Raw genomic sequence first — 72,089 nt, forward strand, 5'->3', positions numbered from 1 at the left:
TTGCAGCCCCAACCGATAATAGCTGCCTATCAAATTTACTGAAGTCTGCATGCCTAAAATCGTAAGAGTTCTCAGATGGTCTCGCAGCAATACCATCTTCTAAGTATTCACTAACTGTCTATAGAAAAAATCCTACTAAATAAATTTTCTTTATGATTTATTTCTATTGTTTCTCTTTGGCAAAGGAAACGTAGGAAATTAGAAGAGAAATATTCATTGGATGTAGTCAGCATTCAATTTTAGTGGCTAAAATGTGACTAGTCACCCTCCAAATGTTGATGTACTCTAACTCCCATCAGCCCCAGCCAGCCTGGCCAATAATCAGAAATGATAGTTGTAGTTCAGCAACATCTGAAGAATAATAGGCTGGCCACTCCTGAACTAGAGAATTAACCCTTTCCCTGTTATTGAGAATTAGAAGACAAGTAAAATGATGTGAAGACCCCTGAGAGACACTTGGGATTTGCAAACTGAATGTCCCTAGATGTGCACTTAGGGTATTTACATGCCTATCTAAAGCCTAAGCATCTGAAACTTACTGGCTGCGCCTAAAATTGTCACCGCAAATGAGCTGGGGCAGGGAGATAACACCAGTTAATTTTTGGTTTAATAAGGTGTGATTTGGCAAACACACTCAAGAATTTTTATTTTAGGCAGCCTCTACTGTATGTTCAATAAGGCTCAAGGAGTAGGGAACTGTTCAGCAACTTTCCCTGGAACTGTGTCTCTCTCCCCAACAAAGACAAGTCTCTACATGAGCTAAAACAGTGTTTACTGCAGACACTGCTGAAGCAATCTATGTGCTGGGAAATAGAGGCAGATAAATCTCAGGACATCACAGAGTATTTTATACTGTGCTGCAAGTTTTCTTTTTTCTTTTGTTTATTTATTTATTTATTTTTATTAAAGATTTTCTTGATTTACAAAAGTGTGTGCAATGTCTCTCTCTCATATTCCCCCCGCCCCCGGTAACATTTTTACAAATCAGTTTCATTTGTTTGTGGTTGGCTGTGGTGGTTTTTGTTTTCATGTGTGAGTGGGGTGGGTTTTGGGTCAGGTTAGCCATATTGATTTGTATGCTGTTGGTGGATTTTTGTCATTGTTTTGTTGGGCTGTGTATGTGATAAAGGGGAGCCATACCAGGGTGAAGGTGTCTTCTTCTATTTGTCCCCATGTCAGTTTCAGTTTATTGGTTAATTTTTCTAGTAGGGCTGTTTCCCATACTATTTGGTATCATTGGTCCATGCTTACTCCTGACAGGTCTCTCCAGTGTCTGGCTACGATGCATCTAGGACTAGGTCCTGGCAGTTTTCTAAAGTTCTTCCATAGCAAGAGGATGCCTTCTGTAGACAGAACTTCTGTTATTTTGAGGCATGTTTCAACCAGCATTTGCAGCAAAACCAAAAGCTCGTCTGCTTTCCGAAAACCAGTGTAGCCAATCTGCCATGAAGAATGAATGTGGCATAATGTGATCTTAAGACCAAAAGACTTTCCTGAAGCCAAAGGAAAGTCTGCTAAACACCATTTCATTGGGCAACACACTCCCCTTTAACACAAGTGATTTATGACAGTAGCTAGATAAAACACAGCTAGTGTGTGCTCACAAGCCAAAGATGAATAAGCAACAGAGCACATAGCTTCTAAATAATCATTACTGGAAATGGTGGTGGGTTCATTCCTGAAGGACTAGCTCCTTCAATACAAACAATATATCCTCGTTAATTTTTTTCATTTGGATCATTTTTTCCTTTTGAACTTCATTTTTTTAAAAAAATGGTACTGCTGGCACGGTCCTTCTTAAATTTGGCTGCAACCAAGTTGTTGACAGCCCTGAGGCACCACCAGTTGAAGTGAAATAAAATACAGGCTGGCCATTCACCCAAAGAACTTGATTTAGATTTGTCTTCTGCCATGAACACTTACTGGAAATCCTGGGCCAATTTTCTTGCCATCAGCATCAGTGGCCTTTGTCAGGCTGAATGAGATACGGCTCCAAAGTATTTCAAACTCCAAAACACCCATTTAAATTCACACCATGATTAGTTAAGTCTCAAGCCATTGCTTCTGCTGCACACCTTCCTATGCTTGATCTAGAACCATTTTTTCCTGACATCTATTTGTTAATTGTGCTTGATCTAGGAAACATCTGTACAGCAAATATGTCTTAGACACACACCTCAGCTGAAAGTCATTTCCTTTCTGGACTTGAAATCCTGAAGCTGATGACCTATGCAAATAGTAAGAATGATTGATAATTGTGGAATTGCTCACAACCATATTATCTGTTTCTACCTCATTGTATTTTTTAAAAATTAGGTTTACTTTTAGCTATGATATAAATGAACCCGACTTTCTCATTAACTCAACTAACAGGAAAAACTGTGGGGCCCATGTGACAGGTGTTGGGAGTGAACAATAAAGGCACTGTTTAAACAGAGCGGGTGAGGAAAAGTCAGGGAGTGGAAAAGGAGGATTTAAAAAAGAGAGAGAAAAGAGGGAAACATTTATGAGGTAAAGCGAGGCATTTTAAAATCAGAAGACAGAAACAGAGGTGCCATTTATGGAAAAGCACTTAAAGAAAAGCACAGCTCTAAGAGCACCCATGGCTAAGACAAATTCTTCCTTATAGCATAAACTGTAGCAGCTAGGGGAAATATGCCTTGTAATTCGCTGTGCCCAAGACGAGATGAGTGAAGTGAAATTTCCAAACTGAAAGGGTTTGTTGACAAGAGCAAGAGTAATTTCATGATTATGTCAACAATCACATTTTCTTTGGAAATTTCATGTCAGGAACCAGAGTCAGGAGTAGGTCAGCAATAAAAACATGCCATTAGTGAAGTTAACTCTTTATTCAAAGAAACCAAAACAGTGCAGGCCTAGTGATCACAGCTACTCTTCCCAGTAGGTTTTGCCCCATTGAGGCAGTTGCGAGGTCTGAAGGCAGTTGCCACTTTATAATGCTCCTCCCCCAGTTCTTTCCCCAGTAGTCCAAGGCTCTGTCACCTTGTATCTTATTGCTCTACCCTCTTCATATCTCTGTGTGTTCTGGAAGACCGGCAAGGAGGGGAGCTGGTCACAGCAGGAGGGGGAGACCCCCTGGATTCTTCAGCAGCCTGCCTCATCTCTGCCTCTTGGTCTGTCTCCTCTCCAGCCTCCTCTTCTACTTCTGAGCCTGGACTGCTCTCTGCCCCAGGCTCTTCCTGCTCACTAAACCCTGTTGCCTCTTCAGCTTTCAACACTTCCTCCTCCCAGTCTGCTTCCTCTTCTTCCTCTGACTACGCATTGTTGTCCTGCCACCAATCCCCTGGCTCTGACCCTTCTTCCCAGGGGGTTCCCTTGGGGGTTTCCCAGCTGGTGCTTCCTACCCATCCAGCCACTTCATTCCGTCTTGTCTTCTGTAAAACCAATTACAAGGCATATTTTAAAAAACTAAAAATATTTTTTGCCCACTAAAATTATAGTTGTTGTTTTTCAAGAGCTGCTGCTATCCTGGGTTATAAGCTTAAAAAAAACACCCCTAAAATTCAAAGGTTGTGCTATGGCTAGTAATGTTTTAGCACAGAAAAAAGGGTCTTCATGTTTTGTAGTGTGGATTTTGTTCCAATGCCAACAGTCTCGGTTAATGCCCATCTTCAGGAAGAGCACACCTATAACAGTTTATTTCTTCCATCCTCAAAACTTCCGGATGGGTAGGAACAACCAATTCCAATGGGGGCTGAGTCATAAAGGTCATGGGAAAGCCAATGTCAAGTGTTAAGGATATGGACGTTTTATGCAATCCACAACCCAGCTATTTCAGAATACTCACAATGAAGTAAGTGGGCGCACCCTAATACCTTTTCCTCAGTGCGTAATGAAAGTTTTATATCTTGTGATGAAATGTGTTAATAATTGTGAAATACTGGAAGTTCAAATACACTAAGATAATCTACACAAAATTAAGCCCCAAGCTCCACAAAAATACAAGAAACGTTGTGGTCTCTCTGTTCAATATTCTGTCAATTTAGTTTGGCTCACATCAATATTTACAATCACACGGGTGGACATATTTAGGCAATGTAGCCATTAAGGCAAAGTCACAAGTCTTTGAAGCCCATTCTCTAAGTTGGTGGGTTTGAATCATGCTATTTAGGAACTATTAAGATTTTAACTGCAGTTAAAAATTCTACCACAAAAAATAATGCTCCTAACACAGAAAGTATTTCCAATACCCTAGCAATTGATTAAATGAAAGGTCATAGCCAATCACTGCACTAATCACAAAAACAGCTTCCTTCCAATATATCTTACCTTATCATAATTCCACCAAGGATAAATAAAATTAACTGTAGTTTTGGATCATTTTGTTGTTGTTGTTGTTTAGTCGTTTAGTCATGTCCGACTCTTCGTGACCCCATGGACCAGAGCACGCCAGGCACTTCTGTCTTCCACTGCCTCCCGCAGTTTGGTCAAACTCATGCTGGTAGCTTTGAGAACACCTTGGATCATATCCACCACTTATTATTTTATTTATTTATAGAAACTTTTCTATGCCTTGATAAAATATCAAGGTAGTGTACACTGCTAAAACATCATTTTTAAAATTTAATTTAAAAAATCAATATAATTTCAAAATAAATATTTTTTATTGATTTTTAATCTCAATTAACAAAACATACCGACAAAGGGAAAACAGAGGTTAACAGTTGTTCAAGAAGGAAAGAAATATATCAGCTGGTGGTTTTGGTCTTCAACATTTCAATAAAGGCAATCAAAAATATTTGCTTTGTTAGGACAACATTCTTACTGACATTCTTTTCTTTTTCTTTTTTACTAGGCAATTGTCCACTACATTGGTTGCTGCATGCAAGTGGAGAGGAATTCTGATCATCAAAATGTACATCACATGTTTTGTTTTGCTACGTCTTGGTGGCAGGAGGAGATATAGGACAGTTGCCTATGGCAGAATGTGTTTGTTTCCAGGAATGTCTCCAGCTCCACCCCTCCACCAATTCAAGTTCTTCTTTTCACTTGACTCAAATCTTTCTTCTTTCCCTTCCCTGCTTATGCCTGGAACACTTCCTAACACCCCTATGTGAAACTGCTTCTCGCTTACCTTAGGTGCGCAACCTGGGAGTCATTTTAGACTCGCAGCTGTCCATGGAGGCACAGGTCAATTCTGTGTCCAGAGCAGCTGTTTACCAGCTCCATCTGGTACTCAGGCTGAGAACCTATCTGCCCACGGACTGTCTCGCCAGAGTGGTGCATGCTTTAGTTATCTCTCGCTTGGACTACTGCAATGTGCTCTTTGTGGGGCTACCTTTGAAGGTGTCCCGGAAACTACAACTAATCCAGAATGCAGCAGCTAGACTGGTGACTGGGGGCGGCTGCCGAGACCACATGACACCAGTCTTGAAAGACCTACATTGGCTCCCAGTACGTTTCCAAGCACAATTCAAAGTGTTGGTGCTCACCTTTAAAGCCCTAAATGGCTTTGGTCCAGTATACCTGAAGGAGCATCTCCACCCCCATCGTTCTACCCAGACACTGAGGTCCAGCTCCAAGGGCCTTCTGGCGGTTCCCTCACTGCGAGAAGCCAAGTTACAGGGAACCAGGCAGAGGGCCTTCTTGGTAGTGACTCCTGCCCTGTGGAACACCCTCCCCCCACAGGTCAAAGAGAACAACAACTACCAGACTTTTAGAAGACATCTGAAGGCAGCCCTGTTTAGGGAAGCTTTTAATGTTTGAGGTATTACTGCATTTTAATATTTTGTTGGAAGCCCAGCCAGATGGGCAGAGTATAAATAATAAATTTATTATTATTATTATTATTATTATTATTATTATTATTATTATTATTATTAAAATCCTTCTGCAGAGCCTTTTCCAAGTCTTCAGCACAATTTTCATTGTGATGCCCTACTGAATCTAATGTGTGAATAACTCATCTGAATACATATTGTTTTCCTGTTTACCTTTGCCACCTTCTTGCTCACCTGTGTGAAACCAGAAACTCCTTGGGAAAAGGACCTGCCTTTTTGTCTGTTACTCCATAAACTGGCACATTGGTTGCACTAAAATAAACCAGCAAACTTCTCATCCAGATAAGGATCCGTGCAGGAAAGCATATTCCAGGCATGTTAGGTCCCTCTTGCTTCTGTAGTGAGTGAACAATCTCACTTACATCCACTTCATTCCTGACTGGCTAACCGCTAATGTAAGCCTAACACTCTAGCTAGAATTGTTTTTCAGTAGTTGTTGCATTACTTTACGATTATCAGTACTGATTTCATCAGTCAATTTATTTCCTGGTGATATCATTTTGCAAGATCCTTCTGCGCTGTCTGCTTTGTACTTTAGTTCTTATGTAAACTGTGGATAAAGGCTGGTTTCTAAATGTGTCACAGAAAACCACCGACAAGAGTTTCTCACTTGCACACTATTAAGTATGCACAATGTTCTACATGCAATGCCAGTATTTATGTGGCGGTCCCTTACAATGAATGCAGACAAACATACAGACAAAAGAATAGTTCAAAGAAAATGAAAATATTTTCCCATGCTACTTGTCAGTTTCTGACTGAGGCTTCTATCCCATGCACATGGGAGTAAGTCCCATTAGAAAAAGAAAAAGAGAACTGTTTTATACCAAGTCAGATCATTAGTCCATCCAGATCAGTATTTTCTACAGCAGTAGTCCCAGTTCCATTGGGTCCATGCAGCCATGAAACTCTTCACTGTTGCCCACAAGCAGGGAAAAGAAAGTTATGAATCAAAATGTGCAGATACCCTTCTAAGCAATGCCTATGAAATGAATCATCCTGGCTGGTCATGCCTGTCAGTGTTTTTCCAGTGAGTGAAGTTAAATGGCTGATTGATAATTGATTTGTTTGGACACTGGGGGATAGGAATCCCTGGGGTACTAAAGAGTTTTCCCCCTCCACTTTAGTGCACTTGCCCTGCTTCTGTCTTATATTCTAGTAGTCCATGGAATCTCTGTAATTCCATCTCCCCCCCCCCCCAGCAACCAGAATGCATCCTTCCTGTGGTGATTTTGTCTGGGATCAGGTACTGTGCTCCAAAGAAGTTGTTTTCAGCAAATACTACTACACAATAAAGTGTGGTGGGTGTTAAACAATCACCTCCTCAAATGGCAAATGCAAAAAGTAAAAACTTTGCAAAACAGCTTAGCCACATACTATAAATGTGTACTTCAGAAGTAAGTCTGTGTTTAATGGGGCATAAGGTAAAGGTAAAGGGACCCCTAACCATTAGGTCCAGTCGTGGCCGACTCTGGGGTTGTGGTGCTCATCTCGTTTTACTGGCCGAGGGAGCCGGCGTACAGCCAGCATGTGGCCAGCATGACTAAGCCGCTTCTGGTGAACCAGAGCAGCACACGGAAACGCTGTTTACCTTTCTGCCAGAGCGGTACCTATTTATCTACTTGCACTTTGACGTGCTTTCGAACTGCTAGGTTCGCAGGAGCAGGGACCGAGCAACGGGAGCTCACCCCGTCGCGGGGATTCGAACCACCGACCTTCTGATCAGCAAGTCCTAGGCTCTGTGGTTTAACCCACAGTGCCACCCGTGTCCCTTAATGGGGCATACTCCCAGGTAAATTGGTATAGGATGGGAGCCTAGGTTTTGCTTTAGGGATGACAATGGGGAAATATTGTTCTTGTGACTTTAACAGCTGTATCTCCACAATGAGGAGCAGCAGGACACAGCTGACTTCCAAAGGTAAACATGAAGCTGTCTGTGATGGTGAGAAGCAGTAATGCCTGCAACTCTTTATAACTTTCTTTTATCCTTAAATGTGTGAGACCTCACATATTGGGATGAGAATGCTAATCTTTTACTTTCCACCCAGGGTGTACCTAGTAAAACATTTACAAAGTAAGTGTGGGGAAATCATTGACAGGACTGAGCCCATGCCTGGGGGAGGGGGGCGGACTACCCACCAAACCTTAACTGTAGTCATTGAGGTTAAAGAGATGCATTTCATGATACATCGGATAAAGTGGTCTCTAGTCCATGGAAGCTTTTGCCATAATAAAACTGGTTAGCCCTTAAAAGTGCCACAAGACTCGGTTAGTTTTGCTGCTACAAACTAATATGATCACCCTCTGAACAACGGAGGTAGAAAAAGCAAGCATGTTTTGTTCTTTGAGAAAATATGCTTACCTCCAAATGTTAAGTGAGAAAATATTACTCTAGATATGCTTGTTATTTTTATTATGACCTGTGGGAGGGGGACAAAAATAACTTGTGTGAGAGATTTTAGACCAAGAAACAAAACTGTGTTGGACTATAGATACTATGATTTGAAGGCTCATTTTCTACCCATTATCTCTTAACACATTCAGGTTACCATCCAGACATGCTAAAGATATACTTACATGCTGTTCTAATTTGTGTTTACGCAGAAGTGCTGAATTTGGAACAAGACCATCTGGGTTCAAATCTGTGCCATCTATGAAGCTCACTGGGTAGCCTTGGAAAATATGCCATCACAGAGTCCTGAGGCTAAAATAAGCCAACCTCAAAGCTCCCCCAAAGGGTACAAATGACTAAATTTATGGGACTTGCTAACATGTTAAGTGTGAATAGGATTGTAGCCTTCTGTTGCTTCAGCACTTACTCAACTGCCAAAGCACGCTTGGGCTGCCAATCTTTCTCGGGACACTTGGGAAGCTGTGTGTGGACCTGAGAGTTTTCTGCCACAACTGTACTGCCACCCAGTCTAGAGGGGGTGGCACTGACTGACAGCTTCCCCCTCCTTCATCCCAGTGTTGAAATTTTAGAAGTCACCAAGGAGGAGGTTGGGGACAAAACTGGGGACCAGTTGTTTCTGCCTGTCATTGGCTCTAGCTCAACCTCCTGCTGGCACCCCTGCCTTCTATCCCACCAGTCATGAGCAGCTGCCCCCCTAAAACAGGTAAATCAATAAAAAATACTTACCTAACTGAGGTTCTGCTCCCCCTAACATGATGCCTGTCCCCCTTAACATAAATCCTGACTACACCCATGCCACCAGTCTCAAGGAGCACCAGCCACCATTGAATTTGTAAGAGATGTTGTGGAAGCAGAATCTTTGGGTATCAGTTGCACTGATGCAACATGCCTGTCACCCACCCCCTAGAGACAGAGGGTGAGAGAGCAGCCATAGGTGATTGGACTCTCTCTTTGGGAAGCTGAACCAGGGCAAAGTCAACCCACTCATGCTTAGAGGAAGGCAACCCCACCCACCATTATTATTTGGCAGCCAGCACGGTGCAGTGGTTAGCAATGGACTCTGATCTGGGCGACCGGCATTAGCTCACTGGGTGACCTTAAACCGGCCACGGCCTCCCAGCCTCACCTACCTCGCAGGGTTGTGGTGAGGATAAAGTGAGGAGGGGAGAACCATGTACACTGCCCTGAGCTCCACGAGCGGAAAAGGGGAAAGAAAGGGAGGGAGATAGATAGCCCTCTGTCATTTGGTGGTGGGGCAAGGACTGGGGTGCAGCATGGAGGCCCCCACCAAAACGCACTGCTGCCAAGGGAACCAGGCCTGGCCACTACTTTTTGTGTTTTTATCTTGTATTCTTGTGCCCTGAGATCTGTGAATAAAGGATTTTATTTTATTTTATTTTATTCATTATCATCATCATTCCTTTTCCAGCACTGCGTAAAGCATACAGATGAGCTTCAGCTCCAGAGTGATCATTTTATCTGAGATAACGAACGTGGCTACCCTTTTGAACTTTTAAATCCACTTTTTTTAAAAAAAACTTTTAAATCCACTTTTTTTTCCTTCAGCCCTCGGAGGGCGGGAATATGAGAGTGAAAGAGACAGACAGACGACAGACACTCACTCACTCACACACACTTGACGTAAGCTCCCACCCAGGTCAACGTAAGAGCAAGCAAGCACCTCGCTTAACTGCCGAGGAGCGCAGCTCACCCCGCCCAGGCGGTGGCAGCAGCTAGCTCTGACCATTCCGCGAGCTGGCACCGCGCAGGGCGGGCGCTCCGCTCCTAAATAGCTTTTCTCAGGGCGGGCCGGGGCCACTCCGCGCTGAGAGAGCGGGCTGGGAGAAGCTGAGAAAGAGACGGCTGTTGCCGCACGCGGCGTGGCGACCACGGCGCCCTCCCTCCGCTGCTGCTGCTGCCACCGCCACTGCCACGGAACGCGCCGGGACACGGAGTCCGCGCGCCACATGGGACACAGGCGGGCTGAATGAGGCTTCCCCGCTGCCTCCGTCTCTGAGGCGGGAGAACGGAGCCGCCGCCGCCACCGGCCAACCGGTAACGGCTCCGCATGCGCCACTGGTTGAGAGGAGTGGGGGAGCAGAAGGGCACCAAATTCAAACAGCGAAAGAGACGCAGGCAGAGAAAGGAGGACCGTCGGAAGAACGGATGGTTCGGTGGGGGGAAGCGACGACGAGGAGGAGGAGGAGACGGTGGGAGGAGAGCAGAATGAAGTGAGAGGCAAATAAAAAGAGGGGCTTCGGGGAGGAGGAAGGGGTGGGGAGCAGAGGCAGGCAGGCGGGCTAAGGCAAGGCAGCGCGCGAGAGTCCCTCGCATTCTCTCCAGAGGGAGCTCAGGTCTGCTCTCCGCTTCCCTCGCCAGGCACATCCCGGCGGCCGCCTCTCCTTCTCGCTGTCGCTGAGCGTCCCCCACTGGGCGCCGCCATGGTCGACAGGGGTCCCCTGCTCACGTCCGCGATCATCTTCTACCTGTCCATCGGAGCAGCGATTTTCGAAGTCTTGGAGCAGCCTTACTGGAAGCAAGCGACGCAGAGCTACAAGGACAAGAAAACGCAACTCCTCAAGGATTTTCCCTGCCTGGGCCAGGAAGGGCTGGACAAGATCCTGCAGGTGAGTTTGGGAGCGGGGGAAAAAAACGCCGCTATTCAGAAAGAAATCCGATGGAGAAGTCGCTGGGCTGGGCTGGAGTGTGGCGGCTTGTCCACCTTCTGTGAACCGACGGTCACGTTGGAGGCTTCCAAAGCGGAGGACTTCAAAGAGTACTGTATTATAAGCCTAAGCAAATGGCACCTGAGGACATGAGCGCACACCTCCCGCACACGAAATAAAAAGGGGAAATACCACCCACCCATACACACAGAGAGAGAGTCCCCCCCCCACTTACACGGGGGACATCATTGTGTTCCTCCTGGGGGAAGGAGCCAACCCTTTGAATGAAAGCATGGGTTATTGTTTAGCTCTGTCGGTGCGTTTCAAACCCTGCACCTCCTCCCTCCCTAAATTGCACAGGCCTAACAATGCATGAACAAAATTCAAAGTACAGTAGATGAGCACCAGGAGCGACCCGAGGTTGGGAGTATGTGTTTGCAGAACAAATCGTTCTTTGAAGGGGGGACACACACACATTAAATGTGGCATTCAACGCGAAGCTCACTTGTAACAGCAGTCGTTTTATTTCATTCTCCCCACCCTTTCGGAGCCCTCTCATTGTACCCTCTCGACATACAAAGGCGTTTATCTTTTAAGCAGCGTTTAAGAACTGGACTTTCCCCAGAGTGCTCAGACTCAATTGGTTTGTCACACTCCTTCCCCTCTGTGAACTCCTCCTCAGTCATAAGTTGCCGGTGGCTGTTATTGTGACTTTTCTAAGGGGCAGGCCCAGCACAGTTTTGTACTGTTTTATGTCAGCAGCAGGTGCTTAGTTTCTCGTTTCCTCTTTTTCAAATGTTGTGCAGATGTTATCAGTACAACTTTTAAGCCTGTGAGCAGGTGAGAAGCGTGGAAGAGATTATAAAAAGAAAGGGAGTGCAAACAGGGAGAGAGGGGGAAACTTTGTGATGTGTCCTTGAAACATTGTGCAGTTTTAAGTTTTCTTTCAATATTTGAATGGCAAGGTTTGTACAGTAATAAGCAAAACACCTGTTTCATGCTTTGCATCTGCATAACTGAGCTGTGTGCGGGTGCATGAATTTTCTCCTCTTGAAAGTTCAAAGGTGAACCTCTGTTTAAATTAATTCACTGGGAAATATTCCTTCCTGCAACTTCTAGCTTCTCTAGAATGTTTTCTCATTATCAGCTCAGTATGGATACTCTGGTAAATCTGAATGTGAATAGAAAGATTCCAGTCCTCAAAGAGCTCAACTTGCAGGAGCCCCATTGATTGAGCCACATGAGATCCGGAAACAAAGGGTGATGCTGAATAGTTCCTGCCCTTGATCCTTTTCTTTGTTTGCCTGTCTCTTCTTATATGCTTCATAAGCTCCATTATGTGGAAAGTTTGCCTGGCACTTTTGTTAAGCTCTGGCTTGCACAGAGTGTGAGGCTAGACAGTAAAATAAAGAACTGCAGGATTCTTGTTGCAGCTGCATAAAATATCATTTGGGTTGAATCCTCACTGAACTTCTAGTAGTATATAGCAGTGGACATGTTACTGATTCTGGAACAGAGTCTTGCAGCACCTTTGAAGGCTACTCTTTATTGCAGCATAAGCTTTTGTAGACCAGCTTTTGTCTGTCCTATGCATGAAACATTGTCAGTTTTGCAAGCTCCTGTAACTGTAAACTCCTCAGGGCAGGGACCTGACCCTTTTTGTACCCTGTAAAGCACCATGTGCATTGATGATGTTATAATAACTGGCATATATGCATGTATTACATATACAGATATAGCTGGAAAATTATAAAAGAGGGAGGCCAAAATGTCATGAAATACAGGAAGGTACAGGCATTCTGTGGTGTGTGTGTGTTTTTAGAAAAGCTTGTTCTTCTGGCATATTCATAGCACTTTCATCTGCTGCTGAAGTTGAAAAGGGCAACGGAAATGCTCAAGGGCCTGGAGACATTTGTCCTATGTGGAAAGGTTGCAACATCTGACGAAATGGTACAGAAGGGGGCACATGATAGAGGTATATAATGGTGTGAAGACAGAGAAGTATTTCTAGCCTTCCTCCTAATACCCAGTGTTATCTGATGATGCTGATTGGTAGGAAATTCACCAGGGCTCTTCTTTATGCTCTTAGTGTTTGTGGGTGGAATTAAACATGCACTATTACAAATGTTCCATCTACACAAGCAGAAGGTTTGCCAGATGGAATGATTCCACCCCCCTGCACTGTTCTGGAGCTTCTTCTGACACACACAAACCCAAGCCAATTGTGGGGAGGTGAAAAGCCTGTGTGCAGGGCTTCCACTGAAAGGGTCGTTGGTATATATCTTATTCTTCCTGTGCTTCATCACTTCGAAGTTAATATAACTGTAGAGGGTTATGCAATAAGGGTCAATCAATTTATACAGCCCGGGCTGCATGACTGGAGTATTCCATGGTCTGTCTATCTGTTTTCACTTGTTTTGGGGGATACATGGAATGGATCCAATTTTCCAATTTGAAAAAGGAAGGATGGGCTTACAATTAATTTACTCATTGTTATCATATAGCATTGCTTTAATTGACGTCAAAATGAAAATATTCTAACCACTGGATGCACTGGGATAACATTCCGTAATGTGAACTGGGGTAGTCATGGCTGATGGTTATTGCAGAAAACCTCTCTTTTAGTGTGAGGGTGAGCTAAGTAACCTTTTGGTTTAAATTCTTTTGTGCTGTCACGACTGATTTTCAGGTTTCTGTAACTTTATATCTCTGTTGGCCCCTTGGTGACTGATGTGACTGTCATCTAAGGCAGTGGATCATAAACTTGGTGTTTGCTTGTTCTTTGTGGACTTGTATTTTCTTGCCCCACACCCACCACATGGGGGGATGCTTGACAGGCTTCAGATTATAAAAACTCAACTACTGCACAGCTCAGTCGCAGTTATTTGTGTGCACATGGAAGAATGATGCATGCAGCTGGTGGTTTCTTCAAAGTTTTCAGAGGGACTTGTTGCTTGGCTTTAAAGGAAAATCAATCAAGTTTATTTAAAAACAACAACAACCTGAAAAGTACCTCTTCAGCAAGGGATGGAAATTCAAGAAAACCTGTTGGCATTTACCGGTACCTCCCTTTTCACTGTTTCAGATTTCAGGTTTGGTTACACTGTTAGTCGTGTGCATTGCACAACATTACAAATGGGTTTTGTGTAGTTGTTGAGCTAAATAATCTCTCAGCATTTTGCGTGAGGGGTCACTGTCACCAAATTTTATAACACTGTAAAGCTATGATCATTAGCCTTCCATGTATATGATGTTGCACACAGAATATGCTTCTTGATCTTGCACAATCATTGCTACATGTTCCTATAAGTAAAAGTTTCGGAGGCTTCCTGTTCAAGGGGCTAGAACTTCCTCTTTCTTTTTCAAAGTTCTTCTTCAGCAGAATTCAGAAATGCTGCTGGTACATCTATCTCCTTCCCCTTTTGCTCATGTTGTGCCCATGCTTGAATCCCTTCATTAATTTCCACTTGCCTTTGGTTTCCCCCAACCGTACTCTGTCCTGTATGAACCGTTATCTGTTTCTCTTCACTCTATGACAGTGAAGTCTCATGTCAGGTTTCTATTTCTTGTATCCCTTTTCTAGTTAGGGCTCTTCATGTTTTAATTTGAAATTGCGCAAAGTTACTAAATGTTCATAGGCTGCAATCTTACATGCATTTAGCTGGGAGTAAGCTGACATCTAAGTAAACATGAATAGGGTCTGGCTATGTATGTGTGTTCTTCATTGCTGAGGATGCAACTGAGATAAAATACCCAGTTTAGGGGGATATTTGTCACTTCTCTTGTGACCTGACTACCTCTTCTGCTGACATAGCAGCACCCATCATGCTGCTATGCTGCACAAAATGCTGCTCCATGGGCTAGGATGGAAGTAGTGAGAAGTGTGGATTACTGCTGACCCGTGAATGTGCAGCACTGGCTCTATCATTGAGCACAGTGAAGCAGCCAACTCGGAGACTGGCAGCATGGTGTTGGAGGGCAGAACCCTGCACACTAAGCTAGTCTGCTGCTCTCAGGTGTAACTCCATCACCAACATTGAAGCAAAATTCAAATGCCAGTCCAGCCAGCTTCTGTACATGGAATAAGGAGTGCCATCTCTTCCTTTGCCTTAGGCAGAAGCTTGAACCAGCTCTGGGATTATGATTTAGAACTTACATAGGCCTAATTCAGTCTTAATGGTCTTCACTTATGAATAAACCACAGTGAACATTGTGCTTGCTTCCTCTTTTGCACCCACGAGGAGATCAGTTTTATACTAAGCACAGGTCTCTGTTATGTCCTGACTAAAGTTTTACATCTGTTAGAACAAAACAGGATCTGCAATCATGATTTAATTCTGGCTTATATTCACTAAACAAACAATCCACAGTTCCATAAATTCAGACATAATGAGGAACTGTGGTTTGTTTAAAAACTGCAAGGAAAGGTTTTTCTCCAACTCAGAGGCACACCCAAGGAAGGGAGAGGAGGGGGTAAAGGTGCAAACTGGATACACATTCACATAGTGGGAAACCATAGCTTCTATTACATCTGCTATTTACCCCTGTATAAGGGACTGGCTGGATGCAGAGGATTGGTGGGAGGTCGCAAGAATGGGTGATGCAAATCATGTATATGGTAGCGCACATAAATTCATTGCATTGTACTGTAGTAAGTGAACCTTCTGTTCCCATTGGGTTCACTGAGGGTTACTCTGAAGTAACTTTGCTGAGAATTTTTTAAAAGCTCATATGTTGTTACAGGGAAGGACAAGTCTATACTAACTGGTGATGTGTGAACTGCTATTTCAAAGCTTAGCTACCCTCCCCCTTAACTGCTTAGAGGTTTTATTACAATCAAGCAATATATGCTCAACACTAAATACATGCAGCAGAAATTTAACAAAATAATTTGTTACATTTCACATCAGTACTTCAATCACAAAATCTACCCCTTTGCATTTCATGTCCTTTTGCTTGCAACTCCCCTCGTTCCTCTACTCGCACATCTTCCAGCTGATTATAGTAGTTCATATGCCTGAGGAGGTAGACACAAAAACGTAGGCCATAATGGATCTGTTAATCCTGAAGATTTGAGAGAAGACCTGTGTATTTTGGCAATATACTCTTTGTAGATATTCCCTCTGAAGCAGTTGAAAACTCTCAGCCTCTGATTCCTCATGTATTGACATGACTTTGACTTGTGAAACTGAAGTGAGAGGCTGCCATAAAAATTATGATTGTAAAAAATCGTTATAAATGCAAAATGGCTTAATTGGGTGTGTTAAATCTTGATGGAGTTCATCAGCTTGGAACTCAGATACAGATCCTGCATTTAATTTTGTTTGCTTGCCATTTTTTTTACTTTGTTGTTCAAGGATGCATTGGAGAGGTCCCTGCTACCCTATTGTCCCTATTGTGTAAAATTGTTTAGCCAAGCATCGTAGCATGTGTCCAATAGGAGTTATACTTCCAAACATAAAAAAATAAGTAGCCAGTAACTGTTTACACACTTTGGTGAGTGAACAGCTGAGACACTTGTGAATTTTTATTTCCTGGATAATTATTAAGAACTTGGGAAAGTTGAGTTGGCTGAGAGCAGATTTTCTTCCTTCCTGGCATAACTGCCAAACTAGTATTAATAACTAAATGGGACAAGACCCTATTTTCAAAAAAATGGAAGCAAAGTTCTTTCTTCCCTGGAGTAAAAACAGTTACAGGAAGTTGAGGATGCACCCCAATGCCTTCCTGTGTAGACGTCTGTCTTTGCTGGAAAATTTTGGGTTCCATATTTCCAGACACAGACCCTTGAGGTACCACTAAAGCACATCACCCTACTCATGTTCTGAACAACCACTGAGTCACAGAAACATGGGTAGCTTGTTGCATCATTTCCTTGGTTCTGTGTCTTGCGCAAATTAGAAATTGTGCACCTCTTGTCTTCCTCTTTCTCCCCCCTCCCCTCCGCCTCTCTTTCTATAGCGTTTGTCACGTACCAATTTATTTTTCAACAAGAACTTGATTACATGTTATATTGCTATGTCAATTAAACAGATGTTAACATCTGCATTGTTGCTGATGGAGGAAGAAGAGAGGAGCAGGCACACCACACTCCCAATAACAGTATTTAACCTGTGGCCTTCAAGATATTGTTAGACTACAGCTCCTATCAGTCCCAGTTTGCATGGCCAATGGTCAAGAATGATGGAAGTTGTAATCCAACAACATTTGGAGGGCCAAAGTGTCCCAGTTCCTGCCATACTTGCTTTGAGGAAGGAATGTTTCCACCTTCATTTATAGCAAGAAGCTGTAGAATGGCTTTCTTTTCTCCACATCTCAATAAGCATTTATATTGCTGTTGAGCAAATGAGATTTTTTTCCTCAGCAAGTGAGCCATTGTAATTTGGAGTGCTGTCAAAATTATTATAATTATTAAAATGCATATACTGCCATTCATTCAAGGATCACAGGGCAGTTTGCAGCAGTGGCATAGCGTGGGTTGTCAGCACCCGGGGCAAGGCAAGTAATTTGCACCCCCTAACCCGTGGATTTGCGCCCCCTAACCCGTGGATTTGCGCCCCCTAACCCTAACCCCCAGATGTTGCGCCCGGTGCGGCCGCCCCCCCCTGCACCCCCCACGCTACGCCACTGGTTTGCAGTATTCTATGTAGCTCAGCAAATGCCATGGGCATCTTATTTCCTAAATGCATATGCCATTTAGGACCGGAACATCCAAGATCCTGCCTACAAGGAGGGATGTAAGGGCTGAAGTAAATTAAGATGGATACAGAATTTGCTGTGAAACTAATTTGCTATTCCTTGGGAGTGCGACTGCTTCCCCCATCATACATGGGAGCACAAGTCATTCAGCTTTTTTAAAAAAGAGTGGAGGTCAGCAAGATGACTCCTGGCATCTTTTGTATTATTGATTATATAATGAAAACTTGTCTTTGAATTAAGAGTTGCAGGACTTATCTCCAAAAGGATGGAGTAGCAGCATGACTTCATTGTCTGGATAAGCTCTGTCTCTCAACCCCATGATTAGTATAAGCCCCCTTTCATGCATGATGTGTAGATATATTCAGTGGAAAGCCTACATATGTAGAGGTCTGTAGGACTAGCCATATTACATTTTACATTCCTACTATTTTGATACCCTCACTCCAACTTCTGTCTGACATACACTAGAGCAGATTGGCCAAGAGCTGAGCCAGTTATATTTCAGACAGTGAATTAAGGACAATGGCTATCATGACCTTTCAAGATACATACCATTGATTGTCCCAGTTGGATAAGAGGTGGGGGTGGGAAGAAGCAGCTGCAGGAAGCCTAGATAAACCTAAATGTGAACAACAAGTTTGTGGCTTCTTACAAAGAACAGGATGCTATCTTCGCCAGAGCGGTCTCTTACCCCACCCTTGATTTGCTTCTGGGTACTTTAAAAAAGACATAAGAAAAGGAAGAAGAAGAAGCACAACATCTATATCCAAGTAAATGTGTAAGTATCTTGTACACTCTTGGTGGAATTGAAGCAACATTAACTCCTCCTGAAACTTGGAAATAACTACTGAGATATCTTCAGCTCTAGGACAATGCCTGAGAGAGCCACTATTTCTGCCATTTGCACTATGCAATCCATTATTTACTTAATTCATTTACCTGAAACCTGCTTTAATCTGGTCCCAAGTTGTTCAGTAATAATGCCTTGGTATTAGTTAGGTATTAGTAACAACACACTGAAGATAGTCCAGTACCAAATAGGCAGACAGAGCAGTTTCCTCAATATAATGTAATATGTGCATATCCAAGTACTGCATTTAACAACTTCACTGCAGTATCCTGCAGCAGCAGCAGCTTCCAGACCAGTCTGAAGGGAAGCCCCCAAGAGAGCACATTACAGTTGTGCAGTTGTGAGGATACCAATGCATGGATCATGGTGGCCAAGCTAGCCCTGTTCAGGAAAGGACATATGTGGTGTACCAGCCTAAGTTGATGATAGGTCTCCTTGCCAAAGAAGTTGCTTGGTCCTCCAGTGACAAAGATGGATGCAAGAGGACCTGAAAGCTATGTAGCCGTTCCTTCACAGGGAATGCAGCCTCATCCAGAACTAGCAAGCTCATGAACTCCTGGACTTAGCTATTTTGTCAAAACTTCCAGAGAGACTTTGACACATACTTCCAATTTTCCTTAATGCCCTCCCCCCCCCGAAATGTGTCAGTGGCAGACTTGGGCTTTCAAATTTTAGTGGCATCCCGTGCAACGCCAAAATTTGGCACACACACACCCCACCTCTCTACCTCTCAACATACGTTCTGTAAGTCACTGTTGCAGTGCCTTCTCGGCTCTGTGTGGGCAAACTGGTGTGGGCAAAGCAAGTGTGGGCAAACTGGTCGTGCTCCCCTAAATCCACCTCTGAATATATGCAGCAGCGTTACATATTTTCTCCAATTGAGATATACAGCTAAGGTCAATCATGTAATAGTAGTAGTAACATGAAATGTTTAGGGAGTAGCCAAGCTTCCATTTTACAGACATCTTAAGAATGCATATCCAGACCTGCTCCAGTATGGACAGCTGCTTACTTGGACAGAAGTCCCAACAGCTGCTCTCCTTTTTCTGGCCCACACATCATTAAGTCGATCCAGTTTCAGGCTTTATGATGCAACAGCGTTTGCAGCTGCACTTGTTTCAAAAGAAGGGTGTTACATTTTCAGTGGTTCCTGAAAATACAAAATTGGCTAAAAGAAAGAAGTTTGAGACAGCCGTTTCCTGCACTGTTGAGGTGGGGAGGGGTAATATTTATTTATTTTTGTACTAAGCAGATGTAAAAGATACAGAAACTGAGGACAGGGAGAAAAGAGAGCAATTAGTAGAAATTTGCTGCTTCCAGCAAAATGCGCCCTCCTGGTCATATTTTTCAAGGGCACGTTTGCCTTTCTTAGCTGCCTGCATCTAATACAGATCTTAGCAAGAGCAGATCATGTTAGTTCTTTGAATGGCTTATCAGCACATGCAGCTAGGCCTGTTGTATGAAGCCCAACCACAAAGCAGCAACAATTTGTGTGAAGCCTGAAGCTCTGAAAAAGTAAGACTGTTCAATACTGCACTCCACCATGGGGTTAGTGGTATGCTACTAACTAGAGGATGTGATTGCATTAAGGTACAGTATCACAGTGGCACAGTCCTTGTGCATATGCAGTCTTTGTGTTTATATTAATGTAAAGAAACTGCAAAGCTCACTTGTCACTGTAAGGCTTGGTTCTAATAGTACACTGAAACACTTTCTAGGTTCTCAAGCTTGATCCATTCCAGAAGTCCATTCCAAAACCAAAGCGTTCCAAAACCAAGGTGTGCTTTCCCATAGAAAGTAATGCAAAACGGGTTAATCTGTTCCAGGCTTTTAAAAACAACCCCTAAAACAGCAATTTAACATGAATTTTACTATCCAACGAGACCATTGATCTATAAAATGAAAGCAGTAATCAATGTACTGTACTATAAAATAAATAAGACAGTATTGTAGTACTGTGCTTTCATGAGCTTTCCGTGTGTATCTGAAGAAGTGTGCATGCACATGAAAGCTCATACCAATAACAAACTTAGTTGGTCTCTAAGGTGCTACTGGAAGGAATTTACATATTATGGCATTTGACTAGCCTGTTTGTGTCTTTGTAAGAACGATAACAGCATTTCAAAAAGTTTCTGTAGCAATCATATCGAGACTTGTAGCTGGTTACATACTACCTTTTCTGAAGAACCACAGACGGAAACCCCCCTTTCCTTTTTCTTGCCTTCCGTGGGTTTTTTTTTGTTACTAGAACCCATGACAGCACAGGAAGTAAGTTTATTTTACACAGAGCCAGACCTTAAATAGCATTCTTTGCAAATCCCCCCCAAATATTGAAATTCAAAGAAATTAGGAAAATGGCAGTTAGAACTCAAACTACATCCTTGAAATAGTATATCCTCTTTCCAGACAGAACAGAGTAAAACCTCCTAACTGACAAATAACAGAATTGTATTAGTTAAGTTCTAGCCCCACTTACCTGAGACTAAGGGCACATCCTCACTTGTCTTTTGCCTCACTCTTTCCAAGCAGAAGTCCATACTTTAACACTCCAAGCATGCATTTATTTATTTATTTATTTAGCCCTGCGCTTCCCTTGGGAAAACTACTCTGTACAGCCAAACCAGAGCAAATGTCAATTCTGGTTTTCTGTGGGTGGATGTTTATAAGCCTTAAGCCTTATTGAATTCCACATGACTTCCATTTGAGTAGATATCATTAGCTTGTACTGTAAGACTGATTGTCCCACTAATTATAATGAAACAAACTTGTTCAGTTTCCCCATAAGTTACACCTTGGTATCCAAATGCAGTTTAGACAAACCTTTGCACTTTTAATGCAAGTTATGTGTCAAAGCCTCAACATTAATCTGTATTTAAATTATATTAAATTAACATAATTCAATTTAGGGCTATTAACCACATTAAACTGAGAGCAGCACATGACTCATTTGTAAAGCACTGTTAAATGTCCAAGCAGCTTTTTATTTCTTCTCATTCAGCTTCGTTTTATCTAAACTCCCAGGGGAATGAAGATGAGAACATCTTGTGCTTTAATTAGCCAAAGTTTCTCTCAATGAGAATACTATGCATTAGGTCTGATTTGGGCCATATGGAGCACACCAAAGCTTTAGGGAACAATTCAGTGCTACCACCAATCCTCTATTGCTGGCAGTCCTCCTGACCACATCAGAGTGGGGACAGATAAGGCCCTGTCTTTTATGTAGACTAGGATAACCGAAGTTTGATAATAAAGGCTCTATTTTGTGCCTTAGTTAAGCTTTTGAAAAATGTAAGTTCCTGAATATGGAACTTACATATGGAATATGCTGGCATTTTCAGGGTTTTGTGCCATTAAAGTGAAGGTTTGCAAGGAGGCATCTCTCTCTACCTCCTTCAGCAGCCTTAAAACAGAACCTCACTTTTTCTACTTGGGTACACAGATCCATGTATGAAATAGACACATACGTGATCCAGCAAGTTTGAAGACCAGCTGTGCAGAATTGGGTGTGCTTCTTGCTACTACCCGCAACTGCAAAATCCTCTGGAGCAGTGTTGGGAAAGAACTGGGATGATGCTACTGAGTTTTATTGTTTGTTTATAAAGTTTATTGTTTGTTTATAAAGTTTAATATCCCACTCTTGAGAACTGAAAAGCCTTGCGGTTAAGGATTAAAAATGAGGAACCAATGGAAGCAGATAACAGGATGCAACCCGAAAAGAGACACAGGCTAAAAATGAGATATAATTTGCATCTACAGGTTCACATGTGAACTAAAACTCTGTCACCCATGCAACGCAACTGGTGTTACAACTCTAGATTCTTTGCGCTGTAAGGCAGTGTGCTTGGTGTGCAGAATCAAAAGCAGATTACAGTACATTGGGGTGGGGAAGAGTTTTTTCCCCAGTTATCCACACTGTTTCTTAAACCATCTGTGTTGACTGAACATGTCTCTTTAACTACAATTATTTAATGACTCCTCTAAAATAGTTATCTAAATTGCTGTTTCATGGCACAGTAACCAGTTACTGGTTTGGCAATACTCACCCTTGGATAGTTTGTTTAGCTGCTTCTCCTTTTTTTAATTATATGGGATGGATGTTCTCTTGGATTTCATTTGGTTTACATGCAGGACAACTAGATGGAAACTCACTATGAAATGATGAACTTGCTGTTTCCAGCTGAAAATAAAGATTTTGTAGATTCAGTGTATTGTACCTACAAGTGGAGTCAACAGCGGAGCGTGTGAGTCAGATACCTCCTCTCTTTGAGTGGGAGTGTGTCTAGTTTTGGTGTGAGGTCTAGTTTAGTGGTTGGGCATCCTATGGTTTTCCATATGCTGTTTCATTTCATCTCCCACCAGTCTCAGCCAACATCGTCAATGATCAGGGATGATGGGAGTTGTTGTCCAGCAACATCTAGAGGGTCACAGGCTAGCCAGCTTTGCTTTAGATACTTGTAGTCTAAACTGGGAAGTAAATACTGCTGGAGTCAATAAGGCTTGCCCAAGTAAGTGTGCACAGGATGCTAGTTTTAGGTAATTTTTTAGGAGGAACAACGATCGAAATTGCGGTCCATTGTTGTTGTTCTTAAGAATTCAATAAGATTCCAGAGCTTTCAGGAACAGAAACCTCCTGCAGCAGCCTGTGTGTGGGTTTGTTTGGCACATCAGGTTAACTAACTTTGAAATATGTTAGCTTGCATGAGTATTGACTGTGTGCCTTTTTATTTATATTTACATTTTATAGTAGTATACATTGCCTTTCAACCAATAAGCCCTTGATGTGGCTGGTTAGAGTGTTTTCTCATTTCTGTTAAATAGTTACACCACTTGAATTTTATTTGTTGATAAAATACTAAGAGTGTGGCCTGGGGGGGGGCTTAGCTCTATAAAGTGAGCCATCTTGCTAACTGTTTTAAAGCCAAATCATTTTTGTACTTTGAATTCTTCAGTTTGGGGTCATCACAGTGTTTTGAAGTACGTATAGCAGAAAAGGGCTGACACGAGGAGAAAGATTCTTCTTTTAAAATAACACCCCACAAAAGAGAAGGTTGTCTTGCCACAACAGTGGTTCTGATTTCCCAGGACATTTTTCCATTTTCTCTAAAATATTGAATCCTTGTTCTCCATGCCAAAGGGAACACTGAAGCAATGAAAGCATGTGCTTGTGTCTTGGGAGGAGTCCTGTCCTCAGGCAGACATGCTGTGTTTGGTCAATTACTCTTCTGTAATTTTCCATGCACTGCCTATAAACATCACAGAATTCTGCAAAACTTCATTTGCCATCTGTCTTGAAAAACCAAGCTATCATTTTTCAGAAGAACAAATATCTATCTGCTGATGATTGAGCTAGTAGATGTTTGCAAAACTCTGCAGGAAAAACAAGATGCAACATTCTTCTGTATCTCACTTTGATTTAAGATCACACTATTTCAACAGAAGTTATCAATACTGGTGTCCATTTTTTTTATATACTTCTATGGTTTTTAAGGCTGTGAATTCTCTTTTAGGCAACTGAATTCCAAGCTTCTTGTCTTGAAGCAGTGTCTATGTTTTTCTTGTGTTTGAGCTTTTGGGGATTAATTATAAATAAAATTTTGTATCTAGGAGCACAGGCATCATTTGTACTTCTCATCCTCATACAGAGGCTACATATATCACACTAAGTCAAACTATGGTTTTATTAACTCAGAATTTGGTGAAACAAGCCATGCTTAAGCCACAAACCATCCAACCAACCAAACAATCCTAGGTCTGTTTTGTTTTTCATTGACTTGTTTCCTCCCCCCCACTTTCCTCTCCTTGCTCTCCTGAATGCCATTGAAGTACCCTGCTCCTGCTCACTGGATCACAGTACCCCTTCCCATTGGCCAGCTGCTAGAGAGGAGGTGTGGAAATTTTCTCTTGAGTGCTTCATTTGCTCTTGTCAACAGCTAATTCCCCACCTTCCCCTATCAAAGAAATACCCGGAGTTCTTAGCAGTACACAGTTTCTTAACCCCTTTACTTGCTCCACTTTGCTGCTGCAATGTTTATTGGCTTTATTTCCCCAGCTGTGCCTTATAGAAAATTTAGGGAGAGTTAAAGACCACAAAGCACATCCTTGCTTAATGCACACACTGGCATCCTAGTTCACCTAGGTCAGTTCAGGGAGTGAAAGTGTGACATGATTATTGAGTCTGCTGCTACCTGTGTGAATTGTTTTTGAAACCTTGAACAGCAGGTATCTGGCACATAAACATGACTTGAAACCCTTCCCTACAGGTTAAAGTGGCATGTAATAAAGCTGCATTTAGTTGCAATCTTTCAACAGTGCACTCTTTCAACAGTGCAAACACGGACTAAGAAAATAATTCAAAAAGGTCCCTTTTAAGTTTTCCTCTGCTATGCATGTTGCAGCTGTGAAACAAAAGCCACATTGGTAGGGAAACTGATATTGTTACCAGGCAGAGTTGGCAGTGACGATGGCTTAGCACTGAGAGCAATTTTGCTTTACAACTGCTCTTGCGTAGTGTCTCTGCTTGGTGGGCAATTTTGATTGTCAAATCACACTTAAAGCATAGCTAAGGAAGTCCCCATGTTTGCACATAATGTTAAATCATAGTTAAGTTCAGTAAGCCAACAAATATCCATGGCTTATCTCCACTAATGAACCATAGTTAATAAGCTATAGTTAAGGCACTGGGCTTGGTTTGCACATAATTCTAAACCATGTTCCATGCAAATCAGGCCACGTCAATTAGGGTTTTAAGTTGTACTCTGACAAATACGATACTGGGATAGCCACATTTTAATGGTAGTTCATTTAAATATTTTGATTTTGTGCAGATTTTATAATATGCTTTAACACTTTAAATAGAATTCTGTACTGAAGAAATCTGCCCACACCAAATTGTTCGGTTTTCTGACAGCAGGCTTTTTCTCAACAGCTGCTTGTTTGTCTTTAACCACTGTTGACACTGATTTCTGTTTTCTGTTCTGAAGTACTCTCCAGACTTCATGGCAGGGAGATAATTCTTGGCTGTTTTAAATGGGGGGAAATCATCCAAATTTGGAAGGCCATTCCCCACCCCCACTCCAGTTGTCTCAGAAGTAAAACATGTCCATTGTGTAGTTATGTCAACTTGCAGAATTAGTATCTGTTAAGAGGACTGGTAATCAGTCATAGCTCTTCTAGTCAAGGATGCTTGTAACTTATTAACTAGAAATGGCTTCTGCAGTTGGGGAAAAAGAAATAGAAAGTAAGTTCAGTGTTAAACCAACATGTAAGGATGGAATAATTGTGCTTTCATCCTAGCTTCTGCTTATTTGCTCTGACATCATGCAAGTAGGTCAAAAGTTCAAGGATGACAGTGATTTGCTCTGGGTGTGATCCAGCAGTCTGTGATGCCTGGTAACCTTTTCTTGGCAGTATGGTATTCATTTGCACTGTAAGCTGCAGGACAATGGACAAACAGAGGACCCAATTTATAGTTGCCAATTTACATGCCATGATTTAAGTTTTCTTTTATCTTTTTTGTTAATGCATGTGAGGACAGCATGCGCAACCTTTCCCTATTGCAATGTCTTCATGAACATAGGTTCATATAGTAATGAGTTTGTGGATGCCAGATCCTCCCCTAAATTCCTGGGTCTAGTGGTTCTTGGTGTTTAATCAATGCTTAGAGTGTTAATATGGGTTGCCAGGTGTTGAATTTAGCAGTGTCAAAATACAGGTCAAACCAGTTTTTCCTGTGCTCAGGAAATCACCTGGGAGAAGAGCCATAACGGAGAACAAAAGAAAGGTAATGGGCAACCAAACAAAGCAGATGTGCTGTGCTGGACAGCAGATGGGTGTGAGCCCCCACTTCCACTGAGAGATAGTTAGCAGGAAAAAAGCAGAGTTGTATTTGGATTGCAGTTGGTTGGGATATGGGCTAGAGAGAGAGAAGTGTCAGGCTGTTAAATGCAGCAAGCTGAGCAGAGGGTCAGAGAGACATCATTTCTTTCTGGATCCAAGGCTGCAGCAATGAGAGAAACAGGACCCTCTTGGAGTGTAATGCTTTACACCCTTCCATCATCATAGGCTCAGGTTGTATATGTGTGTAATTATCATAAAGACACCACAGTCTCTGCTGTGCCTCAGTTCCAAAGGAAACAAGAGCCCTAGGTAAGCAACTGGACCCCTGGAATCTCACACCACTCAGAGACTGGAATGGTGTGCAACAACATGTTGTCAGATACTGCTGGCTTGCCACCACAATGCAATCTTTTTTATGTTTTCTGGTAGCATGTTATCAGTAACCTAGGAAGAAACAGATTAGGGAACTATATAATGCCCCAACGAGGAATCAAAAAGAAGTATTTAATATATAGTAAATGTATGTAAATGTATGTAAAGATATCCTTTGCTTCTAAAGCTGCCTGTAACATTGGCACTGAAGCAGCGTGGTTTTAGCTTGTTTTAAACAGCTATTTATGTTGAGTGCCAACATTAATTGCTCTGATTCTGCCCCCAGCTTATCAGTGCAAAGTTCAGACTTGTTCAAAGGAAACCCAATTGCTGCAGATCCTTTAAGATCCAGGTATCCTTTAAGCTTAATTGTTACCACCTTCACTTTACATGCATATTCTAAAACCTGGTTTGTTTGTTAGTTTGTTTATTAGATTTTTTACCCACTCCTTCACCATGGTATACAATAATACAGTAGAAACAATTACAATTCTAAAACACATAAAACCATTCCAAGTGGAACAGAAACATTTGCCTTGTTCATTTTAGTTTAGTTATGCCTCGTATCTCAGGTCATGCTTTATTCCTTTCCCTGGAGCCTGAGTGATTCCAGCATTCAGTGCAATGGAAACTGCTCTGGTTTTGTGGGCTTCTGGTGAGTCTCACTGAGGTAGTGGTGGGAGATGATACATATGTTTTGGCTTTTACATTTTTTTTATTTTTATTGCACTGAAGTTGTTGCTCACCCTTTGATTAATAAATAGTGCTTATAACAGAGCTGTCGTTAGGACATACAGTGGTACTTCGGGTTAAGAACTTAATTCGTTCCAGAGGTCCGTTCTTAACCTGAAACTGTTCTTAACCTGAAGCACCACTTTAGCTAATGGGGCCTCCCGCTGCCAGAGCATAATTTCTGTTCTCATCCTGAAGCAAAGTTCTTAACCCGAGGTGCTATTTCCGGGTTAGAGGAGTCTGTAACCTGAAGTGTATGTAACCTGAAGCATATGTAACCCAAGGTACCACTGTATAGATATAGAGATATAGATAGACAGATATAATCACAAAGGCTGGTGATGAAGCAGAGTATAGCTACTATGAAACATGACTCCCCTCCCTCTCCCATTTCCTTTTTTAAAAATGGAGAATTCCTAAATCTCTGGCAAATCTGCTGGTAAATGATAAAACAACAAAATCTTGGACGACATCTCCTCCCTCCCTCTCCCGCAGCAATCAGAAGTAAAACTATGCCCAGTGTGTGTAGTTCTGTTACATAAGAAATAAACAAGAAACCCGGCAGCATTTACTTGCATGCTTTAGATTTCAGACTTTGCCACAAGCTCTGGGCGCTTTGTTAGGCAAGAAACAGAGGTTTGTTCAGATGCAAGTCTAGGCTGCTGGCACAGTAAATAACAGACGAACAGCAATAAATGAGACATCGTGCCTTGAAGCCCCAAAATATGTGAACACTCAGTAGTACTGTTATATAAATGCTACAAAAATGATCTGAAAGAGCAAAGCTGTTCTCTCAGAGTATGATTTGGGTTCTTGGTGCTTTTTGCATTAAAAAGCCATTATTGGGGAGGAACAGCAGGGGAGGGCTTTTGTCTTCATAGCCAGCTGTAGACTTCCCAGAAGAACCAGACCGCCCAAAGTTGAATCAAGGATGTTGGACTACATACACTCTGATCCAGCAGGAGTTGTTACATATATTTGTGTTGCTGAGATGCAGATTTTATTATCCACTTGCTCATTAATCAGTTGATAGGTTTAACAGGTAGCCCAAATCTAGCTATATTTACTCCAACGTAGGTCCTACAGATTCCAACCAAATGTGTTCGCAAATAAGCATCATTAGGATTGCAACCTTAAATTTTGTGTTGGATGTTTTAACTTCACTTTTCTCTGCAGTGGTGTTACTCACTTTGGTTCTTTAAAAAACCTGTGCAGCACATAGGCCAGCTGATAAGAGGGGGAGCATAGCCAAAATTTTAATTTGATTATAGCCTGACTCACCAGGTAATCCACTTTATGCGGTGCATAAAGTTCTCCAGCTGCACCTGCACAGCTGAGAAAAGTTCACGTTTCAGTGGAGAAATTGCAACAGCACTTTGAACTTTGATTCCATTCCTTTGAAAGATAACTGCAAGTCAAAACAACTGCTGAAATGATTAAACGGTATCTGCTAGCAACAATCAGTTCTTCACAATAGGCAATAACAGATGAAAACCTGAATAAGGCCTTAGCAAATTTAAACAGCTATCAAAGAGTGCAAATAGTATTAACGTCTGCACTTTGAACACTCCCCGCTTTTCTCCCCCCTTGCTTCTCTCTTGCTTGGGTGGAGCAGCAAAACTGGCAGCAATTCTTATATATCTCATAGATAGCTTAGTCTTCCAGAAACTGCAATAGTGTATAGGGTGGGAGTCAACATGCACCTCCTAATGCAGGTCCACTTCATGCGATGGCCCTGTTTTTTCATGCATTTCAGAAACTAGATGTCGGGGAGTGGTGCCACTTGAAGCAGTAAAATCTGAATCCACTCCTCTGAAGGGAGGTGAACAATTTTCACAGCTATTTTTCAGTGTTTGCAATGAATACCTAGGTGCTAGAGAGGGCCACACACAGTGTAAGGAATACATAGCGTTTTCCAAGTGAAATTTGACTGTCCATCAGTGGCTGCTAGCCATGATGACCAAGTCACAGCTGGGGAGGGTCCTGCTTGCATAGGCATCTGGTTGGTCACTGTAAGAACAGAATGGGGGACTAGATGAGCCTTTGACCTGATCCAACAGGGCCCTTCTTACATTACGTTTGTATCCTCCATTTCTAAGGGTCATGCTGTACATAACTACTGTTTGGAAGTCAGCATTTTATGAATATAGATATGATCTTCCAGGACATTATGTAAACTTTCCCCAGTTTCCTGCTCTATTTACCTGGCTCCCATTATGTCTTTGGGCTAATTCACAGTAAAGTTTCCCTATAAGAAATAAGCCAAAGCTCTTTTAAATTGTCTTCAGATGGAGTTAGCTAAATTTATGCTCAATTAATTTTATACTGCATCGCTCTGCCAATGAAGCAGAAGAGAGTGTGGGGTTCTAATCTCAAGAGTCTCATGCTCTTGCTATGAATCTTCTGAAAGGAAGTAAGTTATACACTATCTTCCTAATATATCAGCTAGGCTGGGGCAATGATTAAATTAGAAATAACATTTTGCTCCTTATATGTTTCTCATGAGTAAGGAGACCCATGTATTCAGATGTTTATGTCCCTGTCATTTTGGCAACATTACAAGTAAAGTGTATGATAACGCTTTGCAGGGAGATGGGTGATAAGATTGGATGTTGACAGAGTTATAAGTTGGTGATCCAGTTAGATCTCCAAACAAAGTAACTAGTCTTCATACCGTATAAGACTTCCCATTGTTCTCATTTCAAGAGATGATGCCAGATGACTGATTTATAGGGTGTGAGGGGTTCAGTTTAGTAAATGTGAAGTAGACTTCCACACCTAATGCATATGTTTCTCTTCCAAGAAGATGGTACAAACTTTGCAGGGGACCATGACATGGGCCATGATGAAGAGATCATCAAGATTTGGGGGAAATTGAGTTTAGCAAATAGCCACCTGTGGCTGAAGCAGATAGACAGGAAATGCTTCTCAAAACATTGCATCTTTGCTGCCTGAGGCAAAATGGGAAAGTAGCTGTAGCCTAACTTACCGGGGATCACATGGTGGTGGGTTCCAGCAAGATCTCTTGAGATTTCTTGAAAACCCTCACAAGTTCTCGCCAGAAGCCACTTCTCCTCACTTCTCCAGCAGTGACGCCCCTTGGATTCTGCCTCCTAAGCCAGCTGCCTCAGTCCATCTCATGGGTGGGCCAGCCCTGGGATCTGTAGCCCAGCTTCATCTGGGTGGGCCATAAGTTCCCCACCCCTACTAATGAGCCTGTTAAAGTAATCCCTGCTGATATGGGAATTGGTATATGCAGCTACTTATCATCTCAGAGTATCTCTGGCTTTTGCATATATATATGATTAATGACCTACTCTTCCTTCAGTGCAAGTGCACATGGATGTTGATGCTGACTCATATCCTGGACTCTTTCACCCCTAAGCCCTTCGAATTTTGCTTTTCTATTAAGGTCAGTTAAATGAAAGTGTAAAATTCCCCACAGGTTGCAAACCTCTAGGGTGTTGCCTGCCAGCTTGAGACAATGCAATTCACCTGTTTGTTTTTCTCTCACCCCCCCCCCCCGAAGGTCACTGAGCATTCCCAGAAAAGTCAAGTATCAAACGGAATCTCAAATAATGTTACTAGGTGGGAAGTAAAACAAACCCTTGTCAACACAAGAAATACAAGACAAACTAGAAGACACCCAAATGCCCTGGTTAACACAACACCAACTACATGCCCTCTTAAACAACCCAACAGTAAAATCAGCAGCAACTAGGCCCCTGACAACCTTTGAAAACCTCCTCCTAACAACAAAGGGAAACGGTAAAGGGACGGTATCCGCAATATACAAAATACTACTCCAAAATCCCGCAAATCCCCTAGACGCAATCAAAAAACAATGGGAGAATGACATAGGCTATGAGATTAACCCCACTCAATGGACCAGAATGTGGTCTAAACCCCCCTTTAAATCCATATCAACGAAAAGAAAAGAACTCACACTGAAACTCACCTACAGGTGGTACCTAACACCAAGGAAACTAGCGCTAATACACCCAGGAACCTCACCAAAATGCTGGAGAGGGTGCACCTCCACAGGCACATACCTCCACATGTGGTGGGAGTGTCCCAAAATCCAACTATTCTGGACAACAGCCATACAAGAAATATGTAAAATAACTAAGCAAGTATTAGACTTCACCCCAGAATTGGCCCTACTAAACATCTTCCAAGACAACAATGCCCATTTACACCACAAAGAACTCATAACCCACCTACTTTCAGCAGCCAGAAACACCATAGCCAGACACTGGAGAGACCTGTCAGGAGTAAGCATGGACCAATGGTACCAAATAGTATGGGAAACAGCCCTACTAGAAAAATTAACTAATAAACTGAAACTAACACGGGGACAAACAGAAGAAGACACCTTCACCCCGGTATGGCTCCCCTTTATCACATACACAGCCCAACAGGACAATGACAATAATCCACCAACAGCATACAAATCAATATGGCTAACCTGATCCAAAACACCCACCCACCTCACTCACACACGAAAACAAAGATCACCACAGCCAATCACAAACAAACAATCACATCCTAGGCCAACCCCAACCTCTTTCACCACCAAAGGAACACAAGTGAACAACACAAGCACGCTGACACCAAACTACATACATCAAGCATAATAGAAACACCGCTACCCGACCCCACCCCCATCCATCTCCCCTCCCTCCACCCCCCTTTCTTTTCTTTTCTTTTCTTTTCTTTTTTTCTTCTCCCCCTAATGCCTCAACAATTGAAATGGATTTGTAAAAATGTTACATGGGGGGGAAAAAATACGAGGCATTACACTTACACTGTAAAACAAGAAAACCCTTAATAAAAAAAAATAACTAGGTGGGAAGTAAGAGGGAAGCAGAGAGTGATTTAACAGCCACCCTAAGTCAATTTCCTAGAGTCCCTGAGAGACTGCTGTGTCAAGTGCCTGAGGCTGCTTATAAGAGTTGCTTGTTTGGCTGTTTGCTCCTGACCCTGGTCATGTGCCAGTAGGTTTCAAGCAGCTGGGGAGGCAGAGGCCAAGTGAACATTCATAACATTACCATTTATGTCTGAGATGGGAAATTGGGATGGGCAGTAACCAAAGGCCTGAGTGCTCATGATTTGGATACACTCTGAGGAAGTCCTAATTCCTAGGAATGTATTTGTTACGCACACATTTGCACATACGCATCTGGCCTCCTATTCAGTGCTTGGAAAGGAGTTGACACCTTAAGTGACAGTTAAGAAAAGTGGTGAAGCTTATCTCCCAAGTTGCACGTGATCTGGTCATTTGCCCCTTTTTTGCAGCTTCTTTTCGCTCCGCACCAAAGTTCTTTGCTTCAGCCTCTTTCCACCCTTTCTCTAGCGTCAAAATGCTGTGTTTATAAAATTTCTGGTTACAAACTTATCTGGGGGAAACAGAAATAAGAGGAAAATCCCCTTTCTTGAGTGTGAAGAAGTTTCTGTCTCCAGACTGCTGGTTTGTGTTGCTGTTTTTATGTAGACCCATGTGATTATGTTTTATCCAACCTCTGGGTCCCCTTTCTTGTTTGTTGCCTTGATCTGTCATCCTTCTCTCCAAAGGGCTAGTGATGAAATCAAAGGCAGGACTGCAGGGAGAGCGGCTGGATGGCTTATTGTCTCCTACTATTTTGCTCTGTTGCTGCTGGCTTCTGTTAAAATAAAAAACCTCTGAAAGAGGAACAGTGATATGAAGTTTCATCCGATTATAAATTCAAACCCCATGCTCCTGGGCTGTTTTGTTGTGATTGGCTAAATCGTTGGTATTTTGTGTGTTCCTGTGATTAGATAACAGATCCACAGACATTCCACTATCTTGAAAGAAATTACATAAGGGGCTTGGAAGCAGGCATTAAATGCATATTCTCGTTTCTAAAATTTGAGTGTTTCATCAAATAAGGAAAATAATAGTACAACAGGGTCACATAGGACAAATACATATAACATGGATAATGATATATAAAAAGATACATATAAAAAAGCAAACATTAAAAACAAGTGACATTTTACTAAAAATTACTGGTGTTATTTTCTTTTTTATCAACAACTATACTTACTGAAATCACATGCAAAAATTGCATTCCTGGGTAGGCTTGCTGAAACAAATTTATTTTTAGCAGATGCCAAAAAATGCAGTAAAAGTTCCTGCCTAATATTAATGGGCAGGGAATTCCAAGTGTTGGGTGCTTCCATATTAAAGGATAGATTTCTTGCAATTGCAGAACAAACCTTTTGTGGCACTAGAGAGGCAGTGTGTTTCTGGTTAGTTAGCATTGACCACAGGACCAGAAATCATTGCCATTTCTCTAACTCAGCTACTTTTGGCATCATCACACTGACTGTCTGGTCCCTAATTGGCTAGGACCACTAAAGTGGATATCAGAGCAGAGAAATGGTACTGAATTATTTGCAGTCCAGGAGAAAAAAATAGCTGTGAACAATGCTAGGGAACCTCCACCCATAAAAATAAGCAGGTTTGGGGCAATATTTTGAACCCCTCAAAGGCTCATTTGCCCTGAAAATATTTCTAGGCTAACATTTCAACACATCCCTATCTGAAAACTGTATAGCCTTTATATTGCAAGGTGTTCAGTCTAGCTCTTTACTAAAGCTTAATTTTGTCACTGCCTGTGTTGCTATTCCTGCTTGTGTTGACTTGTAAACAGCCTTGTGCCAAGGTGTATAAGTATAAGCATCATCTGATGAAACCTATTGCAGCAAAACAAGTTTTATATGACCATAATCTTCTGCTTTATCTCAACAGATAAGAATTGTGACTGCGCTAGCATACCTTCCGATAATATTGTGCAGTTGTAAAAAAACACCAAGCTGTTTTATAAGGTTTTAGCTGGACTTGGGAGCTGCCATTTTGTCAAGGAATCAGGTGATTCCTTTGCAGTGTCGAAATTTTTCAGGCGTGCTTCTAGCCTTTATGATAGAAGAGAAGCTGAGGAATCTGGAAGCATCTCTTTGAAGCCTCAGGAGCAGCTGAAAAACTGGGCAGTGCTTCTATTATGCACATGTTGGTGCTTCAGCTCTGCTTTCAGCTCTGCCCTTTAGGCTCTTTATTCTGAAACTTTTAAAGCAACCTTTCACAGCCAAATTTAAGAAAATCTGAAACACGATGCTTGCTAGTTAAATTGTTTGAATGACCCAAATATTATTTACTTCAGTGTGTTGTGGAATGTCTTCAGCTCAGAGTTGTTACTTTCTTTTTATACCATGCAACAATATTCACTTCTTTCCGGCCTCGTGATTCCTTTATTTTTAATCTCAGTTGTGTAAGTTGTGTCTGCTTCAAGGTTGTACATGTATCCTAAGGCATTGTAAGCAACAATTAACATAGCTGAGATGAGATTGTAATTTTGGAAGAGATCCCTGTTGGTTCTGTGCTCTTAGAACTATAATTTATTTGTTTAAAACTTAACCCCTGTTTCCTTAAAGGCTTAGGGTGGATAACAGCAATTTTAAAGTTTGAGGAACTCGAATTGCAGGAGCCATGTGACTAAGCTTTGTGGGTAGGTTACCATGTGCCTTTAAACGTGAGTTGTGTGTATGGCTTCTAGCTATATGCTGGCAAGCATAGCAGTTTTGCTTCATGTTCCTCTAGTCTAGTACCTAATTACTTAAAGGCTGGAGCAGGTGGGGCTCATCATCTATGAGAAGGAAAACTCTGATCCTAAACCTCTGTTGCCTTGAGAGATATCTTTGGGAGAAGAAAATGCCAAGGAGCCTACACCAATCCAGAAAGGAGTCCCTAAGACAGTTGGATGGCACCTCGTACACCTCATTCCAGCAACTCCTCCGGCCAAGCTGATACCAAACATATTGCTCTCGGGGAGTTCATGTCAGTGCTGCTAACACAGTGGTTTGTCTTCTTCTCTGGAGGCACACTCTTGAGATCCATAAATGGCAACCACCACTACAACAACAATAATAGGAGTTGGCACAAAATATGGCCCATGTACTGAATTATGCTGAAGAGAATCGGAAGAAATTATGAAATAAAAGCAGGTTTCCAATTATTTAGGAAAAATCCTACACACATGCATGTATGCAATGTATGCAAAAAAAACGACCTTAACAGAAACAAGACTTGAAAGTTTCCATTTTTAAATAAAAATTGAATGCCTTTAGGATAAAACTCTAGATACCCTGATAATAACTAAGCCCTCTCAAAAAGACAAACAAACAGGACAATGCCTGCTCTGTGTTCCAGAAGTGTCCTGAATTTTTATGGCTCGATTGTGTATTTTGAAATGGACTCCATTATTGCTTCAGTTCCATGTTGAGATTTATTATAGCCAAAAGACATGAGGAAAAGAATGAAAGCCGTGCCAAGCAAGGCCATAGCTCATCCTAGGTAAAAGCATGCCAATGGGGACAAGAGGGAGGTGCAACTTTGGCAGAAGAACAGCTGTGAGCGCGAACTTGTGAAATGTTGACACAGCAATGAGAAGAGTTGGCCCCGTAGCTTCTCAGGATATGAACTGCATTGATATGCTCTTCCTCTCCATCTGCTGATTTATGCCTCCCGCCTCTTTACCCTGAAACACAAGCACTTGAAGATTGTGTCTGCTATTTCATATATGAGGAATGGGAGAAAGCCAATTTGGAAGAAGTTGTTAACAGCAACATATCCAAAATTCTGTGAGCCCAGAAGTTTCAAGTGCCCTGTTGTAAGATAGAAACTTCCCAGTGTAGTCATCTGTATGTGAGAGGAAGAAGAAACCATTATGCATGTTGCTTCACTGACTCTTTGAATTGCAGACAAGGGTATAGATTGAAATGCGTAATTGAACAGAGATTGTGGTTAATGAAGTTATCTGCATAAGATTTAGCATATTGAGCTGTTTCAGACATTGTCATAAACCATTGTTTTACATGACAGAATTGAGCCACATTGGCCCTTATGCTTGTCCCCTCCCCTCTCTCCCTCTGGCACAGTCATATGAATATTTCATTTCTGTTTTTTATTATGATTATTAAGCACAGCTGGTTGTTTTGACCAGCCCAACAAACCATGCTTAATCTTAACTCTGGTTTTCTGTGCAACAAGCCAAATTTAAGCCATGGTTAAGAAGCTGCCTTGTATTCTCTTAAACAAACCATACTTAAGGTTAGCCACAATTTAGGGTTTGGGTTTTCACTAAACTGAGGTCAATCAAAAAATGGAAGTGAAAGCTTCCAATCTCCCCTTTGCAACCCTGTCTGAGGAGAGGGGTAGTGGATGAGACCACGGTTTATTATGTAACAATAAATCATGGTTTATCATGACATCCAGGATGGCCCAACAGCATAAGGCATAGTGGCATTCAGAGCCTTTGATTTTACTGTGGGAGTCTGAGGTCATGAAATATCACTTAGCCTTAAGAGAGGAGTGACTGGGAGAGATAATGGAATTGCTACACCTCTTCCTAAAAGGGCTCTGGGCAGTTCAATCAGACCACTCAATTGTGTGGAGCCTGTGCTGTGCTGCATGTTTTTCTGATAACTTAAATCATGCCCATGCAAACCAATTTTGTTCTGGCATTTTAGAGAGCACATAGTGAAAATCGCCAAAGTCATGCCACAAATGGCTTGCCTCATTAGACCATGCTCCCTGTGGTTGCGTTCCACTAGTTACTTTTCTGAGTGCGGCATTAACTGATTGTGGAAGTAGCCTCTTAGCTGGGTCAGCAGTTTCATTCTGATCTTAACTTTGTTTATATCTTCTCTTTCTTCGTCTTCTTGTGTTATAAATACAACGTATGTGCTCATTTTGCTATTGGGTCCTTACCTGCTGGGCAAAAGGCTACATACAGTTGTCAGGTATATGCATGACATGGGGCAGGTTTTGACATAATTTCATGCATGTGAAGTTCAGTATATTCTCCATTTCTGAAGGCTACTGTTGTTTCTGAGGTATACACTAAATACATGCACTCAGTTTTGCTCTTTTTATCAGTAGGTTGACAGTGATTTCTCTGGAATTCAGCAAAAGCAAGGGTGTTTCTTCACTTATGGGGAAGTGTGAGAGTCCTAGTGATGTCAGAGACAGTTTGTACTGTGAGACACTAGGTGTTATGTGAATATGCAGATGCTGAGGTTGGCCATACAATCCCCACCTTAATATTACCGTAAATCATCCCTTTAAAGCCCCAGGCTCCTGACATCTTTCTCCCTCATCCCTGAAAGGAAAATCTGAAGGGATTGCAAAATTCCTCTTCAATTTCCTTAAGTAGTTTTGGTTTTAAAGTTTTGTTTTAAGAAAAACAAAATTATTGGTTCGTTGGCTCCAATCAATGCATATCTCTTCCTGGGATCAATATATGCAATCTACAATGGACCAATAAAAAAGGTTGGAAGTGCTGTGTGTCCCAAAGTAATGCCTACAGAAAGTCGAGGTCACCCTTGTTAAAAACTGCTGTACTTGGAGAAATGTTTAAAACACTGAAATGCTTAAGTCGCAGGAATGGGCTCGCTTGCCACAAAATGCCCAAAATAAATATTTAGTGTTCAAATTGGGACAGCAAGTCTGAAAGTTTCTTTGCACTCAGTTCCCTTTCTCAGTTAGCCCTGATAGCATGAAATTCATTTAGGAAATGAGGCAAAGAAAAATAAACTGAAAAGCCTGGTTTCATGGAGGCTTGCCTGAGCACAGCAAGTGTACAAGCACTCCACTGTGCTTGTACTGTTTTCATTTGAACAGCTTTGCCAAAAGACTCCATTCACCATGCTTACGCTCTGGCCTTGATAAGACCCAAAACAACATTGCGTGTTCTTTAAAGCAACACCAAGAAATCATTCTCAAATTCAGTTTAGCGCTTACTGCATTTGAAAACTGGACTATAGACTATCCCAAGTGTTTTTATGACTGCAGAATCTAATACAAAAGATAGCTCTACAGCTTTGAATAGTTACTCTTTTAATTCCAATTACTTCCAAAATCTACAGCCATTAAATACTATAGGGTTTTGAAAAATATTATAAGCTGGGAGGTACTAGATTTTCTTGCCAATCTTAAAATTATCACTGATAAATTAATAAAACTGAACATGTGTGAATGGGGTAAAATATATTTTGAAGACTGCATTTTATTTTCGTAATGGAAAAAATATTTTTGTAATGGAAGAATGACTTGTCTTGTTTAACTCTCTGGGTGCATTTTGAGTGACCGCTGTCATTTTTTCTATAGGTGGTATCAGAAGCTGCTGGACAAGGGGTTTCTATTGATGCCAATGACACCTTCAACTACTGGAACTGGCCTAATGCTGTCATCTTTGCTGCTACTGTGATCACAACCATTGGTGAATATTGGCTTGCTCTTACTTTCTGAATATTCTCCTTCTTAAAGCTCTGGTGAATAAAGAATGCATAAGTCCCCCATGACATTGTTGCAAAGAAGGTGGTAAAATGTGGGTTGAGTGAGGTAACTGTTAGGTGGATTTGTAGCTGGTTGACTGACCAAACCCAAATAGTGCTCACTAATAGTGCTCTGCATCATCCTGGAAAAAATAGACAATTTGGGTGACTGAAGATTCTGTTCTGACCCTATTGGTGTTCAATATCTTTATAAATGACTTGCAGATGACAGCAAACTGGGAGGGGTAACCAATGGTGCAGAAGACAGAATAGGCATTCAAGAGGACCTTAACCAATTGGAGAATTGGGCCTGAACTAACAAAATGAATTTCAGTAGGGACAAATGTCAGGTTCTTCCCTTAGGCAGGAATAACCAGCTGCACAAATATAAGATGGGGATCACGTGGATTGCCAGCAGTACATGTGAAAAGGAACAAGGGTTCTTAGTAGACCACAAGCTTAACATGAGTCAGCAGTGTGATGCAGCAGCAAAAAGAAGAAGCTATTGCTATTCTAGGCTGCGTCAGTGGAAGTATAAGTGCCACAATCACAGTCATAGTCCTGCTCTATTCTGCCATGGTTAGATCACACCTAAAGTATTGTGTCGAGTTCTGGGTACCACAATTTTGGGTCACAAAAGTGACTCAAAGCGACTAAAATGAGTTGCCACAATCAAACCAATAAAAAGCTTTATGAATTATTTGTGCCTCATTCCCAAGCTAGAGAGAGAATGAGAGAAAACAGTCTTAGAGGGTTTATTTATGCTGCTTTTTGTTTTGCAAAATTTTTCATGTTGTTAAAAAAAAATCTTGTAAGATGTAAGAAAACATCAGAGCCACAGTCTGTTTGTTTGTCTTGAGAAAGAACATGCTTAGTGTTAGAAAACATACTGACCAGAGTAGGTGGGCAAGGGAGGTAGAAACCTTACTGCATAACCAAATAAAGCACTATGTTCTACTTGTTACCATTATTTAAAATAATTTGAAGGAAACTTGACATTCTTTCCTCCTCCCCCTGCCCAGAAAAACTTTGTATAAACAGTTCAAGAAAGCAGAAACTGGTTTAAACTTGAATATTCTTATTGACTTACAACACATGGGTCTGCTCTCCCTAGGTCCTTGTTTAGTGTATTTTCAGCCACGAGGACTGAAAGCATAAGAGAGTTGTTTTTGTCTTTCTCTCTTTCAGTGGCAGGTGGCTGAGCAATTTGGTATATGCCATATAGTATTTAGGGGACGCAGGTGGCGCTGTGGGTTAAAGCCTCAGTGCCTAGGACTTGCCGATCGAAAGGTCGGCGGTTCGAATCCCTGCTGCGGGGTGCGCTCCCGCTGCTCGGTCCCAGCGCCTGCCAACCTAGCAGTTCGAAAGCACCTCCGGGTGCAAGTAGATAAATAGGGACCGCTTACCAGCGGGAAGGTAAACGGCGTTTCCGTGTGCGGCTCTGGCTCGCCAGATGCAGCTTTGTCACGCTGGCCACGTGACCTGGAAGTGTCTCCGGACAGCGCTGGCCCCTGGCCTCTTAAGTGAGATGGGCGCACAACCCCAGAGTCTGTCAAGACTGGCCCGTACGGGCAGGGGTACCTTTACCTTTACCTTTATATAGTATTTAATAAAGCTTGGGTGCCAGTTTTTGTGCCAGTTTTCATGGCATATGTAACCTGTCTAAATCCTTAAACAAAATATCTTCGATCCCATCTTCATAACCATGTAGAACAGCACAGAACAGAGGTGTTTGCACAGAGCAACAGCTAAGTGAGGTGGTTCCTCCACCAGCATTGCAGAACAATCATGAGATGACAGCCTGGCAAACATAATGTCTTGTTCAGTATTCAGCTGCATGGTTACTGACTGGCTTCTGAAATTTCACGGTCTATTCACTCATTTTCAAACGTCTTTATTAAGGGCCGAAAACTTTACTTGTTTTAAACTGGAAAGCAAAGAATCTTAGGACTCAGAATTCCGAGGCCAGCTTCTGCGTATGCAATGTGTAATCACAGAATCTTTAGCCTAGTTCATATCCTATTACTGTTTGCAGTGAGTGCCCATGTGTGTCCGATATGTATATGCAGGCTATGATAATACTGACTGGTAACTTACTAAATGATCATATGTTACACAGTAGAGGCAAGTAAAAATCTTGCAGGATCTTGCAAGATGTCAGACCAAAACTGTCATGTGTAAGCAAGCTCAAAAACTTTCACAGAGAAGAAATTATTATTGTTTGGTGCTTGAAAATGGCATAGGTAAATTTTAATACAATGTTCTTTTTCAGGATATGGAAATGTTGCTCCGAAGACTGCAGCTGGACGACTTTTCTGTATATTTTATGGACTCTTTGGTGTTCCTCTCTGCTTAACATGGATCAGTGCTTTGGGGAAGTTTTTTGGAGGACGTGCCAAGAGGCTGGGCCAGTTCCTGACAAAGAGAGGAGTAAGCCTGGTACGAAATGAATTTCTGATTATCTTACTGCCGGCACAGGATGCATGGAACTCTGAAGACCTTTAAAATCAATCTATGAGACAGATGATGCAGAAAACATTTCCTTTATTTTGAAGTAACTCAGATGCAATGGATCACCTTTCCTTACTGATAACAATATTGATGCACGCCAGAACTGCTTGCAGTATAAATTAGTACTGGACAGAATTAAAACCAAGGCAGCTAAACAGCTTGAAATTTTAGTACAAATTCCTATGCATGAGCTACACAAAAAATAAAAGGGCTATGTATAGGGAAATTACCCATAATTCACATATCAGCATATCAGAAACAATTTTAGATGATTGGGAATGTGAATTTTCCCCCTTGGTAGCTATTCCTAGCCTTCCATTCTGCCCCAACTTCCCCTCTTTCCTCTGTTCCCTACTTTCTATAGTCCTAAGACTGTCCATACATTGCAGCTAGAATACATTGCTCAGATATGCAGCTAGAATGCATTGCCCAGATTCTTCACGTAAGTGCTAAATAAGGGCCAATAATAAAGAGTGCAGAACCAGAACTGTCATTGGCTTCCTGCTGTTGCTTAGCAAAGAATCTGAATGAGTGGCATATGCTTCAGAATGTAAAAAGTTGGAAACCTGTCCAGATCTGTTAAAATGATATTTCCTTGCCCTTTGTACCGTCATCATGTCTCACAGTATTTCTGTACTCTTCTGTTTCCCTCTAAATTCCCTGTTTTGAGGGGCTCAGGCTTATCTTAGTTGAAGAAATACATTATGTTCTTGTAGGATTGAGCAATCCCATCTTTCTGCTAGATGGGGTTTCTTTTGGTTTGTTTGTTTCCCTCTTTCTTGGGTGCTGGGTGAATCTTCATTGGCTAGAAAGAACTTGCTAATGGTTTTAACTTCATCACATTGTGTCATATAGTTTTATTACAATGCAAGTTTTGCATTGTGTATTTGCCATGTCTTTTTTTTGCTCTGCTGAGGTATTCATGTAAAAGAACCTCCATCTCAAAAAATCTACAAGTTAGAAACTTGAGAGAGAAAGGTAGTTACTAAGAGGTTTCTCTCATTTAACTGTTAAACTGTGGGGCAGGTTCCACACAAATGCTTCGCAAAGCGAAAATGCTATGGGGAAATCCATGGTGTGATGGTTTTATGCCAAGATGCTTCTTGTTTTACCAGCAAGAAAACATGTCCGGAAATAACCAAAAATTCAAATGAACCTGCATTTTACTCATTTACTTCCTATATTTACTTCCTTCAGTTTGGCTGCAGTTGCTACATTCTTGCCACAGGATAGACAGTTGTTGTGGTTTTGTTTCATTAATGCAAAATGCACAAGAAGAGAACAAAATGATTTATCTTTATCTCTCCTTCCCCCCCCCCTTTCATTTATTGCAGAGAAAAGCACAAATTACATGCACTGCTATTTTCATCCTTTGGGGAGTCTTGATCCACCTGGTTCTTCCTCCCTTTGTCTTTATGGTGACTGAAGGCTGGGATTATATTGAAGGACTCTACTTCTCGTTCATCACTATTACCACCATAGGATTTGGAGACTACGTTGCTGGTCAGTAACAATTCATGACACCCTGGCAGCTAATTAACATTAATACTTTGCAAGTTTGCAGCACTTCTTAAGTCAATGTGCGGAGTTGCAAGAGTGATTTCCTATATAAGTTACTCATCTCCACTTTTTATTGGCACTGGAATTGTCAGTTCTGCAAAGAAGAAAAATCACGCGGGCTGTCATGTGGGTGGTTGTTGGTGCATGCACAACTGACATAAACAATCAGATTACATTGGAAGGGCAAATTATTAAGCTGAGAACAGGGGTTGCAGTCTTTCTTTCTTTTTATCCCACAAGCAAGCGTATCTCATTGTGTGGTGACACACTGAGGGCTGCCTTTGTCATGAATGCGGGATCTTTTCCCCCTTGAGGCACTGGCAACTCTTACAGTACTGGGATCCCACCCCATTTAAAGAAGTATGTGGCTCAGCCACAGGCATTATATTACTGTGTGAGGCTCAGTATTACTTGAAGCATTGCTGCTGTGTATGGTTATGGTGCCATATTTGGTTCTGTTGCAATGTTTGCTTTAATGGATTGCTCTTGTAAGCATTTTATTGGTTGTGTTTTGAGACTTGACTGACATTTTGCAAACCACCTGCTTCGTGAACTGAACAAAAAATAATAATACTGGTGTGAGGAAGAATTTCACCCTGATTGGGGAGAGTAAAATACTAACCACAGCACTAACTCTTTGGTAATGCTACCACCACCCTTCCACTAAGCTAGTGAGATGCAGGGACTCACCATTTCCTTCAGTTGTTTAATTTGGAAAATAAGGAAACAGCCAGCAGACCCACTTCAGTCACGCTGGGCGTAAAAGTCCATCCATCCACCCTTTCTTCCCAATGTGCCCACTCAGTAGCTTGAGGGCAAGTAGTTAGACATAAGGGGCAGGTACAAATGAGCGGTCACAAATGCATGCCAAATCCCAAAAGCCATCTTATAGATACTTTTATTAAGAATAATAATTTAGAGACTCTGTCAAGAAGGTTTCTGAATGACAGGTTGCTCCAGATAACCAACCAGTAGGTCTGAAAGAAAGGCACAATTAACGCATATTAGGGCTAGAAACTGGGCAGCCAATGTGTTACGTGATGAGGAGATTGCCTAGGTACTCATTGATAGACAAGATCCTGTACAAAGAAGGCTCCAGCTATGGAAACATCTGTCAGCATATATGTGCAGTTATTGGAATTTAAATATGTGACAAGACTTTTTAATCTTGGACACTCGATGTTTGCAGAACAGACTGTTGGGGTTTGGTACTTGATCTCAGGCACAAAGGCTGACCCTGATCCCAAAGTACCATATGACTATTTTAAGTTATGAGAGGTACTACAAATTAGACCCTACAATTGGTTGTTCACATTTTTAAAAATCTCCTTTTTAGTGGGTTGGAAGCACAACTTGCCTGTGTTTCTTGTGAAACATGAAAATGTCAATCTAATGTTAAGGCATGTATGTATGGTCCTATAATTTTGTTTTCTGTTTTTTCCCCTTTCAGGTGTGAATCCAAATATGACCTACCATTCACTCTACAGATACTTTGTGGAGCTGTGGATCTACCTAGGCTTAGCATGGCTTTCTCTCTTTGTTAACTGGAAGGTCAGCATGTTTGTTGAGGTCCACAAAGCAATCAAGAAACGAAGGAAAAAAAGGAAGGAGTCCTTTGAGACCCACCCTCCTACAAAAAAAGCTCTTCAGATGTCTAACCCAAAAGATGTGAACATTTTCAGCTTCCTTTCCAAGAAGCAAGAGACTTACAATGATCTCATCAAGCAGATTGGAAAGAAGGGTCTGAAAACAAGCAATGACAAAATCCTAAATGGAGAGCCAGTGAAGCCAGCCATGCAACATTCTAGCCAAGATGTCAAAGTGATGTACACAAGGAGCAAGTTATTTGACTATGATGAGGTTTCTCTGGGACTCCAAAACTTTCATGTTATGAGGCATCTAACTGATAGGCGTATTGGGGATAGCCCAATTGAGGGCAGTGGGTTTGTAAATCAACTGGATCGGATCAGTGAGGAAGAAGGAGAAGCATGGGACTCCAGGGACTATCGACCCCTGATCTTTGAAAATGCCAATATAACTTTTGTAAATGAAGATGAGGATGAAGAGGATATTTCAGATGATGAAGAAACTTCAAAGTCATCTATGGATGACAATCTTGCAGAGGAACCAGAGTCTCCAAAAAAACTGGTGACATTTTCATCCTCTGATGAATCTACGTTTACCAATAATGATTTAGAGATATCTGTGCCTTATGAGCAGCTAATGAATGAATACAACATAGTGAATACTGCAAAAGCTGCAACGTGAACAACAGCTTTTTCTTTTTTGTTACTGGCTTCCTGAAGATCAATTAACACAGATTTGAACAGATGAACATGCATGAGGAGGAAAAAGAGGAAGGTATACCATGTTTGGCATTTTCTACTGCCACCACCTCCTTGCATTAGCATACTGAAAGCGTTCAACAGCTGGATGTTATCTCTAGTTGTTTGTTACTCAGTATGATTACTCACTGTGAAGTGACAATTCTAAAAACTTGAGGGTTCCTTTTCCCTTTGGGGAGTTGGTCGTGCTTGAAGTTAGGAAGAAAAGCCTAGAGTTATTGGGCCTATTCAGTATTTGATGAAGAATGACGTTCTGATTTTGAAATCAGACTGGTTTGGATTGATTGTATGTATGACATGGCTGGTTACTGCACTAACTCTTGATTTCTGAAAAATTGAATTCAGATCACATCGAGGCTCAGAGTGGAAAATGTTGATTGTTTCATGCAAGCTCAAAATCGCACAATGAAGCTCTCTTTCCATTCTCCTTCAAAGGGATGCTTTGAACCAGAAGGGCTGAGTATCTAAAGGTCAGAGTTGAGATACATTGGCAGTCCTGACTAGGGAACTTGAACAATAACTGTTCAAGTTATGCCAGTTCTGCTGAGTCGTGAGCTGACAGTCCATGAACAAAAGCACTAACTTAGAGGCACAGAACCAATTTTATGGAGAAATTATATCTTCTATTGTACAAGAAACTATCTGCAGTTAAACCTGGTTATAATGAAAAGTACATATGACTAATATTTAAAATTTAGTAACAGATTGGTGCGAGGAGATTGCAGATGACAGATTTAAAATGAAGAAAAGCACAGTGGCAAACAGTTTTGCATCAGAAGTGCCCTTCCATTGTCCATAGTCTACAGAAAATACTTGAATTTCATGTGCTCGTGTCTCCTAAGTGAAGTTTGGTGACACTGCCCTTTTGAATGACTGGTTTTTAGATATATAAAAAATGCAAAACACAGCCTGAATACCTTGATGTTTGTCTGAACAGCTGAAGAGCTGCTTTGTTATATTCATTGTCTCTCTGATTCTAAAACATTCCATTTTTATCCACTCCATTTGATACTTTAGAGTAGATGCATATTTGTTATGGGCACACAATGTTGTTGGTTTTTCATATATTTCTGCTGTATTTCAACTACTTTCTAAGTAAAATGAAAATGTTAACTAGCATTTGGGGAGAGTATGAGAAGACTTATAAAAGCAGCTGAAGCAGGATATCATGGCAAAGGGCTTTATCTGATAATTGGCTTTGCATGGCAGAGAAATAATTAACTCAGTGGTTGGTATTCCTTTTTAAATTACATTATAAATCTTTGGAGCAGAGTTACAATGGTGAACAATCTAAGCAAGTGTTCTGGCCTAAGTGTTCTAGATCACAGTCCTAGAGATGTTTGAGGATCAGGTTGTGAGTCACTCCAGTGTAGATTTTAATTGTACTTCCTCCTGTTTTGATCTGAAATGGAAGAATTAGTGGATGATGAAAATCTTGGAGGGAGGATTTTTGAATCTGACATGGTAAGAAGGGCCAAGTGGAATTTTTGCAGTGCTGATCTTGAATGATTAGATATACTCAAACTTCTCTTTTTGACTACTGTTTGGCTTCTGAAGAGTGGGGATGAGGTGTGTAGTATTCCCTTTCTTAGAAAATGTCTGCAGAAGGACAGCTCAAAGGCATTAGCTGCAAAAGATGGTCTGTTCATTTCTGTTTGGAAATGTGTACTGTATATACAAGGAAGGTTGCAAGAGGAGAAAAGAAATTAAGAAGGAACCCAAAACTTCTATTTTCTCACACTTTTCTAGACAGGAAATTGTTCGATTGGATTTGCCAGTGTTATCTTATGCATTATGTAATGTATAGCTGAAATAAGGCCAGGAGGCTAGTGATGTTTCTCTTAGAGGCTTTATGGCTACTTTTTAATAGTTAGACTGACCCTTTGCAGGCATGACTTATTTTTACCTCTGTAAAACAACATTTGGCATCAAACAGTTTCACAACTCAAAAAATGTCATCCTGCTGTTTTTATCAGTGACAGTGTTCCTCATATTAATAGCAGTTAATACACTAAGTACTGAACTGTGTCCCATTTTTGTTACCGAAGTGCAAATCATTTTTATGAAAATAACTTCATAATGTTGACATTGCAATCTGTTGTGTCTTCCATGAATCAATGACTTAAAGGTTTCTCTCTGTACTAAAAGAGGTACAGAACGGTGCACACTTCTTTTAGTGTCAAGATCAGTATAGGAACAGCCAAGAAACAACGTATAATTCCCTTGAAACATTACGTCTTCTTGGTGTGACTGTTGTGTTGTTTAGTGCATAGGCAGGCAGAAACAAAATGATAGGAACTTGAAGCTGAGGTCTCCATCTTAAGGCTCACCTGTACATCTACAGGTGAGCTTGTGTGTCCTGATGAAAACATAGGTTAGGTACTGCTCTTTAGATGTGATTAACACCTTCCTAGGAAATATTCTGCATTTTAGGAACTTTACCCACTTCCAAGGAAACCTTATCCTTGTGTTAAGTGAAGACAAATTTGATAGATACAAAGACTTCAGTGTTCTGCCTAGTGCCTGGTTAAAATCAAAGTGGACATGTGAGAAACAGCTGGATCATCTGGTAGAATCTTACCTCTCAACAAATCCACCATGTGCCTTGCAGAGGAGGTTTTTTGGTCATAAAGTGGCCAGCCCAAAAGGCTATATGCATAACTTACTGGATCATGGTTTTTAGCTGCTGAAAGCTATTCATTTTCCCTTCACTGTTCTATGATTCTACCGGTTAGTTGTTGGTTTCTTTCTTTACCTAGCATTCATTAAACAATGGAGTCACCTTAGACCTACCAGAGGACTGGTTTACCTTAGCACTCTCCTGGTCTGAAGTACTGTCTTCCATGTTTAGTGGAGCTTCAGTCTTTTCAGTCTAAGTCCCTTTGAAGTGCCTTTGCCTAGCTTGAATTCTCAGCCAAGTATTGAGAAGGATTTCCATAATGTGAAAACAAGCGAAAGTGTTAGGTTTGGAAACTTCTTCTCCTCCTCCGGCCTGAGAGTGGGGAATCTCCACTTTATGTTCATGTTATAGGTGTTTATGGAAGGGTTTTTTTATATATAAAAAAGAAAGCTGCTAACCTTCAAAAGCACCAGAGCATCAATCTTATGCATGTGTTTCAGTAGGGAAAGGGAGGAGTCTCCTTCCCACTTATCTCTACCAAGCTGTGGATCATGAAACCTTGGTACTGCTGCTTTACCTTTCGTCCCACCGCTACTGTTGTCACTGGGCTCAGAACAACCCAGAATGCTGGCAATAGCTGCTAAGCTTCATAGTGTTATTGAGAGGAAATACAGTTCCATAAATTGGACCAAACAACCCACCAACTCTCCTTCTTTTTCCTTAACAGTCTATAGCAGTGGTTTTCAACCAGTGTGCCTTGAATGGTGGCCAGGGGTGCCGTGGGCAACACTAGCCTCTGTTCCTCTTTCTTTCCCTCCCTTCCTCTGATGCCCTCTCACATCTCTGCATCCCAGAGACTTACACAGCTGTTTATTGCAGCAGCTCTGGCTATAAGATCTGTGAGCGAATGGTGCCTCTGGGAAGCACCTCTCTTTGGGGCGGGCAGCTCAGACACCAGGGACTGCAGCAGTAGCTGCCCGGATGACTCCCAAGGAGAGGGGGAAAGAGAGGAGGCTGAGGGAACACCCCACAAGGGAGGGTGTCCAAAAAAGGGTGAGAGGCTGCCAGCTCTAAACACAAGGGGTGACACTACTGGTCTCCTGAGTCCCACAGGGGTGCCGCAGAAAGAATGTAGTTGGTCAAGGACCTTTTGTGGGCCACAAAAGGTTGAAAACCTCTGGTGTATAGGATATTCTCATGACCAGAATTAGCCAAACATTGGGGTCATTCCTGGGACTGAGATTGGGTATTCAACTATCTTATAGTAGGGTGGCAACTGGGTGAAAATTTGCTCTGAAAAAATACAGAAGAAGCTTTACAACCCACCCGGCAGATTGATGTTTGATTGATATGCATTTCCACTGCAAAACTGATCCATAGATAGTGTAAATGAGTATATCACTCTAGCTTTTCTTTTAAAGGGAGCCACTAAATGAAGCTCTGAAACACTTGCTTACACAACTGTTATGAATTTAATACAGTGGTATGAAACTTTTAAGCAACATTTTTATTGGTTCTTCATAATTTGAATACATAGTTGACTCCATTGCTGGCAATGGGTGTTTCAAAACATATAAACTAAAGTTTTCTGCCCCAGTGGCGTAGCATGGGGGGTGCAGGGGGGGGCGGCTGCATCGGGCGCAACATCTGGGGGTTAGGGTTAGGGGGCACAAATCCATGGGTTAGGGGGTGCAAATTACTTACCTTGCCCCGGCTGCTGACAACCCATGCTAAGCCACTGTTCTGCCCTGAGCATGATCTGATACTCCCCTTATTTTATTGATATGGTACAAGTGAAAATGTACTAGTATCTTCTCTGGAAAAAGTATTATGTATCCCTGCTGATTTTAAAAGTTGCCTAGAGCCTTTAGTTTTCATGCTTTCTATGCTGCACTGAATTTTAAAATGAGGGTCTCCATTTTCATATGCTTCTGGAAGTGTGCACAGACCTAATGATCTCATCTCTCACTCCATCACATGAATAGACACAATTCCTGTTTCAGTCTGTACTTTTGTTTGCTGATTTGTGTCACTGGAATCACTGTATGTACATATTAGACTTTGTAAAATGTAATTTATTTTAACTCTTTTTCAATAAAAAGTGATTATTATTTTTAAAAAAGAAGTTTTTCTTCCTCACACTTAATGGACATTGGCAAAAGGAAATGACATACTAGACTGAATTCAAGAAAGTTGTAGTGGGAAAACATACTGTGTGGTACTCAACTGAGTTTTACTCGAGAGAGTAGGCCTGCTGAAATTAACATGATTAATACAGTGGATCTGCTCAGAGTAGATATTAGTTAACGCCACTCAATAAAATAGAAGGCACATTATCTTTATTTTAAAGTCATTCCCAAGACGCTACTTTTTCCTAAGACATCAGGAGATACACTTTCAACTTAACTTTAAAAGGAGCCACTTTAAGCTTCAGAAACCAAGTGTGATACATTCAAGAAGCCTTGAAAATAAGCTAGGATCCATGTTGTTCCTAAAAATAGGACAATTGTGGTTTTTGTTGGTCATAAACATAGTTTAAGCATTTTAAAAAATAAATAGGTGGAGTGTGTTCCTTTAAAACTCAATCACCATCACTTGAGATGATAAAGTCATTGGAGACCTGTAGTGTTAGCAGCTAACAGTTGCATAAGCTGCTTGGTTTTATTGTAGAGATGGGATACCACCTTTTAATGGCTTTTTCCCCCAGGTAGAAAGAAAGCTTTGCTTTACACCTCTCTCCAGTGGAGGTAAAGGTAAGGACAAATGATCAGAGAGTTACATTAAAGGAAACCACATGTTTTTATGTCATGTCACTAACCCATTCTGATCTTGACTAACCAACTAGCCTGCGAGGTTGGTGCAACCCTAATCAAGGAAATGCTGCAGTTTTTTTGCCTCTTTGTGATTATATACTGGGATGACTGCTCTGAACAAGCAAAAGCAACCTACACTGGGATCAGAAGAGCCTGCATGCCTTGCTCCTGATAGCCGGTTTATGGCCTCATGCCCCACTGATTACATCTCTTTGTACTGCTCAGTCAGTTTCTGGGTGTGTAAGGAAACACTGCTTTCTAGTGATAATTAAAAGGAAGCCATTGCCCTTGTATCGGCTGAGTATTGTTTTGTGTTGATTGTGGCAAGGATGCACTGCTGAGCCTGATGATAGACAAGGCTTCTGAAGAGACAGTGCAGAGTAGTTGTCAAAGAGTAAGGCTAGGACTAAAGGCAGCTGGGTTCAAATGCCCACTTAGCCACAGGATGACCTTAGATTAGTAACAGGGGTCAGCAAACTTTTTCAGCAGGGGGCCAGTCCACTGTCCCTCAGACCTTGTGGGGGGCCAGACTATATTTTTTGGGGGGGGGAATGAACGAATTCTTATGCCCCCCAAATAACCCAGAGGTGCATTTTAAATAAAAGCACACATTCTACTCATGTACAAACACCAGGCAGGCCCCACAAATAACCCAGAGATGCATTTTAAATAAAAGGACACATTCTACTCATGTAAAAACACGATGATTCCTGGACCGTCCGCAGGCCAGATTTAGAAGGCGATTGAGCCAGATCCGGCCCCCGGGCCTTAGTTTGCCAGCCCATGGATTACCGGTATTTACTATGTACCCAATGCCTAAGGAACATGAAAGCTAAACAGGAAACTGCCACTCAGAAATCAAGTGACTATTTAAATTGATGGGTAAAGCTGCAGATAGCAGGGCCCATGGTTGGGGATGGTGGGGACTACAGTCAAACAAATATCTGTAGGACCATAGGTTCTCCAACCTGGTATATACAAGCCAAGGGAGCGGATGGCTCTGTGACCTAAACCACTGAGCCTCTTGGGCTTGCAGATCGGAAGGTCAGCGATTCGAATCCCCATGACAGGGTGAGCTCCCGTTGCTCTGACCCAGCTTCTGCCAACCTAGCAGTTCAAAAGCACACCAGTGCAAGTAAATAAATAGGTACCACTGTGGCGGGAAGGTAAATGGCATTTCCATGCACTGAAGTGGTTTAGTCATGCTGGCCACATGATCTGGAAAGCTGTCTGTGAACAAATGCCAGCTCCTTCAGCCTAAAAAGTGAGATGAGTACAGCACCCCATAGTCGCCTTTGACTGGACCATACAGGGATCCTTTACCTTTTACCTTTATATACAAGCCATATTGACCAGTGTTTCTCACAGGAAGCTGACAGCTTATTATCTGAGAGGGGGCGGGAATTGGCATCCTAAAGTATGTGTAAAATGGCACACCCACTGCTGATCTTCATTAAGCATGTTCAGCATAACAAGGTGATAAAAGATGGCATTTATTTTCCCATTCCAGCAACTTGCTGCTATAGTGAGGATGTTGCATGAATCATGAGGAGCTATGAGAAGGCAAAGACAGATGATGGTACACAGTCATGTTCCCAAGTGTCTCCTGCATAGGTGACCATACAACACCGCTCCTCAATTGCTGTCTGCATGTTTTGCTTCCTATAATTATACTGTCATTGGGCCCACAATGAGATATTATATCACAGAATAAAGAGAACTTGATTTGTTGGAACAAGAGAACACATGGATGTCATGGGAATACGGCCCAAAATAAGTAGCCCTGTGGTTTTACACCAGACTTTACCAGCAAAATGTAGAGCGACTTGCTGGTTGGATTGCCACCATTATGTGGAGAATCTCCAGGTCAATGTAACAGCCAACCAACAGCAAAACTAACAGCCAACAAGAAAGTCCAGTTGAGGTGCAAAAGATGCACCACAGATGCGCTGAAGTAAATGTTGCACCTGCAAGAAATATGACATCCCCATGGAGGGCTCACTCAGTGGCATAGCGTGGGGGGTGCAGGGGGGGCCGGCCGCACCGGGCGCAACATCTGGGGGGGCGCGCTCGCACTCGCAGCTCTCTGCCCCTACCTGGCTCACTCACTCACACTCACTGCAGTGCTGGCTGTGCGAATCCGATCCGAGCCGCCGGGTCGCCGCCCACTGTGGAGGGGGTGGGTGCCAGGCGTGCGGTGCGGAGAGAGAGCGAGGGACTATCTGGGGGAGGGACAGTGCAGCGGCCGCCCAGCGCAGCGCTGAGCGCGGGAGAGAACCACACCAGACCAGACCAGGCAGCAGCAAGAAGAAGCTGGCAGTGGCGGCAGGTTAGGGGGCGCAAATTACTTGCCTTGCCCTGGGTTAGGGGGCACAAATTACTTGCCTTGCCCCGGGTTAGGGGGCGCAAATTACTTGCCTTGCCCCGGGTGCTGACAACCCACGCTACGCCGCTGGGCTCACTATTCCTATTGTGCTTCACAGGTGGGGAATAGTGGGTATGGCATATTTCTTGCAGGTGTAACATTTACCGTATTTTTTGCACCATAACACTCACTTTTTTCCTCCTAAAAAGTAAGGGGAAATGTCTGTGCGTGTTATGGAGGGAATGCCTACGGGTGGCATGCCTACGGATTTTCCTCCTCTAAAAACTACGTGCGTGTTATGGTCGGGTGCGTGTTATAGAGCGAAAAATACGGTACTTCAAATATTTCACCAAGAGATGGGGAACCGGCAGCTCTCTGGATGTTGTTGGACTCCCAGCTCCCACCGGCGTCAGCCAGAATGGCCAATATTCAGGGATCTTGGTAATCATAATCCAACAACATCTAGAGGGTCCTAATAAAAATTAATTAGACAGAACTTCTAGAGGGCCATGCCATGGGCTCCTCATCCCTGTGTTACAGAATAGTTTTGAGATTCTTGGTTCTTGCAATCCAAGCAGGTCTGTCTCAACTGGTAGATCTATAAACGACTACAGAGCCTGGCCTTGTACCAGTGTGAGGAAACCAATGTCACAATCACAGTAATAAGGAGAGTTCTCTTGAGAAGCTACAGCTACCCAAACCAATCTTTTGTTGGCAAGATACTTGCCTGGAACTGATGTATTAGGAAACCATGGTCTCACTTGTTGGTTACAATCATTATTGTTGAAGTCCTAGAGCATGCTAATTTGAATTGTGAAGGGATGTGATGGCTAAACCTGACATAGCCTCATTGCTTGAGCAGATTCCAACATTCCCTTCTCTGTTTTAAAGTCTAATTAAATAATACGTTAGCAACTATAAACATATCTGTATCTGTATCTGGTTTTTTTTGCTGTTTCACATTAACTCATTAACTCATGATGTGCACCCTACACATAGTTTATCCTTAGACCTCTTCACCAAAACATTTCTGGCCATGGGCTTCAGTATAAAGGTAAAGGTAAAGGGACCCCTGACCATTAGGTCCAGTTGCAAATAACTCTGGGGTTGCGGCGCTCATTTTGCTTTACAGGCCGAGGGAGCCGGCGTTTGTCCGCAGACAGCTTCCGTGTCATGTGGCCAGCATGACTAAGTCGCTTCTGGCAAACCAGAGCAGTGCACGGAAATCATAGCTGTCATGATGAAATCATGATGTCCCTTAAATTTCAAAGGAAGCAGCTCCTCTCCCTCCCTCCCTGCCGGCCAGGGAGAAGGGAGGCTCCAACTGTGTTGCTTGGCTGTGTTGCTCACCCAATAAGAAGTCTAAGAACGACTGGGGGGTGGAGCTTGCATGTCTTGTGTGTGGCTAGTTAATGCAAGCTGAGGGGGTTTTTGAATGCTGGGTGCCATTTTGTTGCACGTGCTGCTGCAAACTTTGCAGTGCAAAGCCAGGCCGGGGAGCCATCTTAAGTTGAGGCTGCATAGGCCTTGTGGTGCATGTGATTCAGATTCTATTCAGTTGAACAAAGTTGGTTGGACAGTGTTTTTGAAGCTACCCAGCATGAGTTTGACCAGACTGCAGGAGGACAGGAAGACTGGGGTGCCTGGAACAGGTGAGGCTGCAGGTCCCTTATTTTGGCTGCTGGTCCCTTATTTTCAAATCTGTAAGTTGACAGCTATGATGGAAATGCTGTTTACCTTCCCACCAGAGTGGTACCTATTTATCTACTTGCACTTTGATGTGCTTTCGAACTGCTAGGTTGGCAGGAGCAGGGACCGAGCAACGGGAGCTCACCCCATCGCGGGGATTCAAACCCTTCTGATCGGCAAGCCCTAGGCTCTGTGGTTTAGACCACAGCATAGTATAGTGTAGTGCTAAATCTACAGACCTGCCATAGTTCTAAGAGTCCATTAGTTAGAGCTCAGCAGCTCATAGGCCTGCAAGATATGCTATCTTAGACAGAAAAAAAAGCAAACACCTTTCCATAGTCTTGATAAAATTTATGCATTCACAATGTGCAATGGTGCTCACAACTATGCTGTATAAATGAAAGAATTCTGATTGGCTGGTTGGGAGGTGTGACTATTATGTCCTACCTCCTGAAAGGTGTTTTCCAAATGAAGGAAGTGATACGCTCCAAAAGCGCTAACACCTTTCAGATAAATGAGTAAACAAAAATCAGGCAGTAGAATACCATCTCAAGTATATCAGTTGTGCTAGCACATATGTGCCCTGATTAAAATTATATATAAATTAGCTGATAAGCACAATGGATATTATCTTGTAACCTGAGGGATGTGTGGAGAACCATGTTTCACAAATAGTTACACATAAATAAAAAAAATAAAAAAATCCCATATTCTGGTTGAAAATACATTAGCCAAAATCCAGCACAGTTAAGTGTGCATAAGACACTAAAAGTGTTATTTCAGTCCATATTTATTTCAGAAATAAATAAGTCTGAAGCAGCAAGCAGAGATTTTAAAAAGGTCGCCTCAAATCTGCAAGAGCACCAGCTGCATAGACAAAGAAGTATATTTTGATTCCCAGCATGTTTTAACAAAAAAACTCACTTGTAAAGGAAGGCAGTTAGAGCTACTCGCCATTCAAGAGTAATCCATCTGCCTTATATTTCCAGACTGCAATCAACTCAAGGCAATGCAACTGCTCAGACCACAGAACCATTTGCTATCTTAAGAGAGACAGTGGCTTAAGACTGGCTTGTGTTTGTGTCTGAAACATGTTGAGAATTAAAAGATGTGTGGGTGGGTGGGTGATTTGTTTAGACAGCTGACACTCTTGCAGTTTGAGGCAAGGCATGCTTTGTTCTTGTTGTTGTTTAGTCATTTAGTCGTGCCCAGCTCTTCGTGACCCCATGGACCAGAGTACACCAGGCACTCCTGTCTTCCATTGCCTCCTGCAGTATGGTCAAACCCATGTTAGCAGCTTCAAGAACACTGTCCAACCATCTCATCCTCTCTCGTCCCCTTCTCCTTGTGCTCCCAATTTTTCCCAACATCAGGGTCTTTTCCAGGGAGTTTTCTCTTCTCATGAGGTGGCCAAAGTATTGGAGCCTCAGCTTCAGGATCTGTCCTTCCAGTGAGCACTCAGTGCTGATTTCCTTAAGAATAGATAGGTTTGATCTTCTTGCAGTCCATGGGACTCTTAAGAGTCTCCTCCAGCACCATAATTCAAAAGCTTAAGTCCATTTATTTCCATGAGTTGAACCGTGTCTAAGTCTGTACTGGATTATGGCTACATGTGTATTTCCACAGGACTATAGCTCAGTGGCGGAAAACATGATATGAGAGAGAGAGAGAGAGAGAGAGAGAGAGAGAGAGAGAGAGAGAGAGAGAGAGAGGATTTAGTAATCTATAATTATATCTTAATAACTGGTGTGTGTGTTCTCCAAATCGTTCATAAACCTGAACATCTCTGCATTAAAACGTGAGAACCCCAATCCCTTCATGGTCCTTATTAAAACAGGTAAATTTGGTCCTTATTACAATGGGATGGAACAGTGGAAGGGATAAATTGCTCAACACAAGGGCTCCCCCACACACAGTAAAGGCAATAGCACATGCAGTTGTGTATATGCTCCCAGAAGAATACAACAAAGGAGTTTCACCTCCTCCTGCAACACAATACTGTAATAGGATTACCATTGGCAGTACGCCATGAATCATCATGAGAAGGAGACATTTTGGAATTTACATACAATGTCTGTGGAATTCAGTTATCATCATATCCCATTAAATCAGATGGTGTACAAACATTTGTTCATCTCAGTTCTGTTAACTATGACTGCTAACTGCCCCCAACAGGAGTTGGCCTCAGTGATATGTCACTAACAATCAGTGCTATTTTTCTAGAAAAAGAGGTGCTGGAACTCGGCATGAATACCTCCCTCGTTCTCTTAGAAAAGCAATGGTGCCCACTTGAGAGGTGCCGGAACTGAGTTCTGGCTGGGGAAAAATGCCCTGCTAACAATGTTACAACTATCAGGCTGCTTATACACCCTACATTTAAAGCACAATGGATGCACATGACTTCCCCAAAAGGATCCTGAGAACTGCAGTTTACTTCTCACAGGGTTACAATGCCCAGCACCCTTAATAAACTACAATTTCCAGGATTCTGGGGTGCGGGGACTCATACGCTTTAAATGTATGGTTCTTATGTATGGTGTGCATGCAGGCTCAGAAAAGGGCACTCGGTTTAAAATAGTAAGCAATCATATGAACGAAAGCACATTTCTCAACGTTTCCGGGAAACATTGAGAAATGTGTAGGTGTTGACAAAAATCGCTGTCTGAACAAAATGCCTGAAAAGAGACAAGGACTGATAAAATGGTGCTCAGAAGAAACGTGGTTGGTTTGGTTTAAGAGATTTCATCAGCTTGCAAGCTCAAAGTGAAATGAATGTGTAGTGGTAGCATGGAGTGGAGGAAGATTTTTTTTTAAAAAGGCATTTTTGCTGAAAACAAAAGATCTACCTATTACCTCAGAGAAGTCAGTTAAAGTTCCCAGTGAAATCACACAGCACGAGAATGTTGGCATTCATGTTCTTACATCACCTTCCTCATTTCATGTTACATAAGGCGTCTTTGAGGCACTAGAATCTCAAAACTAGCAGCATGACATCACACCTCCTTTCCCCAACATCCTTAACACGGAAGAAGGTTGCAAATGCCTTTCATTTTTACAAAATGATTTGAACCCGGGACTTCCTGCTGCTGCTGCTGCTGAACTGCAGACTTGCAGAAATACAAGTAGGCATTGCGGTTGGGTTAGTATGAAAGGGGGTGCATCATATTAAAATGTGTTCTATTTATTAAAAAATGATTGCATACTGCTGTTCATTTTAACAAAAATCAAACTGATTTAGAACAACAATGCATATTCAGAAACCATTTTTGACTTACCAAACATTTGGTCTTTTCCCTATATCGTGGAAAGGAACCTTTTAAGGGGACATTTTGGAACTCACTTGGAGGGACATATTTTAAAGCCTATATTTCTGCACTTTGCTGCCTATTCTCTGATTTTAAATCTCTGCTGGGGTTCCCACACCAAAGAGTACCTCCTCCAAACTTGGATCTTGGCATCCAAGAATGTTCCTTTTATATCTCCCCCCCCCCTCAACCAACAATCTGGGGCTGTCACATTTAGAGGGAAGGCTTTTAATTAGCTATTTCAACCCTAGCTTTGGTTTCTAAAATAACAAACATTTAAAATAAACAATCTCTGTCAGCCTCAGAGGCTTTTCCTCCTGTCTTTTGGCCAAAACCAGAGGTTGAGCAGGAAGGCATAGATTTGCAAGTGAAGAGTGAGATGAAGATTTTAATCCATTTCCCCTGTCCTGTTCCAAAATTTTGAAAGACAGCAAAAACCATCCCCTACATATTTTGAAAGAATCTGTAACTAGGGCTGGTGGTGCTATATTGGGGAATAAATTCCACTGAACTCAGTAGGGCTATCGGATTGTTCTGTAAATTTCTTTTCTATTTAAAAACCTAAAAGCCGTGACAGTCAAAGAGTATGTGTTATAATGAGTCAGGATCAGAGGAAATTATAGGTATCTGAGAACTGGTTACATCCCTTTGCACGTGCACACTAATCTTACTTCATTGCCTATAGCTTCAGGCTGTGTGCACACCATATATTTAAAGTACATTTCAAGCCCCCTGTCTCATGAACCCCTGAAAGTGAAGTGTGTTGAGGCTGCTGGGAAATATAGCTCTGCGAGGGGTAAACTATAGTGCTCACGTTTCTTGTGGGGTATGTGCAGAGCAATTTTTCTAGAAAAACAGGTGCTGGAACTCAGTAATGAACACTTTCCCCTTTTGCGTTCATTTTCTTTGTGCCAGGAAGTGGGTTTAAAAAAAACAAATGACGACAACCGTTTGCAACACTTCAGTCACAGCAGGAAGTGACAGTTTGGGGAAATGCCACACAATTCTGGTACAGAGCCCTATCAGCCCATAGAAGAACTGGACTTCTTTTTTCTTGTGTTCTATTGAGCATTGTGTAGCTAATGTGTGGCCTGGAGTCACAATTCAAACATCCTACATCGCAACCAATGTATTGCCACATCTGCACCAGGCATTTAAAGCTGTTCTCAAAGGTTCCTGGGAACTAGAGCTCTGTGGTAGAACAGTTCCCAGGGTTTTTTGGGGGAGGTGTGCTTTAGATGTGCCTTAAATGCATGGTGTGGGTGTGACCAAAGTGTCACAGATTGGAGGCTGCCATTTTAGGCATATAGGAAGCAGCCTTATATTGAGACAGACTCTGTCTGGGGTTCTAGGCAGAGGACATTCCCAGCCCAACTTTGAGATACTGAGGGTTGAACCTGGGACTTTATGCATGCTAAGCAGATGTTCTACCACTGAGTTATAGCTCTTCCTAATTTCTCAATCAACATGTCAAAGGGGATGGGGACGATTTTAATTCAGCTACCTAATTCAGTTACCTACCTAACTCTTCTTCTTCTTTGGCAATCGCTAGTAGCCGAGTAAGATTGTCTTCCATAAACACGGCTTTAACAATGAGTCTGTAAGTGGCTGTGGAGGCCAATTCTGGACCCACACATCCTTCAACAGTGGGGACATTGGTTTCTGGGTGGGAGCTGATCACGGTGTGGATTTGCCAAGCATGCCTTCCTCCTAGCACATTTCTCCCTTGTGTCCTGAGTTTGAGTGTCTTCAAAGCCCATGACACCACTGGTAAAGGCTGTTCTCCAACTGGAGCAGTCGCAGGCCAGTGTTTCCCAGTTGTCAGTGTTTATCCTACATTTTTTTAGATTTGCCTTGGGACAGTCTTTAAACCTCTTTTGTTGACCACCAGCATTACGCTTTCCATTTTTAAGTTCGGAATAGAGTAGCAGCTTTGGAAGACGATCAAACAGGCATCCGCACAACATGGAGTACTCCAGCCAAGCAATGTGAACAAAAATGCACAAACTGGGATAAAGCATCCATAAAAAATATATACATGGCTTAAAATAGCATATAAAAATGCATTATTTTAGGGGAGATTGCACTGCAAAAATATGCCTATTAGGTGAAATTTACACTGAAGTGCTAATGAATTTTCAAGTGGACTTTTAAAAGAATAAATACATGCATTGCTAGTGGCTGCCTTTATGTGGAGAACTGAATTGGAGATGAAAAAAATAGAAACTGAAAGAAACCAAAATGGACAGATCTGCCCATCCCCAACTGTGTGTGTCATGTGACCTAGTCAGCTTCTAAGTCTGAAACTGAAAGGGGCATCATCTCGTCCTTGGCTTGAACAGCAAAAGGTCTTGAGCCAGCTCTTGGTCAACAGCACAACTATTTGCTGAACACACAATGTCACTGAGAAGGAAAACAAATGGAAAGGACAAGGGGGTCAGAAGACTGCTGGCTTGGTGACACAGCTTATGTAAGGTGTGTTTCCCATTGATGTGGAGAGCTATAAAAAAAGCCTATATAAGCTTTCTCCGTGTATCATGTTTACTCGTACTAAGGTGACATGTGCTTTAAAAATCCCATCCGTGTGTGCAAGTATTTGAGGTCTGCACTCTTTGCAGGGAAAATAAATGTGTTGTGTTGCAATCCTCCCCTAACAAGGCTTAACTAAATTAAAATATCTCTGAGATACTCTCTCTGTATTTGCCAGTTTGATGTCAGTAAGCGAAAATATACTATTTTGCAAGACAGGTGACATGTCATGATTTCTCAGTTTTTTTCTTGCAAAACACATTATTGAAATTATCTTATGCACACACACACACCCAAACCTTTTTTCAGAGATGAAAAGACATGACGCAGAATAGCGGTTATTAGATGTCCTGATGAGGACCCTCCTCTCTCCATCATTTTAAAGTAACCAGTCACAGGGAGCTCTGATTTTGATTGGAGTATTACAGCTGGCAGAAAGTACCGTATTTTTTGCACCATAACACTCACTTTTTTCTCCTAGAAAGTAAGGGGAAATGTCTGTGCATGTTATGGAGCGAATGTCTGTGGGTGGCAGGGGGGATCTGCTGCAGTCGTGAGCAGAGGATCCATGGTTCCCCTTCCTTCCCTCCTCCGTGGTTACAAAGCATGGATCCACATGGATCCTCAGGATTTTTGCATTGGGCTACTCCAAACTCACTGTCAGATCACATGTCTGTGGCCACAGCATGAACCACAAAAATCATATATCCACTATTTCGTTTAGAATATTTTTTTTCTTGTTTTCCTCCTCTAAAAACTACGTGTGTGTTATGGTCTGGTGCGTGTTATAGAGCGAAAAATACGCTATTTACCCCACCATTACCAAGCTGCTGTTACTAGACCACCAGCAGAGAAAAACACCAGAACAATGCAAACACACACACACACACACACACACAGTCTTACAGAGTCTCAGGAAGGCAGTTTAGAAAATGGCACAGAGGAGCCAATTAGATAACTGCAATGTTTTTTAAGTGGGGCTGCCCCTGAAGGCTGTTTGGAAACTGCCACTAGTTCAGAGGACAACAATAAGATTGCAAACTGGAACTGGATGTTACAATCAAATCACACCTATGTGTCATGAGTCCTGCCGCACTGTCATTATTGGTTTGGCAGGCTCTAATACAGGACGTAGAAGGAGGAGCAGCTGAATGGTGGGAACCTGACTTGGAGGAGGAGGAGAAGAGTTTGGATTTGATAGCTCGCTTTATCACTTCCCTAAGGCAGGGGTCAGCAAACTTTTCCAGGAGGGGGCCAGTCCACTGTCCCTAGGACCTTGGGGGCCAGACCCACCGCCTCCCGAAAGCACCCCCTCCCAAAAGCCCCCCTCCTATGCCACTCACGCCACAGCTGCCAACGCTGCCTCGTCTTCAGCAGCTTTGGCATCCTCTGTCTCAGCGGGGCACAGAGCCCATGCCACTGCTGCTTCCTTCCCACTCGGCTGCTTCCTCCTGCTTGGCCACCCAGAGGCAACTGCAGCTTTTGATTGGCTGCAGGAGCTTCCTGCAGCCAATCAGAAGCCGTGCTGCATCGGGGAAGTCAGTCTCCGCATGGCGAGGCCTCTGCGCCACGCCTGTTTAGTGCAGGGACTGACTGAGTGGGCGGTAGGGTCCGCAAGGTTCACGGGCCGGGTTAACGAGCCCAGTGGGCCGTATCCAGCCCGCGGGACTTAGTTGAATGACCTAAGGAGTCTCAAAGTGGCTAACATTCTCCTTTCCCTTCCTCCCCCACAACAAACACTCTGTAAGGTGAGTGGGGCTGAGAGACTTCAGAGAAGTGTGACTGGCCCAAGGTCACCCAGCAGCTGCATGTGGAGGAGTAGAGATGAGAACCCGGTTCATCAGATTACAAGTCTACCACTCCTAACCACTACACCACACTGGCTCTCCAGTGAGAAGAGTGGGTCACCCCTTTCCCCCTGACCTGAATCACTTGGGAAGAGGGAGTAGAAATGCCAGCTCTCCTCCCTGACTTTCTTGTGTGGTAGACAGCCTCTCTGGGGGCTTGGGGCAGGGGCTTGGAACAGCTGAGAGGGGAGGTGGAGCCAAAGGCAGCAATGCCTAAGCAGGAGCCCAAACAGTCTTGCCACCTAGAACCAGGTGCTGTTTTCACAGGTGAGAGCAGACACACCCACCCCAAAGGAGTGTGTGTTTGCAATCCCAACATTCCTGCAGAGCAAGCAAGTCTCACGAGTAAGGGCACCACGCCTCATCTTTCAAAGCTTGGCGGGCAGGGTGTGGAAACTGATTGGGACATCTTTGTTGCATCTGTCCAGTTCTGAACTTCTTGTCCCGCTTGTGACTTCCTGAACCGTGACTCCTCAACCTTGTGTCTGCTGCTGAGCATGTACCCTTATTTCCCGGAACAAAGTCTGAATTTGGAGAGAAATGGGAGGGCAGTGGACAATACCTTGGTGATGCACCACTGGTGAGGCGCTGGTGGCCCCTGCTGTGGTGCTGAGCTCTGGAAGTTGCCCAGTGATAGCAGGCCTCAGATTATAAGAAGGCTTGCATTTCAAAGAGCAGTAATTAGGATTGTGTATTCTTTTCCATTCATTTTAAAAAAGCCCACATGCTGCATATCCAAAATCTGCTGTTATTTCAGTTTTTCCTTCCACTTGTCTGTCCTCCTAGTGAGGGGAATAGACTCTTCCACAGTATCTGACCTTCTCCGTGCTCTGTCTAGCAACCTCTCCTTCCTCCTGCCCCAGTGTGATGGATCACAATGTCATCATCATTTCTGAAGTCTGGGAATCCAGTCAGAAAGAAGATTTCTCACGAGAGAATTTAGGCTTTTTAGAAAGGAAGCTTAGAAGCATTTTTATTGCTTTCAAAGCACCTGCGAGTGAGAACATCTGCTGCTATCTGGGGTTTACTTAGCTTTTAATACCACCCTTAAATACAATCACATTTTTTTTCCTGGCTGGGATCCTTGCAGTGATGGCTCCCTGTGTTTTTCCCAAGAATTTTCTTGATGGAAGTAGGGCTGCAAGTTTTATATATCTATATATCAAGACACACACACAGAGAGATGATGTGTCTTTCCTTTAATGAGCTTTAGGCAGCAAAACTATTTGCGACCTCCTCCCATTTATTCTCACAACATCCATGTCAGGAAGGTTACATTCTGCTCTCCAAAACATATTGGAGAATTGTGTAACAGTACAGGACAGTGTTGGTACTTTCATAGAATATTCTGTCTGATGAAGTTTGACCAACAGCAATGGAGAAATGACAGCAAGAGTTTCTGATTTTCCTTACACAACAATACCTTGCAAACCACGAAACAGAATCACAACAACATGTTCAGAGTATTTTAGACCTGATAATGTTGTGGGGATGGGCAGACAGGGAGAGAGAGGGTATGTGCAGGTTTAATGCTACTAGCAATGGGGCCCACAGGGAAAGCTCTGACAATTGTCTCATTTGCCTCTGTTAATTTCACCAACAGTGGGCACTTCTAGCTTGTCACTAGTTTTAGGTGGGATTCAATCACATACAGACAAATTCAGGTTGTACAATGAAAGCTGGTTTGGCACTCTTGCACAACAAACCAGCTCCACCTGCCCCCAAACAGAACTTTTTTGCAATATACAAAGCTATGGGGAAATGTTTGCATAATTATTGCATTAATGCAAGATTGAATAACCTTTTCACAAACAAAACAGTACGAATGCTCAATAAATAGTCAATATTGTCTCATCTAACCTCTCTGCAAAATTTGTGCAGACAGATTCGACTGAATGCTCAACAACAGGTTGTCTGGACGGGACCAGTGTTTCCACTTCCTCCCTTGCTAAGCAGTTCCAAGGGGAACTGTGCATAAGTTTTTCATTAACCTATTTCTTTTCTTTTTGGCAAGGTGGGGGGGTTGGGATCTGGCTGAAATTTCATTTCATTATCATTTCCTGTCCTCATTAGGAAGTGATCAAGCTGCTGTCCTCATTTTAATCATGACAACATTCAACGTCTGGTCACCTGGGATTTGGGAGGAAAGAACATGAAAAAACTACAAAGAGAAATAATTTAAGCTCGGCAGTTCATTGACGGCCAATCTTAAAAAAGTAACAGAACTTACAGACAATCAGCCTTCCACAAATGGCTGCACTGAGACAATGAAATACAAAATGTTTCTGAGCCCATGCTTCGGCGACATGCACCTTTAGCCAGTACATTTCTCAATTTCATTAATGCAGACATTTTGCATAATAGACTAACAGAAAAGGCAGGGGAAATGTGCCAATAACTGGCACAATGTTTTTAATCATAGATTTGAAATGGGGGAGGGTGGTGTGAGAACAGCTGATGCTGTGTCATGACTGAAGCCAAACAGAACTGGAGTGGATCAGCGGTCCGGATGGGAAACAAATAACTCAGTGTGAGATGGGGAATATTTTTGAGCTGGGGATTGATGCCGGGGACTGATGCTGGGTCTGTTTGCATACAGAATATATGCTCTGCCACTGAGATATGGCGCCTCTCAATTGCTGGGCTAAATAACATCAGTCACATTATCAAGGGCTTATTTACCTACACATCTTCTTATTATGTAACGTCACCATTTCATAGTAATACTCTGCAGATGTTTATAATGCATCAGCCAAAGATCATCACAGTCCCTACAAAAGAGAATGAATTGACCCAAATGGAATGCTATAAAACTGGAACACACAAAATCAGTCTGGGATCATTTCAGTCTTCTTGGACATTCTGTCTTTAACCTTAAGGTCAATACAAGGAACAGTTGCAGTGAAAAGCGACTGAACTAGAATCTAGTAAAAGGACATGTTTTTCAGGGATTGAAAAGGCGTTATGAATGGCTCTCTCAGCTGTCTCCCATTTTGTGCTATAGGTCCTTTCCAGGAAACAGGAGAAATGTTAATTAATTAATTAATTAATTAATTATTACATTTATACCCTACTTTCCCTCCAAGGAGCTCAAGGGGGCAAGCATGGTTCTCTGCCATCCCATTTCATCCTCATAGCAATCCTGTGAGGTAAGTTGGGCAGAGGAATGCTGACTGGCCCAGAGTCACCAGCAACAAACAGCCAACAAGGTGCGCCCCCTTAAATAAGACAGGGAACCCTGCTTCTGATTGGCCTTGTGGGCACTGCCCACCCATATCGGAGAGGCTAGAGGCGGCTGGCTTCAGAGAACCACCCTCTCCCCCAGCCACGCTGGAAGACAGCAGACTCCATGGACCCACCGTGGCTGCACCATGCAGCAAAAACTGCCCACCTGGAGCCCTAGGTGTGCTGTTATTGTCAGTAAAGCCCTTTGGAACTTCATGTTTTGTTGCTCCATCAATGAAGTATTATATTCAGTCATGTTTATCATGTCAGAATGTGTGTACTTGGCATTTTTTCTATCTTCGGTCCTTATCTTACAAACCTCAGGCCATGTGTACATATAAATACTTCTGCTACTTTCTTTGTCCACACAGTCATAAAAACATAAGAAAAGCCTGGCTGGATCAGACAAAGTCAAAGTCTGATCGAGTCCAGCATTCTTGTCTCACAGTGGCCAACCAGGGCTCCTCCAGAGGACTTGTTTATTGAGCATTCATCCTGATTGCCTTGCAAAAGGCTGGTTTGAAGGTAATACAATGCCCGCTCTTTATTGAGCATTCGTTTGTGGGGAAGCAACAACCGTTGTTGCTAGTAGCCATTGATAACTTTATGCTTTATTAATTCATCTGTCCCCAGCCCTCCCAGGGTTTAAAATATGTGTCTGAAGACATATTTTGGATGGATCAGGGAAGAGAAATTTCAGGGTGACAAGTTGGAGAAAATAACAGGTAAGGAAAGTATTAAGTCCTCCTTGCTGCTGCTTCTCTTTCAATCACCTGCTCTCAAAGCAGTTTTTAAAACAAATTTTAAAAGGATATCCTGTAATGTGTAATGTGTAGTTTGGCCTAGTATCTAACATGTGTGCAAATTCTCCACTTGGAACTCAGTGACCTCCACTGGACTATTGAGGAACTGCATGAATTATTTCAATTTGTAAATCTCAATACAGTGGTACCTCAGGTGAAGAACTTACGGTAATTCATTCTGGAGGTCCGTTCTTAACCTGAAACTCTTCTTAACCTGAGACACCACTTTAGCTAATGGGGCCTGCCGCTGCCACCACACCGCCGCTGGCAATTTCTGTTCTCATCCTGAAGCAAAGTTCTTAACCCGAGGTACTATTTCTGGGTTAGCGGAGTCTGTAACCTGAAGTGTCTGTAACACGAGGTACCACTGTATACTTCAGATGTTCAAAATGTAATACTAGAGGAGGGTTGAGGGGGGAGGGAGGGAGAGGAGAGGAGAGTTATCCTGGCTCAGCTTTACTAAACAATATCATTGGTTGTTAAATGTATAGACCCTGGATTCAAACTGGATAATTAGCAGTTGTCTGCTTGGAGTCAAAAGGTTTGTACTCTGTCATGGGAAAGCTGACTACACAGTCAAAAGCATTGAACGATTGACAAACAGAACTTTTGTAGACATATGGTGTGCCCTCATAGCATATGTATCAGAAACTAATTCCAATATGCAGCAACACATAACCAGTTGTGGTGGGACAGATTTGGCTGACCTCTGTATCATGTTCTCAGGAGGTTTAGGGGGCTATGTTAATCAAATGGGGAACTCTTATGTTGCTATACTGGAAAGATTAAATAAAAATATTTATAAATAATATAGACCCTGACTTCAAGAGGCTGTAGCTTTCTTAGAAGTTACACAATACTGGAAGAAGTCTGAGACTGGCTCTTTAGAGAGGTGGTATTTCCATGTATGGGATAAGTCTTTACTGATGGAAAAGTGACTTCCATGCAACATGGTAACACTTTATCTCCCATGTGAATGACCACCTCTTTTAGTGTTGCTGCTTCAGATGTTCTGCACAGTCTTTGACAGCCTGGTGCCCTCCAAACTTTTGGGTCTACAATTCCCAGCTAGGGAGGCGGTTGGACGCTTGAATGACAAGGGAGCCAAATATGTGCTAAAAGAGGATAAGGAGATTGCAGAGAAGCAGAATTGGTTATTTGCACCTGCCTTCATAGCAGAAGATATAGGTCAGATCCCAGTGCCTGAACAAATCTTTGCAGGAAGGAAGTCTGAGTAACTAAGAAAAATAGTGGTGATGAAAAACAAAGTTCCAGGCCTATTAGACTAAATGAAAACTGACAAATTGTCAGATCTGGATGGTATCTATCTGAGAGTTCTCAAATGTGAAATAGCTGATATGTAATTTGTCCCTCATATTTGGTGAAATTTGGGAATATGTGTGAAATTGCACTAACTGCTTGGTCTGTGTCTCAAGCAGGGGTGTCAACTTGAATAAAATAAAATAACTAATGATGCATGATGCAGTGCATGCACACTATTTGAATGGCAATGTCCATCAACTGGGGGTGGGCAGCCCTCTCAAATATTTTATTGGGAGGGTCGAAGACCTCTTGGCCCCTATGCCGTTTGTCCACGACTGATTTCTGTTCAGGGTAAGGATGCTAGCTGTAGTGGGTTTTGAAACAGCTCAAGGCCACAGGCCTCTGGTATTACTCATGCAGCCTCTCTTTCTCCAAAGAATGTGTGTACATGCATTGGTGGGCATAAAGTCACTTTGAACTCTGGGAAAGACTGACAACTGCAAGGAGGAGCAGACTCTGAAGCTCTTCTGGACTACTCTGCTGGCGCAGCACAACTCTGCTGATTACCCTGGGATAGGTGTGATATCAAAATCCTATCATACTTGAGGACTGGAAAGTAACCAACATAATGCGATTTTTAAAAAAAAGTGATATAGCAGGTGGGGTGGGAGGGTAACCTAGAAATTGCAGGTCAGTTAATATCTGTCCTTGGAAAACTGGTGGAAAGTATTGCTTAAAATAACCAAGCCTTCCTGAAGCAGAACCAATGAGGGCTTCTGTATGGCAAGTCCTCTCTATTTGAGCACTCTTTGAGAGTGTCAACAAGCATATAGATAAGAGGTGATCTGGTTGACATAGTGTACTTGGACTTTCAGAAAGCTTTCGACAAAGTACTGCAGCACAGACGCCTAAGTCGTACAAGGTAAGGTCCTCTTGTGGATCAGGAACTGGTTACATAACAGGAAATTTTAATAACATTTTTTTTATCTATATCTATATGAATCACATTTCCCTGTTTGTTTTGTAACACAAAATAAATCTTTAATAAAAACTATTTTGTTAAAAAAAAAACCTTCATGCTTTTAGCTTGTTCAGAAATGATCTAGAGTTAGGGGGGAGCAGTAGGGTGGTTTGCTGATTATATTAAATTGGTTGTCAAAACTGAAAAGGATTATGAAGGGATCCAAAAGGGCCTCTCCAAACTGAGTGGAAAGGCAGTAAACTGGCAGCATTTAAGGCTCTTTGGGGAAAGGGGGAGTAAAAGGCAGCATGACAGGAGTGCGTGAAATTATGTATGGCATAGAGAAGGGGGACAGGGAACAGTTTCCCCTCATTCTCTCATAGATGAGGTTAGAACTCCAGTGGACCCAAATGAAGCTGAATGACGGAGGATTCAAGACAGACCAAACGAAGTCCTTCCTCACGCAGTGCAAAGTTAACCTGTGCAATTGCTCCCTCAGGACTCAGCGATGTCTTATCAATTTGGGTGGCTTTAACAGAGGACAAATCCATGGTGGTAAAGTCTATCAGTAACTACTAGCCATGATGACTAAGCTCTGCCTTCATGGTTGGAGGCAATGTGCTTCTGAGTACCATGAGCTGAAAGCTGCAGGAAACGACAGGGCTCTGGAGCTCAGGTCTTGCTTGCAGGCTTCCCACAGGCCTCTGGTTGCCCGCTGTGAAAATGGGAAGCTGGACTGGTTGGGCCACACTGGCCTGATCCAGCGGACTCTTCTTATGTCCTTATGTCCATATGCTGCCTTAACCTAGAAATGCAAACTATAAATCCATTAAGTAAACTAACATTAAAGAGTGAGACATAATTCCCAGATGTGAAAAAACAGCTTTTTTTTTAAGCACACACTACAGAACAGGACATTATATTTGTTTTAAATATTTGAGTAGAGTACAGATAACTAATCCCAAAACTATTAGTCACTGTGGTTTCGTTCATTTTGAGAGTTTTATATTTCATGGGTGTAAAATGTGCATCTTCGTTAGAAAATCTCTGGAAGTGGTGGCAGCGGAAGCCTTGGTGTTTTATCAAATCTACCAGGTTTAAGTAAAATGCTGTGGCTCATTCACACCCATTCAAACCATGGTACAAAAAAAATGTTGCTTTCATGGCCTTTCTTTACCATGGAATTTTTATTAAGGTAAAGGTAAAGGTACCCCTGCCCGTACGGGCCAGTCTTGCCAGACTCTGGGGTTGTGCGCCCATCTCACTTAAGAGGCCAGGGGCCAGCGCTGTCCAGAGACACTTCCGGGTCACATGGCCAGCGTGACATCGCTGCTCTGGCGAGCCAGAGCCGCACACGGAAACGCCGTTTACCTTCCCGCTGGTAAGCGGTCCCTATTTATCTACTTGCACCCGGAGGTGCTTTCGAACTGCTAGGTTGGCAGGCGCTGGGACCGAGCAGCGGGAGCGCACCCCGCCGCAGGGATTCGAACTGCCGACCTTTCGATCGGCAAGTCCTAGGCGCTGAGGCTTTAACCCACAGCGCCACCTGCGTTCTTTACCATGGAATTTTTATTAAAGCAATTTTAAAATATTTTGGGAAAGATCAACAGTAGTCTTTGTCTTCATTGCATGGCACCTTCCTCAATGCATTATTACATACACAAAGTGGAAAACAATTAAAATACAGTGCAATCATAGACTTGTCCATTTAGAATTCAATAGTACTTCCTTCCCATTTTGCAGCCCAAGAGCTCAAAGCAATCCAACACCATAATCTCCTCGCATAGAGGGCCGAAGCTGAGATATTGTGGCTACCTATGATGTCCAGGTATCTATGTGGACAAGGCCAGCCCAAAACATCTGGCCACCTGAGGTGGACAAGGTGGTCTCCTTTCCATGTGCAGAAGCTGACTAGACTGGCAGTTAAATGCTACAGCAACACTAAGGATGGGACAGTATCCTCCATCACACCAGAGGACAGCAGGCTAGCATGTCTTCCAACACCTTACCCCTGCTCTATACCCCTCAGCATCTTCCACTGGAGGCAGCAGTTTCACTCTGTCTAGTGGTAGGGCCAGCCCTGGACTTGGAACCCCAGGTGAACAAAACCAGTCTTAGCTTTAAGAATGCCTCACTGCTCCTTGGAAGACCCACTTCCGACAAAGCCTGACAGTATGGCAGCCTGCCAGATAAAGAAATTGATGCTATTTTCTTTTTCTTTTTTTAATAAATATTTTTTATTAGATTTTCCATAAAAAAAACCATTTTTACAAAATTATACATCTATTTTTAACTTAAACCCTTTTTTCCAGAACTTCCCTCAGCTTGTCTGATAATTTTCTGTTTATTTTTTATCCTTGTCTCACATTTCCCAATATTATATTGCACTCAAATACTCTTAATCACATCATATTTTTTAAACAATATTTCTAACAGTAATTTCACAGAGCTTCTTGAAAACCAACGAATGTTATTTGCTCATCTCAGAAATTTATGATATACTCTGTAAATTTTTTCCAGTCCTCGGAGAATCTCTGGTCACGTTGGTTCCTAATTCTCCCCGTCAATCTGTCCATTTCTGCGTATTCCATCAGTTTCATCCTCCATTCTTCTTTCGTGGGCATCTCTTCCTGTTTCCATTTCTGTGCCAGTAAAATTCTGGCTGCTGTTACTGCATACAAAATTAATTTCACATCTTTTTTACTAATTTCATTATCCAGTATTCTCAACAAGAGAGCTTCTGGTTTTTTAACAAAAGTATATTTCAGCATTTTCTTTAACTCATTATAGATCATCTCCCAGAAGCTTTTTACCTTCTTACATTCCCACCACATATGGTAAAATGTTCCTTCTGTCTCCTTACACTTCCAACATTTATTACACACTTTATACATTTTACCCAGTTTTACTGGTGTTATATACCATCTATATAACATCTTCATAACATTTTGCTTAATCGTTGTACAAGCTGTAAACTTTAACCCATCCTTCCATAATTTAGTCCATTTCTCAAATTCAATATTATATCCGAAATCTCTAGCCCAACTAATCATAACAGATTTAACCTCTTCGTCCACAGTATTACATTCCAACAATATTTTATACATTTTAGATAAAATTTTCACTTCATAGTTTAAGATTTCTTGTTGAAATGTAGATTCTTTTTCAGAATACCCCCTCTCTAAAACCTCTTTTTTAAACATTTCATTTAACTGAAAATAATGCAGCCAATCCTTAACATATTCTTTTACTTCTTCATATGGTTTCAATTTCCACTTATTTCCTTCCTTTTCTAATAGTTTCTCATATGTTATCCATCTCCCACTCATATTTTTCTTTTTAATACTCATAACCTCTAATGGTGATAACCAATGTGGAATCTTTGGTTCTAATACATTTTTATACCTATTCCAAACTCCAATCAAAGATCCTCTAAAGATGTGGTTCTCAAACCCTTTATGTATTCTTTTTTTATCATACCATAAATACGCGTGCCAACCGAATCTATTATCATAACCTTCTAAATCCA

General features: G+C 42.2%; 1 protein-coding gene across 2 annotated transcripts; it reads left to right on the plus strand.

Annotated features, from left to right (window-relative positions):
- Positions 1 to 9,945: 9,945 nt before the first annotated feature.
- Positions 9,946 to 48,193, plus strand: KCNK5 (potassium two pore domain channel subfamily K member 5). 2 transcript variants are annotated; one of them, XM_081904179.1, is made up of 6 exons: positions 9,946 to 10,269; positions 10,594 to 10,841; positions 38,558 to 38,669; positions 40,997 to 41,163; positions 42,570 to 42,738; positions 44,246 to 48,193. In XM_081904179.1, exons 2-6 carry the CDS (start codon positions 10,656 to 10,658, stop codon positions 45,061 to 45,063), a joined length of 1,452 nt encoding a protein of 483 aa, XP_081760305.1. In that variant the 5' UTR covers positions 9,946 to 10,269; positions 10,594 to 10,655; the 3' UTR covers positions 45,064 to 48,193. The 2 variants fall into 2 exon arrangements, with proteins under 2 accessions (XP_081760305.1, XP_081760306.1); XM_081904180.1 differs by lacking the exon at positions 9,946 to 10,269 and having other exon boundaries at positions 10,495 to 10,841.
- Positions 48,194 to 72,089: the final 23,896 nt, after the last annotated feature.

This window comes from Podarcis melisellensis (genome assembly GCF_964234715.1).
Source record: "Podarcis melisellensis genome assembly, chromosome: 3".
Classification (NCBI taxonomy): domain Eukaryota; kingdom Metazoa; phylum Chordata; class Lepidosauria; order Squamata; family Lacertidae; genus Podarcis; species Podarcis melisellensis.

What these genes read in the sequence shown, in the direction of transcription:
- KCNK5 (XM_081904179.1), top strand. Translation starts at nt 10,656, where the DNA reads ATGGTCGACAGGGGTCCCCTGCTCACGTCCGCGATCATCTTCTACCTG. An exon ending in TACTGTGATCACAACCATTG is followed by an intron (nt 38,670 to 40,996) that starts GTGAATATTGGC and finishes GTTCTTTTTCAG; the next exon opens with GATATGGAAATGTTGCTCCG. An exon ending in CAAAGAGAGGAGTAAGCCTG is followed by an intron (nt 41,164 to 42,569) that starts GTACGAAATGAA and finishes CATTTATTGCAG; the next exon opens with AGAAAAGCACAAATTACATG.